This window comes from Dermacentor variabilis, chromosome 5, assembly GCF_050947875.1.
Source record: "Dermacentor variabilis isolate Ectoservices chromosome 5, ASM5094787v1, whole genome shotgun sequence".
NCBI lineage: Eukaryota > Metazoa > Arthropoda > Arachnida > Ixodida > Ixodidae > Dermacentor > Dermacentor variabilis.
The window spans coordinates 10,860,574-10,932,662 of record NC_134572.1 but is presented as its reverse complement, the minus strand read 5'-3'; the positions used below and the strand labels follow the sequence as shown (position 1 = coordinate 10,932,662).

Below are 72,089 nucleotides of genomic sequence, written 5' to 3'. Positions count from 1 at the left end.
CATTAACGTACACCCACTGCGCGGTGCACGGGTGTTTTTGCAATTCGCCGCCATTCAAATGCGGCCGTCGTGACCGGAATCGGATCCCGCGACCTCGTCTTTATAGCAGCGCGGCACTTTAGCTGCTAAGCCACCACTGCGGCTTGAACTATTTTCGGGACGTATTTCGGGACGTAATTAACGTATTTCATTAAGGCGAGAGCCTTAAGTGCCTTATGCGTAAAAAAAGTCGTTGTCCGGCGTTATTTATGTATGCGTTCAAAGTTGACCATAAAATCTTGTCTGTCGTTGATCCTGCACTTCCAAAGCGAAAATAATGCCCTCTATTTATGAGATATTGCCAAGATTTATTTCTGAGGAACCTGTATGGGTTTCATTTGCAGCTTCGTGCTGCACTCGGTTGTATGGCAATTTTTCCTTTCATGACACTTCCCCCACCTTGCGGGATGCCGCAGAACTTATTTGCAATATTCAGTGACCTTGTGATTAGAGTTGTCGATTAATTCGCCCTCGCGCTACGATGCGCTATAGCCGCCGGGTTATAGCGCAGATGGTAGAGTGACCACTCCGGAAAGCCGTTGGTCCCGGGTTTGAATTCCCGAACAGGACGAATTTTTCTTCAACTGCGAAGCTTGCTTTCTGAGAAATCCGTATGGGTTTCTTTTGTAGCTTCGTGCTACACTCGGGTGGGTGACAATTTTCCCTTTCAAGACAAGGCTTAGTCGCGCAGACATTTTACTAACTGGTCTTGTTGCGTTTCCTTTCTTTTGGCATCCATTGTGTTGGTTTCCCAGCCTACTGGCTATCAGCTGTAAATGTTACGTAAACTTCCCGACCTTAATTCTTCCCTGTTATAGGATGGTGGGCTCGCCGTTATACCGTAACACACAATAAGTCTGAAAGGCGGGCTAGTTGGTTTGACTTCATTGTGAAAATGACTGCGCACACTAAACGACGATAACAAGAAAATGACACAAAGACCAGCGCATATACGCAAACACACACTGCTCTCCTGCAGAGTTCAAGCCAAGCATATGGCTTTCCTTTCCACTTGTCATTGAGCGATACTTTGTATAGTAAGCGATTCCCGGAAACTGCCTGTGACCTTAACTGTCGGTATAGAATGAACAGCATCATTACTTTGTAGCAGCTGTGCGGCCTTTCCTCACACGCTTCGCTATTAGAATAGGTCTTTTTCTGATTTGAAGTTCTTTTACTCCACATGGCAGGCAAAATGCACTCAGTAGGTGAGCGACAAACAGTTTTTCTGCGTCGAATGAAAACAATCCACGATAAGCCTCAGTATGCCCGTAATTCCTAACTTTCTGTTACTGTTGCTAAACATAGTTACCGTTGTAGTGTTCTTCGACTTGCCTACACTAACAATTTACAATACGCTGATCATCGACGATGAGTACGATTACGTCATCGGTAAGTATCATGCGAGTTTACCATATTCTTCTCCACACATGTACGAGAAGGTACGGACGTAGAAACTTATTTTCTCTAAAGCGAGGAAGTGCGGCAAGCTTTCCTGCATGTTCACCTTCTAGCATGTCATTAACAGAGAGTAGAGGTGGTATTTGATTTATGTGGGAAAAATAGCTGTACGACTATCTCACGTGGCAGTAACCAGTGACGAGTAGAGCGCAAAAAAAAAAAGAAAAAAATGGCACATGATATATCTTTTTCAATGTTTGCAAAAAAATTGCGCAGAAACTTCGAGGTAATAATCAAAGTCATCAGCAGCCAATACAGCGCTGATATATAGTTCCATGACAACCAATTAGGATGCAACCGAAGAGGACCATTAACTGATACTGAAGAAAGGTGTCCAAGTTTCAACCTGTTTTTTTTCCCATTCCATTTACCTCGACGTTACAAAGGTTGAGACTGCTGTAGCGCGAGTAGCAACAACAGACGCAGTAGGTGCAAGCAATGGAATGGTTTATTGAAGATAGCGTGGCTGCTTTTATTCTGTACGAATCAGTAGGTGCATGCGCACTTCGTGATGCGATAGGCGGGCTTGCAATGACGCGATACGGCACTTCCTCCCCCTTAGAAGCCTAGCCTGTCGGGTGGTCTCCTTGTGCGCGTAGAACGCCTAGGAAGTCCTAAGCCCGCCGGTACACTTGAGGTTGCTTCACTGGAAGCCTGGGATGTACCAAATGATCCGTCTGACGATGGTTCAACGTCTTCCACTGCAGAGCGTTGATTACTCTCTGTGACTTGGTTGTCTCCAGGTCGAGTTGCATAGAATTCTTGCTTTACTTCATCCGCTGCGAGTCGTGACCGCACTTGGTCTACGTGACGGCGCTGCACCCCTCCTGTGGTGTCCACCGTGACCATACGCCTACCTCTTGTTGACGTCAGCGTGCCGGGTAACCATCTCTGGCAAGCCTGATTGTACTGCCGCGACCAAACAGGCGCTCCCGGTGAAACGACTTGTGGCAACGGTGCCGGGGGTCTGCTCACCGTGGGATCCCGTGCCACCTCTTCCTCTGGAAAATGTGCACTTAGGCGGGTCCTGGGTTGAAAACCCAGCAACATCTCCGCGGGCGACTTGCCATCTCGAGTCGGTGTTGCCCTGTAGCGTAGCAAGAACTTGGAAATACGACTGAGCAGGCTTCCATCCTTATTTTTCTTGATGCCTTCCTTAATGGTGCGCACTGCACGCTCCGCCAATTCGTGTGACTGCGGATAGTATGGAGCGAAGGTAACGTGACACACATGGTTATCTTTGAAAAATCTTTCAGTCACTGAACTGCTAAATTGTGGCCCATTGTCGGAAACGACTGCAGACCGAAACGCGCGAAGATCCCTCGCAGTACTTCGACTGTAGTTTCTGCACTTGCTGTTTTAAGAGGTACTGCCTCTATCCATTTCGTTTCCGCATCTACCACCACCAATATCATGTGACCTTCTACTGGCTCTGCATAATAGATATGCAGGCGAGACCAACGTTTGTTGGTTTTCGGCCAGCTTGAAGGGACCTGTACCGCTGGCATGGGCCAACATTGCACGCATTGCTGGCAGCTTTGTACCAGCTTCTCTATGTCGTGGTCCAATCCGGGGTACCAAAACTGTAGCAAAACATCGTACGGGCCAGGCGCTTCATTGCAGTCATGCCTGGGTGGGTGTCGTGAAGTTCTTTCAGAATAAGTGCCCGCACGGTCTCGGGCAAAAATACGCGATGACCCCAGTATATTAGTCCTTTACTCACAGTGAGTTCGTTTCTGCGGGTGAAGTACGGCTGAAGGCACTGTTGCTCCGGCCCCAGCTGGTTTGGCCAACCACAAAGGATCCACGTCTTCACCTGTCGAGGAGCATGTCCTCGCTCGTGCTGTCTGCCAACTGCTCTGCGCTAAGAGAAAAATCTGTCAAAGCTAGCGCACGTAGCACATATTCGGCGGGATCATCTTCACCAGGGTGCCCTTGCTCCGGCAGTGGCAAACGGCTCAAAGCATCGGCATTCGCGTGTAATGGTCCTTTCCGGAATTATAGGTCACACTCATACGCTGATAAAAGGAGCGCCCAACGCTGTATCCTGGCCGCCGCCATTTGCGGAATTGGTTTCTCGGGATGGAACAGCCCTGTCAACGACTTGTGATCCGTTATCAGACAAAATTTATTCCCGAAAAGATAGTCTCTGAACCTTGTCACACCGAAAACTAGGGCGAGCGCTTCCTTTTCCAGTTGCGAATAATTTCGCTCCGCCGGCGTCAAGGTTCTAAAGCGAAAAGCTATCGGATAGTCTTCGCCGTTGATGCGGTGGGACAGCACTGCGCCCAAGCCAACCGATGAGGCATTCCAGTCGAAGGGGTTCTCGTGGGTCCTAGTGGACCAGAAATTTAGCCTTGCCTAAGGCACTTTGCTTCTCTAAATTCTCTGTCCTGGGACGGCCCCCATTGCCTCAACACCCCCATTGCCAGTAAGCGATATAACGGAGCCAGCGTCGTTGACAAGTTGGACAAGAATTTAGCATAATAAGTAACCAAGCCCAAGGACGACTTCAACTTGCTTACCGATGTTGGCTTCGGCGCGGCCAGTAGCGCCTCGAGGTTTTCTTGCAGAGGATGAAGACCTTTGGCATCGATGCGGTGCCCCAGAAACGACACTTGTGCTTCCCTAAACCGGCACTTGGCTTTGTTCAACTTTAAGTTGTGTTCACGAACCCACTGAAACACCTGCCGCAGTACCGATGTGTCGTTTTCCTTGTCAACCACAATGATGTCGTCGAGGTACACTTGAACATTCGGCAAACCTTGCAAAATCGATTCCAAGCATCGATGGAACAAGGCGGGTGCCGAAACAATTCCAAATGCTAGGCGACTGTAGCAGTAAAGCCCCGGTGTGTGTTGAGTACCGCCGTATTGCTAGCTTCGTCGTCCAGCGGCAGCTGATTGTACGCGTTGCGTAGGTCCAGAGTGCTGAAGACTTCGCCTCCCGAAAGCGCCGCAAATATGTCTTCAACTTTGGGAAGGGGTTACTGTTCCAACTGAGACGCCGGGTTGACCGTTAACTTGAAGTCGCCACACAATCGTATATCGCCGTTCTTTTTTTGCTACCGGAACCACCAGTGTTGCCCAATCTGAAATGCTTATCGGCGAAAGCACTCCGTCTTGCACAAGACGGTCGATCTCAGCCGAAACTTTGGAGCGCATGGCATAAGGCACTGTACGTGCCTTACAGAAACGAGGGCGGGCTCCTTCTTTGAGGTGTAATTGCACACGGGGGCCCTTGCAACAGCCAAGCTTGTTCTCAAAAAGATCCGAAAATTCATCGAGAAGAGGCGTCATCTTGCTACCCCGAAGAACATTTACACTTGAGGTGGTTCTAGTGTCCCAGAAGGGCACACCCGCCTTACGGAAGGCCTCTATCGTGTTCCGGCCGCACAGCAGTGGTCCGTTACATGCCACCACGATTAGCGTGCTGATCACAACAGTCGATCCAGACTGAACCCTCATAATTATCTCGCCGACAACTGGCAATGGCCCGAGCATGTTAAGCGGAGCGACGTTTTTTCCAGTGCTGGCCACCATTTGCGATGTTTATTAAATATGTTCTTCGGTATGAGTGTCTAGAATCATTCGCAATTTCCGGCCCTGCCATGTTAACTCTTCCTCGAGAGGCTTCAACGTAGCTCTGGCGGCGGAGCTGTGAGCGACAAGAGCAAGCAACATTTCTTCTTCCGTCTCACCTTCCATTTCCTCGACGGCAAAGGCACCACGTTTTTGAGGGCGGCCACTGCTGCAAACCTTCGCCAGATGACCTTTCCTGCCGCAATGGTGGTACTTGGTGTTTCGATGACGGCACATGGGTGTTGCGTGGGGGCCGCCGCAACGCTCACATGAATGGTTGTTCTTTGCAGTGTTCCACTTCGTCCAGGGTCGTCGTCCACGCTGCGACTGTACAACATTGATGCTGGTTCCCGTAGTCACTGGGTATGCTTTTCGCATCTCACGAACGTCCCCTAGCGCCTTCTCTGAAGCTATGGCGAATTCTTCTGCTTCCTCAAAAGTTAGCTTCTTCCGCGTTAATAGGCAGCGTCGTGCGTCGTCGTCCCTGATTCCGCATACTATGCGGTCTCGCAGCAAACGGTGCAGCGAGTTGCCGAAGTTGCAACTTTCCGCCAGTCTCCGAAGCTCGGCAATGTATTCCCGAACGCTCTCTCCGTCCCTTTGTTTGCGCATGAAGAACGAGAAACTCGCCGCTATTTCATTAACTTGAGGATTGTAGCGTTCCTCTAGGTGTTCAACGACTTCATCGTAAGTCTGGCTGTTAACCGACACGGTTGGCAGGCGTCCTTTCAACATGCGCACGACATTATCGCTCAAAGAAGACACCAGCAGAGCTCGGCGTTTGGCCATGTCGGTAATTCCATTGCCCTCAAAATTGGCGTTTACGGCTCAAATTTTACGCACTACAGACGTTACCTATGCGGTACCTCGGTAGTAAAGACACATTCTTTAAACGGACATGCTGTGAATAAAAAGAAACATGGTTATTCTCAAATATTATCGCAGATAGCTAATGTCTGTGCGGCTTAGTATCAGTCTCAGCCTTCGAGAATGCACAGAGTAGCCCAAACGTATTTAATAACCTCACCGTTGCTTTTTACCGTTTTATCCACAAGACCTAGCTCCTAACGGTCTTAAATACTTGCATATGGATACGAAGAAGATTCTCAGTTGGCAACGATGCCACAAAATTCAATCTTTCGTCCCTTGGCATAGCAAAAAGAGATTTTCAGGGCACAATACTGCGATGAACAATGTGATCCGGTATTTTTTTTTCGTCCTTTTAACCTGCTTGCAGAAACCTGCCTCAGTTATTCGCCCTAGCACCTAAAATGAACAGGGTTTGTATAAAGTATGGCTTCCTATTGCTCGGTGGTATACCTTGCTCATTCCCACACGCCAAGACTGCCGCTGGTCCCGCTGATAACGAAGGCGGAGCGCCGATCGGTCCACGGACCAAGCACGAAAAGGAATCGCACCACGGAATGGAATCTTTACATTATCCCGGGTCACATACACTGGAATTACTTGCAGCTGAGCTTGTGTGCCGGAGCTGGGGGCAGAGGCTTTCTTGGTTGTTTATGTGTGTTAGTTCATGCATGCATGTGAGTATGTTTTTTGCTATCGTAATTTAAGCTTTTGCCAAGGTTACGCTGTATGTAGCAGGTTTTTCAAGGCAGAAGGGAGCTCAATGTTACATAAGAAATTTTAGTACCAGAAAAAAAGTGCCAGTGAGTCCACGGGAGTAAACTAACAAAGAAGAGCTAAATATCTTTTAGAACACGTGCCCTTGCTTTTAAGGGCCTTGACTGTCTTTATTTTGTATCCAGTCCTTACAAATAACAAATACGAAGAAAACAAGTAACAGTGCTTCACAAGGGGACGTGACTGAGGCAGGCGAAACGCTGCGTCTGTCTCAGTCACGTCCCCTTGTTCAACGCGGTTACTCGTTTTCTTCAAACCTTGTGCGTGAGCTAGTTAAGATGGATGACCGACACGACCAGTCATTCATTCAAGTATCCCTGTCGAAACATTGGATTGTAATACCACAATTATTCATTTCAAGCCTCCATTTTTCTTTGAATCTCTCCTGTTTCGGACGATGTCAGGGAGTGGCACATGGCGTGTTGCTGCACTGCGGTCAATGCTCCGTTAAGTGCAGGTTAGGCCGATCAAGTGCAGTCAGTACAACAATGCTGTAATTTACATATCGAGTGAGGAGAGAGCATGGAGTGAGCAGTGTACAAGGCGCATATGAAAAGTATCCGGCTTTCGCTTTTTTTACGGAAAACTACGGGGCGCAGGTTAGGCCCAATACGTGTCGTGGAAGGAATGTCCGCGGAGTGCTTGACCTGAGCAGGTGGCTTGACTTTCACTTGCGACTGCTGTTGCGCAGGAGCGTCTCGGTGTGATACCAAGTGCACAAAAATGACGGAGCAACTTCAGCAAGGACACTGTATGAAGTGCTTCGCGAAGCTTGATGATAACCAATGACAAGCAATTCGGAAGATGCGAACAGCATTTGGAGCTGACGCTATGGCTATGAAGCAGATAACAATGTGGTGTAATCACTTCGAGGAAAGCCAGACATATATGTGCCGAGTGGGCCATGCTTTCCGCGCCTTCAAGAAGTTTCTTTTTTTTTTGTGAAATGCAAATTTAGCAAAATAAATTGGTTGGTTCCTTATGAGCGAAATTGAATCAGCTAGCTAGTAACGACATAGACGCTAAGAATCCCATTTTAAATATGGTCTGGGTACGCAATGATTTAACAAAGGTACCATGCTCACGCTCCTGCTCAAATGCCTCATGTGATTCAGTGTTTCTTTATCACAGCACAGTATTTCTTTGCTTCTTCAAGCTCCTTGCTCTCCGGGCATGGTCCTATAATACTTTTGGCTCTTCCTGGCAATTGACAGGCACTCGAAAGGAACGCGCTTTCAAACCCGAGATGATGTCAAGGCAACGTGATGGCTATCCTAACAGCAGTTCCCGAAGGAGGGTCCCAGGACTGTTTGCAGATGTCGAAGAACAGAGAAGGTCTTGGCGTGTTAAAGCAGAAGGAAAACGCTGAAGAAGATTAAGACAAGGAAAACTCTAGGCAACGCTTCGTTTATCCAGGAATATGGTTGGATAATTTTCAGACAGACCTGACATACAGAGCGCTAGTTGTGTCTGTGGTCTGGTGCGCTCGTCTGATTTTCACTAAATACTGTGAGAAACGCTTGAAATAATGCCATTCGCACCATTTGCGGTAAGTGTGAACATAGACAGCAGGGGCACGAAAACTATGATAATACACGGTGACACCCGCAGTGAGCTATGCAGGTCTCTAGCGTTCGATCTCTTCGCACTGCGTATAATTCACGGCCAGCTACTGTCCAAGCCCACTGATTCTTAACGTATTTCGTCGAATGATGCGTTGCGCGTTAATTGCAGTAACACGATAATTAAGAGCAGCGTTATTTGACTGTATGACACCCGCTCAGCTTGTGTGCTGATACAGGTTGCTATGAAGGCACACTTAAGTGGCAAAAGTTAAGCTGAGACTGATAATGCCGCCTATGGTTCTACATAGCGTTATTTTAAGAATACTTACTTGTCATAAAATTTTGTGGATGACCGTCGGCCGGATCCACAAAGCAGTTCGCATGCTACAGTAGTTCAAAACAAAAGGCGCTGGTGAATAGCGGTAATGGACACGTTACTAGTGAATGCTACTGGTTCATCACTAAGACTAAGTTTTCGGCGATGGGCCCTTGCATCTCGGAGCACCGCCTATATTATTATTCTTCAAGCGTGCCCTTCAACCACAGAGTTTCCTCCATAACTTCCTACAGAAAAGGAACTATGGCGCAAGTGTCTGGGGGAGGCGCAAGTATGGCAGTTAAGCCCGCATGGTGTACATGTAACCTAACTAAACACACACAACAGTGCGCTATCCCCTGAATCCTTATTCGGAGTCACACAGCATCTTGTCTCGACTGTTTTAAACATCCTGTCATCGTCGCTGTTTCGCCATGTCCAACGTAAAACAACTAGCCTAGCTCAGTACCCTCATAGTGCGGTTGTGGTGGTGGTGAGAACTTTATTGCACAAAGGGGAGTTGCAGAAACGCAGCTCCTTGGGCCCCGCACGGCCTCACTGCACTCAAACGTTCATGTCCCGGAGGCTCAAGACGCTGGCAGCCCGGCCTGTGGCGATGGCTTGCTTGGCCGGGTCCTCGGAGCGCAGTAGGGTCTCCCAAGCCTCCCAAGTAGTAAGGTGCTCCAGGCCCCGAGGGATGGATCCGCAGGGCAGAGGAAAAGGATGTGATCGAGAGTGGCTTTGGGGTGGTGGCAGAGGGTACTGGATGGGTCGGTGTGGACGTGGTGATAGCTCGAGCGTATATAAGGGGAGGGTAAGGTGCGTGTTTGGAGTCGCCTCAAAGTGTCTGGTGATAATTGTCGAGGGAGGGATGGAATGGGGGGTAGAGCCGACGCTTTGCAGGCCTGCGTAAGTTCATTGAATGAATCCATGCGCTCCCGTGAGAACCCTGGATCGAAGGCCGCCGGTTGCCGGTGGAGAGAAGCTTGGGCTAAAGCGTTGGCAGCCTCGTTTCCAGGATTCCCAGAGTGGGCAGGCACCCGTATAAGCTCCATGTGGCGGGGCGGGTATGCAGCGAGGGAGATCAGTATGCGAAATGCAGGGACGTGAGCTCTCCCGCGAGCAAAATTTAGTATCGCAGTTTTAGAGTCCGATAATATATACCGGCTCACCAGAGCAGGATTGGCCACCCTGGTGCAGTACTTGGCCACAACCTCCTATATGAATACAACAATCAAACCCCGGCCCTCAGTGCCCAGCAGCCGCAAAGCAACTGACCACGGCGGCGGTCAGATCTGTGACGCAGCAGAGGGTGCTAAGAATACCTGGCTCCGGACAGGCCGCCATTGGAATCTGAACTTGGCAACGTTTAACGTTAGAACGTTATCTAGTGAGGCGAGTCTAGCAGTGTTATTGGAGGAATTAGAGGGTAGTAAATGGGATATAATATGGCTCAGTGACTTTAGGAGGACAAAATAAGCATATACAGTGCTACAAAGCGGGCACGTACTGTGCTACCGGGGCTTAGCGGAGAGACGAGAACTAGGAGTCGGATTCCTGATTAATAAGGAAATAGCTGGTAACATACAGGAATTCTATAGCATTAACGAGAGGGTGGCAGGTCTTGTTGTGAAACTTAATAAGAGGTACAAATTGAAAATAGTACAAGTCTATGCCCCTACATGCAGTCATGATGACCAGGTAGTCGAAAGCTTTTATGAAGACGTGGAATCGGCGATGGGTAAAGTCAAAACAAAATGCACTATACTGATGGGCGACTTCAATGCCAGGGTAGGCAAGAAGCAGGCTGGAGACAAGTCAGTGGGGGAATATGGCATAGGCTCTAAGAATTGCAGAGGAGAGGTTTTAGTAGAGTTTGCAGAACAGAATATTTTGCGGATAATGAATACGTTTTTCCGCAAGCGGGTTAGCCGAAAGTGGACGTGGAGGAGCCCGAATGGTGAGACTAGAAATGAAATCGACTTCATACTCTGCGCGAACCCTAGCATCATACAATATGTAGAGGTGCTCGGCAAGGTGCGCTGCAGTGACCATAGGATGGTGAGAACTCGAATTAGCCTTGACTTGAGGAGGGAACGGAAGAAACTGGTACATAAGAAGCCAATCAATGAGTTAGCGGTAAGAGGGAACATAGAGGAATTCCGGATCAAGCTACAGAACAGGTATTCGGCTTTAACCCAGGAAGAGGACCATAGTGTTGAAGCAATGAACGACAATCTTATGGGCATCATTAAGGAGTGCGCAATAGAAGTCGGTGGTAACGCCGTTAAACAGGAAACCAGTAAGCTATCGCAGGAGACGAAAGATCTGATCAAGAAACGCCAATGTATGAAAGCCTCTAACCCTAAAGCTAGAATAGAACTGGCAGAACTTTCTAAGTTAATCAACAAGCGTAAGACAGCGGAAATAAGGAACTATAATATGGATAGAATTGAACAGGCTCTCAGGAACGGAGGAAGCCTAAAAGCAGGGAAGAAGAAACTAGGAATAGGCAAGAATCAGATGTGTGCGTTAAGAGACAAAGCCGGCAAAATCGTTACTAATATGGATGAGATAGTTGAAGTGGCTGAAGGGTTTTATAAAGATATATACAGTACCAGTGACACCCACGACGGTAAGGTGAGAGAGAATAGTCTATATGAACTTGAAATCCCACAAATAACGCCGGAAGAGGTAAAGAACGCCTTGGGAGCTATGCAAAGGGGGAAGGCAGCTGGGGAGGATCAGGTAACAGCAGATTTGTTGAAGGATGGTGGGAACACTGTCCTAGAAAGATTGGCCACCCTATATACACAATGCCTCATGACCTCGAACGTACCGGAATCTTGGAAGAACGCTAACATAATCCTAATCCATAAGAAAGGGGACGCCAAGGACTTGAAAAATTATAGACCGATCAGCTTACTGTCCATTGCCTACAAAGTATTTACTAAGGTAATCGCAAATAGAATCAGGAATACCTTAGACTTCTGTCAACTAAAGGACCAGGCAGGATTCCGTAAAGGCTACTCAACAATAGACCATATTCACACTATCAATCAGGTGATAGAGAAATGTGCGGAATATAACCAACCCTTATATATAGCCTTCATTGATTACGAAAAAGCATTTGATTCAGTCGAAACCTCAGCAGTCATGAAGGCACTACGGAATCAGGGTGTAGATGAGCCATATGTAAAGTTACTGGAAGATATCTATAGCGGTTCCACAGCCACCGTAATCCTCCACAAAAAAAGCAACAAAATCCAAATAAGGAAAGGCGTCAGACAGCGAGATATGATCTCTCCAATGCTATTCACAGCATGTTTACAGGAGGTATTCAGAGACCTGGAGTGGGAAGCATTGGGGATAAAAGTTGATGGAGAATACCTTAGCAACTTGCGATTCGCTGATGATATTGCCTAGCTTAGTAACTCAGGAGACCACTTGCAATGCATGCTCACTGACCTGGAGAGGCAAAGCAGAAGGGTGGGTCTGAAAATTAATCTACAGAAAACTAAAGTAATGTTTAACAGTCTCGGAAGAGAACAGCAGTTTACGATAGGTAGCGAGGCACTGGAAGTGGTAAGGGAATACGTCTACTTAGGGCAGGTAGTGACCACGGATCCGCATCATGAGACTGAAATAACCAGAAGAATAAGAATGCGCTGGGGTGCGTTTGGCAGGCATTCTCAAATCATGAATAGCAGGTTGCCACTATACCTCAAGAGGAAAGTGTATAACAGCTGTGGCTTACCAGTACTCACCTACGGGGCAGAAACCTGGAGGCTTACGAAAAGGGTTCTGCTCAAATTGAGGACGACGCAACGAGCTATGGAAAGAAGAATGATAGGTGTAACGTTAAGGGATAAGAAAAGAGCAGATTGGTTGAGGGAACAAACGCGGGTAAATGACATCTTAGTTGAAATCAAGAAAGAGAAATGGGCATGGGCCGGACATGTAATGACGAGGGAAGATAACCGATGGTCATTAAGGGTTACGGACTGGATTCCAAGGGAAGGGAAGCGTAGTAGGGGGCGGCAGAAAGTTAGGTGGGCGGATGACATTAAGACGTTTGCAGGGACAACATGGCCACAATTAGTACATGACCGGGGTAGTTGGAGAAGTATGGGAGAGGCCTTTTCCCTGCAGTGGGCGTAACTATGATGATGATGATGATGATTATGATGATGATGAATATATACCGGGCCTCCGCGCGCGTAATAGCTAGGCGAATGGTGGCCTCTTCAGCCTCCTCAGAAGTGGCAGTTGAGGGTATGTGAAGGGTGGTAAGCGGTTGTAGAGAGGGGTTCGTGATGGCAACAACCGCATCCTCACCTGTGCATGCGGCATCCACCCACATAGCGTCCGGTTCCGTGTCATGGTGTTTGTGGAGCGCCCGTGCGCGAGCTCTGCGGCGGGGTTCGTGGTAGGTGGGGTGCATGTTTTTAGGGAGAGGTTTAATAAGAAGTTCGCGGTGAATGTGGTGGGGTACCTGGAGCTGTGTGGGATCCGTGGCTGGGTTCCTGATACCGAGGGTGTGTAGGATGTGCCTGTCAGTGGTGGTTCTCGCGAGACGTATGTATTGTGTCTGTCGGTGGGCCTGAATAAGCTCACCTATCGTTTTATGAGGCCTAGCTGGAGGCATATTTCGGTGGAGGTATTTAGGGGTAGGTGTAGTGCTGTCTTAAATGCTGAAGAAATAAAACGAAGGACACCGACCAACAGAAGTGCTAAAAGATGAATGAATCTAAAAGACGTTTCGGCTTCGCTACGGAAGCCTCGTTCACAATGGGATGACGGAAGGTTTATGGAAGCTTATGTATGCTACAGAACGTGACATAAGCAGCACGTGTATGACGGGGGGAGGGTTCCCTCATTTCGATTGAGCGTGTGACGTGTTTTTTGTATCTCCAGTGATTCCAGATACAGCCGCGATTTTAGGTTTCTTTCGTGGCCGATAATTCTCGAGCGATCCCAGTCGATCTTGTGGCCCGTTGTATCCGTGTGCTCGGCAAGGGCATTCGACACTACGCTTCTTTTCGACATCATGCTGATGCTGCCTCAGTCTCTGTTTGAAGTTTCCCGACTCACCAATGTATGCGTAGTCGCAATCTGCGCAGGGTATCTTATAGACCACGCCGGGAAACGATTTTCTCGGAAGCCTGTCCTTGCCGCCGACGAGCGCTTGCCTCAGCTTACACACGGGCACGTGCGCCACCTCAACGTCATAACTGCGTAGAACGCGAGGCAAGGTTTCGCTTATCCCTGGAACGTAAGGTATGGCAGCACGCTTTCTTGGTCGGGGATTGGCCGGACGAGCTGGATCGGACAGACGGCGTTCCACAGCACACAAGAAGGATGTGGGATAGCCGCTTGCCGAGAGATCACCTCGCACGTGGTCCAAGTCAGTGGAACGACTTTGTGCTGTGGTGCAAATGCAGTTCATACGGTTGAGCAGTGAGGCAGCAACCGACCTTTTGTGAGCGTCTGGATGAACGGATTTTGTTTGTTTGGAAGTTTGTTTCCCCTCTTTCCGCTGAGGAACGAAAAGCTGTCAAGCGACTTCAGGCGAACATTGCAATCGTGATCCTTCCCGCCGACAAGGGGAATGCAACAGTGCTAATTGACGCGGCTGTCTACAAAAACAAGATGTTGGCTCTGCTTAATGACCAGTACACTTACGTCCGGCTCACTCGGGACCCGACCTTGAAGGTTCAGAGGGACTTCCAGACTCTCCTGGCTGACGTGTTCCGCTTCGTAGCTCCCGAGCACAACTCTTTGTATTTCAAGCTTCTCTGTCATAACGGTGCTGCACCTGCACTTCATGGTCTGCCAAAGGTTAATAAGCCTAACGTCCCCCTACGTCCAATCGTCGACTACACTCGCTCCCCGCTCTACAAATTGTCCGCATACCTGCACCAGCTTCTGGCTCCACTCATCGGGAAGAGCTCCACGCACGTGAGCAACTCCTGTGACTTTATTGAAAAAGTTCGTGACGTGTCTCTAGACGACGACGAGGTGATGGTTTCGTTCGACCTGGTGTCGCTGTTTACCTCAATTCCGACCGACTTGGCTGTGGAAGCATGCACTTCTGCTCTGGAATCTGACAGGACCTTGCCAGACAGGTCGTCCATTGACGTTCCCGACCTCAAGAGGCTACTCTGTTTTTGCCTTGGAAACACGTACTTCTGTTTCGACAAGGTCTTCTACAGGCAAGTCCACGGTACGGCAATGGGTGCATCCGTCTCTGTTACTGCTGCCAATCTTACGATGGAATGTTTGGAAAGGCGTGCTCTCGCGTCCTTCAGGCCTAGGCCAAAAGTTTTTCTGCGCTATGTTGACGACTGTTTCTGTCTGATCCGGCGCAGCGCTTTGGATTCGTTCACTGCGCACTTAAACAGTCAAGAAAAGGCCATCCAATTCACAGTTGAGACAGAGGTCGACAGCAGACTACCTTATTTAGATGTACTTGTCACCAGACGCGATGGACGGCTCTCGTTCAGCGTATACCGTAAGGACACACACACTGGCCGCTACCTGAACTTTCAATCCGTTCATCCAGACGCCCACAAAAGGTCGGTTGCTGCCTCGCTGCTCAACCGTACGAACCGCATTTGCACCACAGCACAAAGTCGTTCCACTGACTTGGACCACGTGCGAGGTGATCTCTCGGCAAGCGGCTATCCTACATCCTTTTTGTGTGCTGTGGAACGCAGTCTGTCCAATCCAGCTCGTCCGGCCAATCCCCGACCAAGAAAGCGTGCTGCCATACCTCACGTTCCAGGGATAAGCGAAACCTTGTCTCGCGTTCTACGCAGTTATTACGTTGAGGTGGCGCACGTGCCCGTGTGTAAGCTGAGGCAAGCGCTCGTCGGCGGCAAGGACAGGCTTCCGAGAGAATCGTTTCCCGGCGTGGTCTATAAGATACCCTGCGCAGATTGCGACTACGCATACATTGGTGAGTCGGGAAACTTCAAACAGAGACTGAGGCAGCATCAGAATGATGTCGAAAAGAAGCGTAGTGTCGAATGCCCTTGCCGAGCACACGGATACAACGGGCCACAAGATCGACTGGGATCGCTCGAGAATTATCGGCCACGAAAGAAACCTAAAATCGTGGCTGTATCTGGAATCACTGGAGATACAAAAAACACGTCACACGCTCAATCGAAATGAGGGAACCCTCCCCCCGTCATACACGCGCTGCTTACGTCACGTTCTGTAGCATACATAAGCTTCCATGAACCTTCCGTCATCCCATTGTGAACAAGGCTTCCGTAGCGAAGCCGAAACGTCTTTTAGATTCATTCGTTTTTTAGCACTTCTGTTGGTCGGTGTCCTTCGTTTTATTTCTTCAATGCTTCATCCCGACCAGACGGGCTTCCGTCGAACCCTTGATTTCATTGTCTTAAATGCTGTTCGGATCATGGCATCCAGGGTGGAGATTTCTCTGCCCTGGAGTGCGGTGCTCGTACTGGCCTAAACTTCGACCTTGCGGCGTCAAACCGCTTTGTAAAATTGTAAATCAATAATTTTCAGTAATGAATTGCGTTATAAGTGCAACAACTTGCATTGAAAAAGCACGTGCGCAGAAACTCCTTGCCTTGTTGCGTTTGAAAAATTACGATTGCTTGAAAATTTAAAGAAGTAAAGCGCGTATTGAGTAACACTACAACCACAACTGATGGTCCACAAGCACGAATGGTACACACATCCAAGCGATCTCAAGGCTTCCCTCCTACCGCTGCTGTCCCGTGTGCACAGTGGGCGCCGGCTCGGCGGGCTGCGTGCTCGCCAACCGGCTCACGGCGGACGGCTCGGCGCGCGTTCTCCTGCTCGAGGCCGGCGGTCTCGAGGACGAGGCTGCCCAGGTGCCCTTCTTCTCGCCCCTGCTGCAGCGCACCGTCGCCGACTGGGACTACGCGAGCGAGCCACAGAGCGACGCCAGTTATGGCTACGACGACAACGTGAGTCGGTGCGGTTCACGCTGGCACAAGTGCTCTCGGGTCCCCATACTGACTCATCGCAGCGGTAGGGCCAATGAAGAGCTGAAAAACTTTTTCTTATGTAATTTACTCGCATCGATTCCCGAACATGACGTCGCTATCGAGACATATCAGTGCCGGTGCAATCTGCTGGCTAACATCTGCTGGAGGCTTGTAGGATCAAGAAACATTTTGAGCGCCCTGGTTTGCCTGAACATGTGCATTAGCGAGGATGTTGCGTGGCACGACCACGGTAGTTCTACTGTACTCTTACCAAATCCAAGTTCTCCAAGCTGCGTTGCCTGTTACAGCTTGCTTCGTCAATTATGTAACTGGTTGCATGTAACATCGTAACCATGGTTACATGGCAACTGGTTACGACAAGCAATTAAATTACACTTAGCGTTTTGGAATAAAGATGCAATCAAATATGTACAAAACAACCGGAAAATACAAAGTAGTTATACTGCGTTCCATACATAGCAGTCAGCGCTGTAAAGGCTAGAGAGACTTCTTGCAGTGGGGGGGGGGGGGGGGGGGGCTTCATTCGCACTTGGATCTAGTTAATTGGATGTTTTTTTTACAGCAATTGTGCGCAACTGCTTTTTATATAGGCTCAGTATTGAATGAAACAGGTTTAATCCTTAGAAACAAACACACTGTGATATACGGCTGCTAATGCGTTCTTTGAGATCATATTCATTTTTGTTGTTCTTTTCGTGTTTTTTTTATTTGAAACCCGTCGCGAGGAGCCTAACGTGCATGCTCGCGCGAGCGAACGCTGTTGGCGCGCAGCGATGAATGGACTGATCGCGCGGAGTGATAACTCTTCTTGACCGAACTTCTTGTGCTATAACTTCCACAAGGTTGACCGCTATGTATGGAACGGAGTATAATTACACGTAATTCGTTACGTATACAAGTCTGAATTCAGTGCCTGTTACATTATTGTGCTAAACCAAATGCCTTTGGCCCGAACACGGCAATCTTATGCAAGAACGCTGATCTAAGGAGCTTTCTGTACGTTTCACAGGGCTTCAATACGTCACAATTATTCTAAGCTCATGCATGCGTCCTGGCCTATGTGTTGTAGGGCACGTTAAACAAACTCAATCGCTCACTCTCTCAATCGGCGAACCCACTCAATATCTAAATAAATGGACTAACTTTACTATTTTATTATAACTTTTAATGCCTTAGCACTCTTACGGTACTTCACGCACTTTCCAGGAGCTTTCTATATGTGTGTGTTTCCATCTATATATGTTTGTATCAAACAGTTTTCCCGTCTACCTGGGTTACTGGGTAGCCAATGGTGGAATGAGGGTAGGGCATCGGGCTGCTTCGCTGAGGTAACAGGGTTCGAAATCAACCATAGGACCAACTTGGGTTGCTGAGTATGTGGCAATGTGTTCATACATGCTGCTTTTCAATGAATATTTTTCACTCCAACATGGGTCACTTAAAACGCGGGACTGGGTAGGAGCCACTGCTCTAAGAAAGACGCCGGCGTGGAGCCCTGGGTATGTTCCACTCGATCTGTGCTGGTCTTCAACGAACCTATTTGATGCCGACTTGGATTACTGGGTGTGTGCCGCTTTTGAATGAACGTCTTTGACGCTAGGTTGGGTATGTCAAACTGGGAAAGTGCCGTTAAACAATGACGAAAAAGATCATTTAAACCGACGCGTTTGCAGTCTGCGCTACAGGAGCACTTGGTGTGCGCCGCTTTTCAATGAGCTCTCACGCCAGCTCTTTAGCGGGCTGCGCCATGAATGGAATAGGTATGCTCCGCTCTTCAATACACCTCTCGCCAACTTGGGTTACTGAGTATGTGCCACTGAGTGTGCGGCAAGCGAGGGATTAATTATCAACGTTCGAAGGCACCGGCGCGCCACACTTCTCGTATCGGAGTCCACACGCGGACTTCGCGGCACTGTCACCAGATGGAGCAGCATGACCAGGAAGGAGCGCGAGATAGGAACCACGTTTCCACATTGCGCATTTCTCAGCGCTCCCACGCACTGACGCACCATGCACTTCGGAGGCCACGCACAGGCTTCGAGGCGGCGGCGCTAGATGGCGCCGAGTGTTTTTGTGGAAGCGCGATACAGGAGCCCCGCCGCTGTACACGCCTCACACATACCTCGTTTTGATGGTGGTCATGCGTTGTGTCCCTATAGTGGTTCAATGCTGATGCATTACCGTCGCAGTCATCATGAGATGGTTCCTGCCGCATTTTTTTCTACATTTTATTTTGTGTTCTTGGTTGCTGCTGGCCTTTAACAGGTCGAGCAACTAGGACGAGGTTGTCAACGTTTCAGCGAAATTGCGAGTCAAGCGAGTTGTATTTAATTATGGCATTTGGTTCTTTTTCTCACGCTGGCTCTGATTCCTTCAAAATTTTTTGTCACACCGTGCACTGTGAGGGTCTCGTCACATGTGGTCTAGCTGCGCTAATTTGCATGGGATAGAATCAGAGGATCCCCTGTTCCTTGAATGAATGCTACGGAAGAAGCCAGAGTGTTAGGCTGCAAATTAATGTTTACCATTAAAAAAATTCAGCCCACAGATATTTGTGTGTTCTCCACTCAGCAGAATGCGTCCGCAGTAGGTAGAACTAAATACTTTGACTTTCACAGCGAAGCTTCTAGGTTGAGTTGGTATTGTACAAGTTAGCGTAAGCGCTGAACAATATTGACAAAGATGGTAGCATTCACACAAAAGTGCTACCCACGATTGTGACAGCTATCACATTTCTGCAACAGTCTTAAAGGTTCAGTTTTGAAATCATTTTATGTTATTGTTGGTTTAAATACACATTGTGCCAACTCATGAGTAAAGCACTTCCTTGCAGATAAACCGATATCCGCGAGGAAAAGTTCTGGGAGGCTCAAGCTCTATCAACCACCTGATTAGCGCCCGAGGAAACAAGCGAGATTACGACACCTGGAAGTCAGAATATGGCGCTGTGGGGTGGTCCTACGATGACGTTCTGCCATTTTTCAAAGATATTGAGTCCTCAGATTTAGGCTACGACGACGGTATGTTATGCGTGTATAATATGTATTTGTGGTGGAAAGAAAACGCATTTTTGCGCAAGTAATTTTTTGTTCCAGGAGAAAGGAATGGATGTCTGAGTCAAAGCGTTGACAGGAGCCATTGTGCAATAGCATCTACTCTCATCTCTGTTCACTGGCTGTTGTTTGCCAGTGCAACCACACTTTCGAATAGGCTGCATATAAAGATCTACCCCAAGACAGTATTCGGAAAGTAGCACTAATCGCGATGAAACTAGAGGAAAAGCTTTTGGAATGAAAACGTGCCACACATACCGCGGAAGTAAAAGCATAGCAACACTACATAACGAGGCAAAAAGAAGTAAAGAGAATCCCAGAAGCGTCACTCAGCTCAAGTGTGCACTCAAAAGACTATAGGTGCATGAAACTTTGCACTAACATCTGCAGTACTTGCAAACATATGGGTCTTAAAGTTTATGAAAGTTTTTATCAAGTAGTTAGTCTTAACTGCTTTCGCAACAGAGACCGAGAAAAAAAGTTGATGTGAATTAAGATGAACTATGATGAAGTTGTCCACGATACTGTTGCTGGTGTGCTAATTTAAAAACATGGACGTAACAGTGAATAGAAACATGTAGTGTTTGAAGGTAATCTCATTCGCCTTTGATTTGAGTACTGAAAACTATAAGAAGAGCTTGCATCAAAACCTGTGTGCTCTGCTTAGTTTCTGGAATTTTGAACATTTGAATTACTGGCTGATTGAATTACAATCTGACCCTAGCTTAAGTGAATAAGCTCTGCGGAAACGCGCAAGTTAGAGGAAGTTTAATGAAACAGACTGATATGCAGTTGAGACAAATGCTAAGGAGGCAATATGTATTCGCGTATTCTGCGTTGCGTGTTCCGACTTGGTTAATCTGGTTCCTTTCCTTTCAGAGTACCATGGCTTCAGCGGCGAGGTTCCCGTATCGTTTCCCACCTATCACACGTTAGCCAGCGACGTTTTCCTGCAGGCTGGCGAAGAAATCGGATACAAGCTGGGCGACTACAATGGCGAGAACCAGAACTGTAGGTTGCGCCTTGGTACATGTATAGGCAGAGAATACACGGGGGAAAGCCAGACCTTAGTTTGTTAACTGCTTAGTACGGAGCTGCGCAGCAAACCTGTCATCATTTACCCGATTTTTGACGATTCATCATCCGAGCGCATCCGGTTCTCACCAGCTTGTCGGCGATATGTCTAACATGTCCGTATACAGTCAGACTTATTTAGTAAATTCCCTCGCTAATGTCCTCTCCTTTTTACATCTGTGGTCGGGCCAGCATAGAGATGGACGTTTACGGAATACCTTAGAGGTGCACATGCATCCGCGGGATGTACTTCATAAAGTGCAACTTTGGTATAGCAATTACTGTCCCCTATCTTTGGTTGAAGTCGCTGTTTATATATCTTTTCACTCTACAATTTAACAGTTTTTTTTCCTTTTATTGGGATTTAAGGCCCATTTGTGTGGGGTGATTGCATAATTGCTTGCTTACATATGGTGGGCCGCGCAGAAAATAGACAAGATAAAGGAAACGTGAACACAGAAAGACGCGCCACTAACGCTGTCGAAAAAAAAAAAATTACAGCGCTCAAGTTTCGACAGTTTTGTACTGTCGTGGCCATGCATTTTTAATGCATAATTTTGAGATGTTGGCGCCTATAAGTGGTGGTTGCTACTATTCACATGGATTGAGAGAGAGAGGCACATGGAATTAATTCACAGTAAAAATACGGGCACAATGTGACACAGAATAACTTAAATGCTACACAAATATAATAATAATAAATAAGAAAAAGGAGCTCACAGAAGATAGTCAAACTCAAATTCAGGTCACATATGTACACATAAAGTTAGCTCACAATAAGGCAGACTTCAAACGCGCGTATTTTCAAGGTGCAATAGTCCTATCCTAACTCTAGTACATCATGTATGAGCCTACAAGTGCCATGAGTTCTCTAGTGCTGACCATTAAATCCTTTATGAATTCGGTATCAGTGGCCGGAAATTTCCAAAGCACACAGAATATCCCAAAGCACACAGGATGTCGATGACACGACAGTCATCATGGCGTTATTGTAAGACAAACATTGCATAACTCAAATAGCACAGTTTACAAGATAACAGAATACCATCATTGTCCACAAGAAAATCGCGCAAGGCTTTCACAGCTTCTTCTAGTTTATAGGGGCAGAACCAGGGACCGAGCAGTTTTTTCACAGATAAGAGCTGCCTATCTAAGGCGTCAAGGAGATCACCAAGTGCCTCCCTATGTTTGTGAAAGTGTGGAAATTCGTCGAGGAAATGTTCTACAGAAGCTTTCGGGGTGCCACCGTGTATGCAGTCTTACGGTGTCTTCCGTACGCGGCACAGAAAACGAGGTGTGCACTCCACGTGGAGATGTATACACAGTGTAATAGTTTCTCAAAATCACGCTATATCTTGAGGTTTGTTGTGAAGCGTAACAAGGTGTCTATGCTGTACAAAGACAATTTTCTCCATTTATCTAGCCATGTGGTTTTTGATTATTTGCACCTCAGAACTTGGAGGACTCTTTTGGCGTCGGATACAGTATATGGTATTGGTGTGAGTTTGTTCAAATCAGGTGCCGCAGCAGCCATTCTGTCCGGCACTTCGTTTTACGTTGTTATAATGTAGCTTGGGGATCCACTTCAAACGAATCTGAGGACCTAAACAAGAGACAATAGTCAACATTTACTTGATTTCGCATCAAAGCGGGGTTTTATCCCATAATTATAGTATTGCATTAATGTTAGCAGAGAGTCCTCGAAGTCAGAGTAGATTACTCAACTATTAGTGCGTGTAATTTCGCCATAAATGTAGCAGCTAGTAGAATGTCTAATAGTTCTGGTGACGTATCATTTGGTTTTTAAAAAAGACGGTAACATTTTCTTACGTCACATGCCGCGATGTAAAACGCAGCCATCGAACTGACATTAATCGTAGATGAATCTGAGAAAGACGTATTGTTCTCCTGTAGTTGGCTCGTATGCCCATATAATAAATTTTGCCTCCAATAGATGAATTGGAGACTTCTTTGCCTGGAACTTTCAGCATTACTAAAGGCGTAATCAGCCACCTTGGAGTATGATTTTTGTTTGGCCATATGTTGTATTTTTCGAGAAACGAACTGTGAAGTGTTCGCACCACATCACAGATACTGCCACACCTCTGCACGAGCTTTCTCTGCGGACAATATTCGTGTCAAGATGACAAAATAAAAATAAAAAGTTAGATAAGAACGGCCACACGTCTCTCGTGTGCCAACAGTCTGGATGTATGGTTCCCTCGTTTCAGCTATAACGTGGAAAATTGGCGGCTTAACCTTTCACGAGGATCTCCAAGGCGTCTAGGCGATCACGTCGTGCAGTAATATAGCCAGCGTTTCATGGATATAGAGACAGACAGAGAGAAAAAGAGAGACAGAGAAGACAAAGTCTCGAGAAGCGTACAGTGTTATATAGCCCTTAAAGAGAGGATCTTTACCTGGTCGTATTGGGTTCCGGGTAAGGGCCACCGGATTCGCCGTCTTCTTGTTACGCAGCGTCAAAAGAAGTGCTGGAGCAGTAGCTGGAAGTCTATACGCGGTAGATCTCTGAACGAAACGACTCCGAGGAAAACTCCAGCTTCGTAAGCAGAGAGGTTAGTTTTGAAGCGAAAGCTTGCAACAATCTCAGGGCGCGAGCTCAGCGAGATACCTCTGGTTCGTCCTGCTAAAAACCTCTGACCTTGCTTCGTTAGCTGCGGTTGAACTGTTGTCACACGCTATCGCGTCCGTTACGCAACGAGCTGAGGACAATGCGTGGCTGCAGTTCGTCGTGTTCTCATTGAGAAGCATAGTGCATGACTTTTACGTAATCAAGCATGACAACTGCGATCAAGTATATCGCCATATGGGTTAAAATTGTACGGACATTTGGTGCCTCGATTTTGCACTTTTGCACATGGACTTGAATCGGGTAACCATGGTAGGGAGCCTCGACAGTTGCAGAGAGAGCTACGAATAAATACTTATGGCATTCACTAACCAAATCAAATTAGAGAAAACGCCAATCAATGTGCGACGTCGTGTTACTTTCCTAGCAACACGATGTTTCCAAGCAACACGATGTTGCTCAGAGGGCTACAATGCAGATGAATTGATTGATTTACAACCTGCATCTGACATGCTGAAGCAACGCTGGGAAATGAAATGCGCAGCAGCGGAAAGCTTCGGATCAAATTTGAGGGCCTGACGTTTTTTTAACGTGCACCTAATGATCTTCAGAAGCGTAGACTGTTGGGCCTGTTGGTGCATCATGTAGTGTCGTTGAGCGGAAATACGGGCGGGAAGAAACAGAGTGGACAGGACAGACGCTCATTTACGACTGAAGTTTAATGAATGATTTTCAAGGGAGCGGAGGGCCGCACATGCGCAGTCAAAAGGCTGATACAAATCTCATGCATAATCACATGCAAAAATTGTAAAAAATGCTAACGCCCAATGAGATACCTAATTTCTTTATCCGTCAAGGCGACTGATGGGACACTGATACACGTGGCAGATTGTGCGTATATCTGGCCAGTCTCAATAATTTCTCCTGCAGTCTGTCACTAGACTTGTTTAAAATGTCTGCATTTCTAAATAACGGAGTGCAACCCCAATCTTTGATTTGTGCAGGTAGGTGCATACCACCCGCAACCGCCTTTAAAGACGCTGAGTGCTCCATGAGTCGGTCGTTTACAAATCGACCTGTTTGGCCAATGTAAACTTTACCGCAGCGGAGCGGAATCTAGTAAACGACCTCAGTGGCGCAAGCCTCAAGGTGGTTTACATGTCTCTCCACACATGCATTTTTCTGCAGTTTCCTTTTCGCTACGATCACGTATTAGAGAGCACAACCTCGCGAGCTTACAAGGAACTGTGAAAACTACGTTAACTTCATGCTTGAATCATCCTTTCTTCAGATTGTGCGAAACTGCATGTATGTATGGCATCACCACAACCTTCGTTGGCTTCCGCTTTCCCTTTATGTTCGATAAACTAATGACCATCACGTCTATGTACATGCCCCTGACTTATCAGCCCTCTAGAGAAACATTTTAGAACTTTATTTATGACCTGCCTCACCCTTACAGTGTCGCCGGAGATCTAAACGTGCGTAGTACACTGTGCGGCGACTCTCGTGATGCGAGAGGATAGCTAATAGAAAACTTCTTACTCTCCTCAATTGCATGCTTGCTTAACAAGAAGGAACGAATATTCTATAGTCCGGCACACAAAACATTTTCCTCCATAGACTTAGGCATAGCGTCCAGTACAATCGTGGCGTATCCTGAGTGGGAACTGCTTAATAACCTCCATGAAAGTGACCATTTTCATATCATTTTAAACCTTAAAAAACAAGCAGATTGCTCTACACACGTTCCTTGATGGAAAGTCGATTCGACCGGTTGGATGCGGTTTCGTGAAATAACACATTTGCCCTGGGATGAGAGAGAGAGAGAGAGAGAGAGAAATTTATTTACAGAAAGGCAGAGAGGTCGGCCTGAGCTATAACTTGCTCTGGCCTGCTACTCTACTCTGGGGAAAAGGGACGGGGAGGGAAAGGGCTGATGAATGATGATGGTATAAGGAAGAGATGCGTATATACAAATTCACAGAGTTGTGGTATCTCTAAAGGCGTGCGTCCAGCCCAGTGGCTTGGAGAAAAGCTACAGCGGCTCTTGTGACCAGGGCTGCGCTGGTTGCATTAGGCCAAGGACCTAAAAGAAACTCGTCCGATAGCGGTCTCTCATGGATGTTTGCTATGGAAGAGACAAGTTGCTGTCGTTCTTGCGCGTACGCGGGACACACGCAAAATATATGTTCAAGTGTTTCTGGCACCTCACAGCATTCACAGTTTGGGCTAGTATCACTGGCACCTATCATATTTCTATAACGGTTGGTGAATGCGACACCAAGGCGAATCCGGTGCACCATGCTCGTGTGGTTTCTATTGAACTTGTGAGGCATACGAAATCTCATTTCTTGGTCCCATTTGTGTAAACGCTTGTGTCGTCGATCTGGTTGGGCCCAGTGTTCCAACGTAGAGTTGCGGTTTACGCGACGAAGTAGGGCGTTTGTGTCTGTTCGTGAGAACGGAATGCGTACTTCACAAGCATTATCTAAAGCAGTTTTTGCTTCAGCGTCTGCCTGTTCGTTCCCTATCACGCCACAGTGTGATGGTATCCACTGAAAGGTGACATTGTGGCCATTTCTTGTTGCGTGGTCGAGATACTCTGTAATTTCTATAGCCATAGAATAATACGGGCCCCGTCTGAGGACACAGTCAATCGATTGCAGAGCTGGCTTGCAATCGCAGAATATCGTCCATGCGCGAGGACGCTCCTCGGAGAGAAATCGAAGTGCTTCCCGGATAGCAACAAGTTCTGCGGCAGTTGATGTTGAGCTATGGTCTAGTTTAAACCGGCGAGCGATGATCATATGTGGAATGACGAAGGCCGCAGTGGAGGCATATGGTGTGACAGAGCCATCGGTATACACATGTACAGTATCTCCGTACTCTGTAGAAATGTGCAACAGGGTGAGTTGCCTGAGGCCAATAGATGGAACGACAGACTTTTTAGTAATTCCAGGGATCTGCAATGTAACGACAGGTTTAGGCAGAACCCACGGGGGTGTTCTCGGAATACAGTCGGGAGAGAATCTTGTCGGCAAAACACTCTGATGCCGCGTTATAGTCGTTGAAAAGCTGGAATCTGGGTGTGTGGTAGGGAGCGATGACAGAGGATGGTGCCTGTGTCGGGTCAACACGCGGAGGTACATTCGAAGAGGCTCGCAGAGCAAGTACACCCGAATAGGACAAGCACGAGCTTCCGCTATAGTTCCATTGGTTGACGTGCATCGTGGGAGGCCCAAACATGTGCGCAATGCTTGAGCTTGAATGCTCTCCAGCGCGCGCACACAACTAAGTCCCATGCTTGAGAGCGCCGGCATGCTGTACCGTATATACCCTACGAATAGTGCTCGGTACAATTGGAGTAATGACGACTCCGAGGGGCCCCATCTTGTTGCTGCCACGACGCGAAGGACGTGAACAAAACTATTCAGCTTTGACTTCAGTGCGGCGACGTGTCTTGACCAAGATAATCCCCGGTCTATGACTAAGCCAAGGAATCTGTGGTGTGTAACCGTAGGTATCGCTACGCCGTCAACAATGATCGGATACATGCTCATTCGTTTTCGCGTGAACGTAATCACAGAACATTTTTCAGTTGAGAGTCGGAGGCCTTGACGCCGAAGATACTTAGCTGCGATTGTCACTGCACGTTGAAGCCTAGCACGCAGTTGGGGACGGGTGGCTCCAGATGCCCATATGCATATGTCGTCGGCATATGTGCTAATCTTTACCGTGCTAGGAAGTTCGGATGCAAGGCCAATCAATGCAACATTGAAAAGAGTTGGACTGAGAACTCCCCCTTGTGGAACACCTCGATGTATATGGTACTGTCCGGTGTCGCCATCACTTGTCGACATATACACCGTGCGGCCACTGAGGTAGCTAACAACCCATGTATATAGTCGGCCACCGATGTCTAAATCTTCCAGTGCATCAAGGATTGCATAATGGAGTACATTGTCGTATGCACCCTTAATATCCCCACTTACGTTCACTTTAGCTGGTTTCGCCGTTCAGCCTCACGTTGCATTCGTCAAACAGACTGGATTGCATTTAAGACCTCTGTCGACACCACCTGTCAGAGTATGACATCTCCATCCGAAATAGAGGACATCATTGCCTCTACCCTGCGGGACAAAACTAGAGAAGTCAGCATACCGAGGCACAGGTCATCGGTCGACATACAATATGAGGCCCTTCGTGCGATCCGTCGCCGCGCGGAACGGCGATACAGAAGAACAAAGTCACCGTCCGATCTTTCGAGCAGTCGCCGAGCTCAACGACATGTTCTTCGACATCTGGAGAAGCTTGACAGACAGCGTTGGAGGGCTTTCTGTGGATCCCTAGATCCAAGACAGCCTCTATCTAAGATATGGCGGGTCATACGAAGTCTCCAGGCAACTCCACAACAAAGACACCCATTCCATGCGGTGGCCCTACATCAACGCCGGACCGAATTAGAGGTAGCAGAGGACTACTGTAAACTGATTGTGGACGCATCTAATGCAGTGACTTCATCCCTTGTCACCATCGCACCCCCGTCACCTGATGAGCGGCTCGAAGTACCGTTTACGATGCAAGAGCTTGACGCTGCGCTTTCAGTTTCTCGACGCTCCTCGGCACCAGGACCAGACGGAATCACGTACGCTGCACTCTGCCATCTTGGCACCGAATCACGACGTCTTCTCCTATCTTTTTATAATGCGACGTGGGAGAAAGGAAATGTTCCAGATGGTTGGAAATGCAGTCGCGTTGTAGCGCTGCTTAAACCGGGAAAGTGCCCCAACGAGCTTTCCTCCTACAGACCGATCGCCTTAGCCAGTTGCGTCGGCAAAGTAATGGAAAGAATGGTTTTGTCAAGACTGGAATGGTATCTAGAGAGAAATAATTGCTTTCCTGATTTTATGCACGGATTTAGAAGAGGCCGTTCTTCGATTGACGGAGTTATCGACTTGGTCTCCACTGTTGAACAGGAAAGAAGTCGACGTCGGTTAGTTGGAGCCCTGGGATGATGTCCGTGCACTTAGTATAGACGATGCAGTAGCATACTTAAAAGCATTTGTAATTGATGCTGCATCAGTATGCACTCCCCAAACAGACATGTAGCCTTCGAAACGACGTCCTCCGTGGTGGAATGAGGAGTATAAGGAAACGCGGCATAAGTAAAACGGTGCTTGGAATCTCCAACGTAACTCCCCAACCACAGAGCACCTAATTAACTTCAAGGCGATTAAGTCACAAGGAAGAAGAACACGCGGTTGTGCAAAACGGGAAAGTTGGCAAAAGTACATCAGTGGCATCAATTCATATACAGACGAAAGAAAATCATGGAAAAGAGTAAAGAAATTAAAAAGCCGACAGTCTCATCCTCTACCGCTAGTACATATCCAGGGAGATACCCTCGCAGATCAAGCTGATTTTCTAGTTGCACTTTTCAAACATATTTCCAGTTCATCCCACTATTCCGACTAATTCTTGAGATATCAAAGACAAGCAGAGCAACAGCACTTAGATCGAAAAAGCACGCGAAACGAACCATACAGTCGTCCATTTAGCATGGCTGAATTTCAGGCTCCACTAAACTGTTGCAGCAAATCTGTCCTGGAACCGACGGAACAGTATACATCACATGATAAAACACTTAAGCCCTGAAACTCACAAAACATTCCTGTCACTTTTCAATGCCATGGGATCTACAGGTCTCATTCCGCCCCTATGGAAACAAGTCATCGTAATCCCAATTCCCAAATAGAGCAAGGACCCTTTAGCCCTCAGCTACAGACCCATAGCGCGGACAAGCTGTCTGTGCAAACTATTTGAGAAAATGGTGAACTGGCGCATGATCCATTATCTTTATAATAACAAAATACTAGGCCTCTTCCAGTGTGGGTTCAGGAAAGGCAGATATATTATAAACCACCTTGCCCGTATGGCGACAAACATCCATGATGCCTTCATAGACAAGCAATTTTTCCTATCAGTATTTTTTGACATGGAGAAGGCCTATGATGCTACGTGGCGCTTTGGAATTCTCCGAGATTTGCCTAGAATGGGTGACCGCGGAAACTTGCTGAGAATTCTTGAAAATTATCTAATAGCACATTTCGTGTGAGAGTTGGCAACGTCTTATACCCAACATTCACTCTGGAGAAAGATGTACCCCAAGATGGAGTGCTGAGCTGTACACTCTTCGTTGTAGAAAGGAATCCTCTGCATATCGTTATAACGTGCACAATGTTTTATTCTGCATATGTGGACGATGTGCAGATTCGATTCAAATCATTTATTCTTTCAACGTGCGAGCGACAGGTACAGCTTGGCATAAACAAACTGTGTAAGTGGGCTGATGAGAATGGATTTTGTCTAAACCCACAGAGAAGTACCTGCAGGCTCTTCTCAAGCAAGATAGGAATATTACCAGATTCCTATATTTCTCCGAATGGAGAATATCTACCTGTAAGTACCTGTAAGTACCTGTAAGTACTGTAAATTTTTAGGTATTATCTTAGGTTCCAAACTAAATTTCATCCCTCACCGAAACATGTACAAGAGAAATGTCTCAAAACGATGAATCTACTGAAGCTTCTGTCACGCACATCCTGGGAAAGTGACAGGCGATGCATCCTGAGCTTGTATAAGAATCTGATGCGATCACAACTTGACTTCGGCGCGATAGTTTAGCACTCTGCTGCACCTGGTGCGTTAAAGATTCTGGATCTTGTTCATCATGTGGGCACCCACCTGGCTTCAGGTGCCTTCAGGACTAGTCCTGTAGAAAGCCTGGATGTAGAGCCCAATGAATGGTCCCTACATCTCCAAAGGACATATTTAGGTTTCTCGTACTTCCTGAACATAGAATGAGATGTTGAACATCCATGTCACTCAAATATTTGTGACGCATCCACTGTCAGGCTTTATCGCAACCGCCCAGCTTTGAGAACTCCTTTGTCCCTGCGTTTGGAAGCAATTGCAAAGGCAATGGGTGTTCCACTTCGAGAAAACCTCCCAATGGCCCCTATTCGCTTTCCACCACACTTGGAACGGCAGACCATCGAGTGTGATATCTCTATTGTAGAACTATCAAAACATGCACCTGAAACGCACATACTTTCTCACTTCCTTGAACGTCAAGCGAAGTACTGCTGCAAAAAATTTTACACAGATGCTTCCAAGTCTCCCTCTGGTGTGGCTTATGCAACTGTGGAAGCATCGTTTTCATCATCGGGTGCTTTAAAATCCACACACCAGTATATTCACTACCGAAGCGTACGCGATGCTTACGGCCGTTAAACATATAAAGCAGGCAAATATCACTAAGACTATTGTATTCACAGACTCATTGAGCGTTACTTCATGGAACCCTAGTAAGCTTACAAAAACACAAGAACCCTGCTTTTAACGAACTGTCGTCATTGCTACGCGCAGCGTACGTGTGCAACCAAGTCATTGTTCTTTGCTAAGTACCATGCAACAGAGGCACAAAAGGCAGTGTAGCTGCTGATGAAAATGCTACATCAGTAGCCTTAGTGATACAGATATAAATAGACTCATAGCAGCCCTAGACCTCAAACCCTTCAAACGGCATCAGTTGAAGAAGTCTTGGCAAAACCAGTGGGATGCTGAAGTATCGAATAAGCTGCACATCATAAAGCCAAAATTAGGGAACTGGATAACCGAAAGGACAGAAAGACACCAGGAAGTGTTTCTTTGTAGATTAAGGATAGGCCATACCTACGGCACTCACTCTCACTTACTGACTCAAAGTGATCCTCCGACGCGGCGGCAGCCTTACAATTATTCTCGTTCTTCTTCAGTGCCCCGAAACAGAAGCATAGAGAAAAAAGTATTTCCATTCCCTGTATCGTGAGCATGTACGTACCCCATTACCCAACATTTTTTCTCATCAATCAACCGCTTTTCAATTTTAACACCATCTTAATTTTTTTAGCAGAAACACGCCTTAAAAATTATTTGGCCAAGTTATTTGTAGCACTACCTCCCCCTTGGAGCTGGCAGCTGCAATGCAAGGGTATATTTAGAGCATATACATGCCTCCAGGCCTTTAGCATCCAAGGGCTCTGTTGAGGCACTAGTGCTGCTGTATCCCATACGCCTCGCTTAATCATACTTCGTGGCAAATGTTTTATGATCATAGCACACATCACTAATCGTTGCGGTTACTTTAGTATATCTTTTGTTTCAGCAATTTATAGACTTATTCTAGGCACCTCTACAACCATGTTACATTCTTTGTCGCCATTAATATCCTACAAGTCTGACTACAATGCCATTAACTGTTTGGCACTACAGTAAAAAAGCACCTTAAATTTGAAATGTATATAAGTTAAAGAGGTGTGTAGGTTTAACCCAAATATTGGAGAGTAGAAATAGACCGTCGATCATCACTGGTATGTTCATAGCAGAAAAATCATGTGCTGGAATTGAATTTCGCACCCCCGGTGTGTCTCTTAGACGTACAAATTTTGCCTGCAAGTTTGTGTGTTCACACATGTTACTGTGTATTGTAGTCCTTTTTTTACTCAATGGATGTCACCGTTTCGTTCTGTTTTCGCAGACTTCTCTCGTGTTCAAAACAATATCAGAAATGGAGAGCGTTGGAGCTCCAGCCGTTCATTTATCGGGCGCAAGGTGCGTGCACGAGAAAACCTCGATGTGGGCCTTCACTGTCACGTGACGAAGGTGAGTTTATTTACCTTTTGTGTCTGGTTATACGCAACAAATCGCCCCCGGAAATATAACACTCTTAACATAGACAGTGTAAACAAACGTCAATACATATTATGCTCATGTACGTTAGTGGTGACTGCACTCAGCATTCAGCCATAGAAATATGTGGAAGACATCGGTGTTGCAGTGTCATGTCAATGAGTGCAATGTAAATGCTTTGCGCTGCTTTTAGCATCAATGAAGACGCTCTATCGGCTCATACTTAACAGTTACATCGCAATCACCATCGTTAAAGCGTCGCATGGCCACTGCCTCTACAATCTCTCTTACCTGCTGGCCTTTTTTTTTGCTGATAATCTCAGTCTATGAAAACAGAGGAGAGCAGCCTAAGCAACTACGGCAATGAACAGCCAAGTTAGACCCTCCAACAGCCCCCAGGGAACGTTCGTGCTGACGCAAGCGAATGTTAATGCACCTACCGGTTTGTCCAATGTAGTACCTGCCTCATTTTAGTGGAATGTTATATATGACACGTGTCGTGTAAGGAACATGCGAATTTTTATGCTTCGTTTCACAGGAGGTTCGCGTTAGCTCGCCGTCAGTAGCGGTTTCTTAGAAAGAACGTTTGTTTCTTTCCATGTGATACACACTTGTTCGGTGCCTCAGTAGTCTGTCAGCGTTTTCTTAGTATTTGTATCGCATCCCTGTTTGAGGTCGCTCTGTGTTTTTTATATGTTTTTACGTTGCTCTTCTGGTGCACACATGTGTTGTTGCATCTGGGTCGCAAGCCCCAAGGGTAGCGTTGGCGTGGCGGCCTGGGGCACCGCTGGAAGCATTCGAAGGTCCTGGCAAAGGATGAGTCGACTGCTAATAGAACAACTTGTTGATTCTAGCATCGCAAAAGAGCGGCCGGTCAGGTCGACCGAAGTGGAGAAACGGGAGACCACGTTACTCGACTCAAGAAATCGAAGCTTCTCTCTTGGCGTCCGGGGGCAGCTGCTTTTATACTCTCGGAGTCGAGGGCAAGAAGGAACGCCTCGATAGAGGCGCACGTGACGGCGGCGCATGGACGGCGCTCAGACCTCCTCGCTTCACAGTTGGGGAGCTCCTCTCCCCGGCTGCCGCGCTTTGACAAGCCTGGGCACCAACATGCACACACACATACACGCACACACACGAAGACACGTGGCATTGAAACATGCCTGGACGCGCTTGGCGGGAGGCGTTGCGGCAGCGCTGAACTGGCCAAAATGTCCGCCGCTTTGAACGAAGCCCCGGCGTCCGTTGCATCCGCGCCGGCTATACCGCACGTCGGAGGCGAAACGTAACAGTGTCTGATCTATAAAAGCTTGGCGTTTGTGTAATTAAATCATCAGTTGTCAGTATCGCTTCGTGTTGTCCCTTCCTTCAAGTCTTTTGTTTTTCTTGCGGCAACTTCCCAAAATCATGAATCACCAACTGGCCTACACCCACACTCTGCTATGCTACTCCCCGTACGTGAGCCGATCCCAAAGATAGTGCAATGCCCGGCCAAACCGCAGCGGAGCTGAAGCAGGCGTTAAGCTCTCCCCATACGTGGACCGGTCCCGAGTATAGTGAAATGCCGGGCCGACCCGCGGCGGAGGTGCAGTTCGCCATTAAGAGGCCCACATACACAGCCTCACTAGTCATCCTTCTTCACTGAGCTTTACTTACCCATTCTATGTACTAACCTTTGGCCCGTAAGCCGTGTTCAAATTATTATTTTCAGTCCATGCTTTAAAAACAAGAAAAGAAGAAAATCCGGCGCGGTAGCTTAATTAGTGGATGTAGGGCTTTCACCAGTGCACTGCTAAACTCGAGCTCGCGGGTTCAATCCTGGTCGCGGAATTGGATGGGGGGGGGGAAATAAAAAGAACAAAGAAAGCCACTCGTGTACCTATATTTAGGTGCTCCTTAAAGAACCCCCGGTGGTGAAAATTAAACCGGGCCTCGTAATCATATCGTGGTTCTGTAGCGTAAAACCCCCTGAATTTGTTTAATTTAAAGAAAAAAATAACAAATATGCAGCTGAATCACTCGCCTTTTTTCTAGGGGTGCAAACAAAATGAAATTATTTTCGAGTCTCATTTCCTACAGGTTATGTTTATCTTATATTTCATACCTGCATGAAAGTCCTTCCCAATTGTATGTGCGCTCAAATGAGCAGCTTGTAATTTATACAGGACGGCTTTCAGTTATCCGGTGCTCTATCATAAGGACAGTAATGAAGCAATTAAAAGAAGGGCATGTCTTACACGCCCGTAGAGATATATGTATAGGTCTGCTGTGTTCACTGAAGGAGATAAGTGTGATACGCACACATGTATCACTCAGTAATGGGGCTATTGATGAATTACAGTGCAGGTATTGACAAGGGCCGAAGAAGCGAGACGGCTGACGAGTGCTCGCCTGTCATACCATTTCTTCTGTCCTTGTGTACATCTGCGCGGCAATTCACCAAAATGTACCATTCAGTCTTAATGAGATGCAAATATCGTGACTGCCTCAAAAATAAGTTTCCTTTCCTGAATCGAGTTAGCAGATTTCAAAGCTGCTCCAAAACTGGTTGTTTGCACATTCAATAACAGCTAGGAACTTGTTAAGGAGAAGTTATCGGCCCCCGTGCGCAACAGCCGTGACTCTCCATCAGCAGAATCATTCGGAACAGTCCCTACTTGCATCGTTCCCTCGGCCTCGGGACCTCAAAGTGCTGTTATGCGTTACATCCGACAGGAAACTACTATTCAATATTTCAAATAGTGAACTCTAGAATCGAATACGATCTCGACAGCAAATACTATGCGATTAGGCTTATACGTTTCTACTTAATTTCTTCTGCTGGCACGTTGAAGGAGCTTGCCGAATCAATCATGAAGGTTAAATTGGTTATTACTTCCCATTCTCCCCGATTCAGGCTGAGTGCATAGATAACATCCTTTCTCTAGCACTGTTGTTCATGTTAGCGTAAAATCACTGCCGTGATTCCTTGTCTCGAAAAAAAAAAAAACTCATTGGTCCATCTGGCGCTGGTTTTATCTAGAACATCATCAATTATCAGCTACTTTAATAATCAACTCAGATACGCTCGCTAGCAGAGACGCACTTCGCAATGGCAGCTAAGTTGAAAACGTCTTGCTGTAGAATCCATGCCTTATGTGTGTACATATATACATACATACATAAAGAGATGTATATGTATGTATGTATGTATGTATGTATGTATGTATGTATGTATGTATGTATGTATGTATGTATGTATGTATGTACATAAGGACACACACACACACACACACATATATATATATATATATATATATATATATATATATATATATATATATATATATATATATATATATATATATATATAAGATATATAACATTAAAATTAAGGAGAGCGTACATTCGTCGCGCGGCCAGCTTAAAGGTAGTAACATTTTAGTATCTGAGGACTTCTCGCCAGCGACAAGGCTCGGTAGAAAAGAGCTTCTTGAATTCGGTAAAAACCAGCCTAATTCCCCCTCATTTAAGCTACGTATAAACGAGCTTTTCATTGATAAGCAATTTTTCATGTATGGTCCAACAAGTGACAGCGTTAAGCGAGTTAAAAGTGGTGTTCTAGATCACGCAAGCATACTTGACAATTTGCGTCATCACGCTACTACATAGCATTGCGCGAGGGGCAATGACGTATCTTTAACACCGCAAGCCTCCGTGCTTGTAGCTAACGCCAGAAGTGTGTGTCGCAAACGCGAGGAACTTGACTCGCTCATCGATAGCTGTGATGCTGGTATTATTGCATTAACGGAAGCGTGGCTACAACCTCATGTGCAAGATTGTGAAATTTTTGACTTGTCTCGATTTCACATCTTCCGTTGCGCTCGCACTGCTCGCAAAGGCGGAGGCGTACTACTCGCTGTCTCAATGTTCCCGCAATGTCATCAAGTCCACTTTCACTGTAACCTGAAATAACTGAGCATGTAACCTGAAAGTTGTGTGCGCTTGCGTTGATATTGGTTACCGTAAAATCACGAAAATTGTTTGCTACCACGCTCCATCCTACCCAACCACTTTCAGCGCTGAGCTTCAGGATGTGCTTAACACCGTTACTTTACGGCATCCTTCAAACCCCACTATATTATTAGGATATTTCAACTTCCCCAATCTATGCTGGACTACTAATCCTCCGCACTGCTATTCGTTTTCTTCACAAAGTAACGCCTTTCTTGATCTCTGCTCTTTGTTTTCCCTAACACAATTGGTATTGGAACCAACCAGGATGTCAGACAGCGCTGCTGACATCCTTGGCTTAATCTTATGCTCTCATCCTGACATAGTTATCAATATTTCATGCTTACTGGGCTTAAGCGATCGCCTGGGTCTTTCGTCCAACATATTTTCTCGTGTGTTAAAATCAGTTGAAAAAAAATAATTTACAACTATGTAAGGGCAAGTTTTGACGCTATTAATATCGAGCTATAGGATTTTCTTGATCCTTTCCTAAGCCAGTTTGATGATCGCACGGTTGATGAGAAATGAATCGTTTTCAAAAATAAAATGCATGAGCTCACCGACAAGTTTATTCCGTCAAGTGTAATATCCTGCAATGTTGAGAAGCCTTGAATTAACTCCAAGTTAAAAAAAGCTTTTCAACCGAAAAAAAGCAACTGTATCGAATAGCGAATAAAAGTGCACTTGAATCGAAATGGGATGCTTATAAGGAGGCGAACTATACTTACACAGAGGCTATAAAACTTGCCAAAAGGGCATTCCAAGTACACACTTTGCCCACAATGCTTGCGAACGCCCCTAAAAAGTTTTGGCGTATTATTAACCCATCCAAAAATAACTCGGTCACGCTGATTGATTACACTGGTTCACCGGCACCCCATGATGTATATCCCCATGTCCTTAATCCTGCGTTCTGTAACAACTTGGTTCCACGTACTGACCCTGTGATTCCAACTCTTGAGCGTTGCAATTACCCACCTATGGACTTTAGTATCATTGAACCTCTTGGGTTCGAAAATGTAATTAAAGGTCTGAAGTTGTCATCAAGTCCTGGTGCTCATTTGGTTAACGCGAAATTTCTGAAAAATATTGTTATTTATTCATCTTTTCTGCTTTCAAGAATTTTGCAGCAATCTTTGGATACCCGTCAGCTACCTGCAGTTCGGAAGGTCGGAAAGATTGTCCCACTTCACAAGTCCGATAGCGAAAATTCGCCCCTCAACTACCGCCCCATTTTCCTCACCAGCATTCCTTGCAAGGTTCTTGAACAAATTTTGTACTCACATTTAGCAGAGCACTTAGACAATAATTCATTTTTCACAAAAGCACAACATGATTTCGAAAAATACTTCTCTTGCGAAACTCAACTTCTTTCTTTTTCTCACAGCCTTCATCTTATTCTCGACAAAGGTTCATTTGCAGACTGTTTTCTTTGATTTCGCCAAGACCTTCGATGAAGTGTGTCATAAATTGCTTCTATTTAAACTTGGTTAACTTAGTCTTGATCCTAAACTGTTTGCATGGCTTGAACATATTCTCCTTAATCGGTCACAGTATGTTGTGTCAAATAACCACATGTCCCCATTTAATCCCGCAGACTCTGGTGTGCCCCAAGGATCAGTTATAGGTCCTCTTCTTTTCTTAATTTACATTAACGATGTACCAAATGATGTTTCTTTCTAATATTTACCTTTTCGCAAATGACCGTTATTCTCCGTGAAATCTCAGACAAATCTCATAACAAATTCTTACAAGACGATATAAACGCTATCTCTAGCTGGTGTGACGTATGGTTATTGCAACTTAACGTAACTAAATGTAAATGTATGCGTGTAACTCGGAGAAATATTCCCCCACCCCCCGAACTATTACCTTAACTTTACTTCCCTAGAAGTCGTAACCTCCTATAAATACCTAGGCGTCCACATAACCTCGTCACTTTCCTGCTCACTGCACATCGATAAAGTAATTAGCAATACAACCACATGCTAGGTTATCTCCGCTGAAATTTTTCTTCTGCTCCTACATTATTAAAATTAATCTTATACAAAACGCTTATTAGAAGTATAGTGGAATACGCCTCATCCATCTGGGACCCGCACCTCGAAACCCTTATTCAATCACATGAAGTAATCCAAAACAATGTCGCGCGTTTCATTTATAGCAATTATAGCCACACATCGAGCGTAACTGTCATGAAAAACTGTTTGCTACTTGCTCCTCTCTCAGCCCTACGTAAGTGCCTTCGCCCTTGCTTTATTCCATAAACAACATTTCCACAATTCCTACCTGTGCGATAATCTTATATTATTTTCTACCTACATTTCCTCTCACACCAGAACCTGTCAGGAATACTTTATTCCGTAGGACCTCTCAGGAATGGGACCACCTTCCCGGCGAAGTTGTCGCAATCAAGGACAACCAAAAGTTTCTTTCGGCCATATCAGGCATCATCACTGCCGGATACAATGAACTAATCAATTTTGCTGTAATAACTAGACACCTTTTGCGGCTTTGTTATTTACTTACGTATATGTTTCTTACTCTCCTCTGTAATACTCCGGTCTTAAGGGTACAATGAAATAAATATAAATAAAATTTCTCTCTCTCTCTCTCTCTCTCTCTCTCTCTCTATATATATATATATATATATATATATATATATATATATATATATATATATATATATATAGTGAGAGAGAGAAAGAGAAATATATAGAAAATTGGGCCCCTCCGCTGACCCCTTTCTTCTCGTTTATAAATAGAAATAGAGAGAGAGAGAAATTTTATTTATATTTATTTCATTGTACCCGTAAGACCGAAGTATTACAGAGGGTAGTAAGAAACATATAGGTAAGTAAATAACAAAGCAGCAAAAGGTGGTTCATTATTAAAGCAAAATTGATTAGTTAATTGTATACGGGGCAAAATGTGTAAATATAAATTTGCAGTTGAAATAAAGGCCCATTCTAAGAGCGTACATGCGCAATCAGTCTCAGCGCCCGCAGCGAAAGTATACGTTGAATTGGATTGGATTGGACCAAACTTTATTTGTGCCTGCAGTTGGGCTATAGTTGGGCGCTCGCGCGCCCCGGCGAAGGCCTACGTCATCTGCGAAGTTGCCGTTACTCGGCGCGGGTCTCCGCTCGCCGTTGCCGGCTTGCTGGGTCACTACCTTTCGAGCGCCTCGAGTACCTGCGGGATGGCCCAGAGCTGTTCGTCTTGGTCGTAGCTCTTCGCGGCTGCCTCGAGCCGCTGTGGGATCGTTCTTGATCTTGCTTCTTGATTTTTAATGCAGTACCACAAGATGTGCGTGTAATCTGCCATCTCCCTCCGGCAGACTCTGCATTTATCGGTCGGGTGTCTCGGGGTACATGCGATGCATCAGTCCCGGGCTCGGTAGCGATCCGGTTTGGAGCTGTCTCAGTTGCACCGCCTTCGCTGGACTCAGCCTCGGGTGCGGGGGTGGGAGAGTCCTGCGAGTCAGGCGGTAGGCCTTCGTGATGCCGTTGTAGTCCGTCATGCGGTCCTTGGTTCCGAACCACGTCGGACGGTCTGTCGCCGGGGCGCAGTTGGTCAGCGCTCACGCCGCTGCGTGTGCCGTCTCATTGTGGTTCTCATTGCGTTCCGACACGTCGCCCGCGTGCGCCGAGAACCACTTGAGCCTTACTTTTCTGTCATGTAGTTCGGCCGCTCGCAGTACGCGATCGGCCTCCCTGCAGATTTGTTCTTTGGCAAAGTTTCGCACCACCTCTCTCGAGTCACTCAACACCGTGTGGCAGTCTGCGTCGGCAATGGCCAGGGCGATGGCTACCTCCTCCGCTTGTTCTGCTCCGGCGCTTCTCACGCTCGCTGCCGTCCTCGTGGCGCCGGTTGACGCCTCTATGACGACCGCTGCGAAGGCGTTCCGTTGGTAATCGGCCACGTCCCGTACCGCGCGTATTCGTCGTTGGCATCCTGGTCGATGAGAGCCTTGGCCCTCGCCGCTTTTCTCCCCTTGTTGAACTCGGGATTCATGTTCTTGGGTATGGGGTCGATTCTGGTCTAGCGTCGGACCTCTTCGGGGACGGGGAGCTTCATCTCCGCCTCGTTCGAGCGTCGTATTCCCAGGTCGTCCAGTATCTTCCTCCCGGCTTTGGTCGTGGACAGCCGCTCCAGTTGAGAGGTCCTTTGCGCTTCGGCTATTTTTTCGAGCGAGTTGTGTATCCCATAGTTGTAAAAAGCGGGTCGTGCTCGTGGACTCGAACAGGCCCAGCGCCGTCTTGTACGCTCTTCTGATGATCACGTTGATTTTGTTACGTTCGTGTTGCAGCCGTCTCTGGTAGGCTGCAACGTAGGCGACGTGGCTGATGATGAAGGATTGGAAGAGCCTAATTAGGCTCTCCTCTCTCATGCCAGCCTTCCGGGAAGTGATTCGTTTGAGGAATCGAATCGCGTTGGCCGCTTTTGTGGTGAGACGGGTGATGGTTTCGCCATTTCTTCCGTGCTTTTCGATTTCCTTGCCTAGGATCCTAATTTTGCCGACTTCGGGGATCACGTTGCCGGATTTGATTACGATTCCGATTATTTCGTATTCGTGTTGTCTGGTCTTGCCTCTGCCATTGTTGGTAGGTCGGAGTATGAGAAGCTCCGATTCGCTCGGCGAACATATCAGTCCCGTGCCTTCCAGCTGGTCTTCTATTGCGTCGACAGTGGCTTGCAGCGCGCCCTCGATGTGGGCGTCGCTGCCACCGGTCACCCACAGCGTGATATCGTCTGCGTAGATGGTGTGACTGACGCCTTCGGTGTCCGCGAGCTTCTCGGCTACTCCGATCATTACCAAGTTGAACAGCATCGGCGAAATGACTGATTCCTGCAGTGTGCCGGTGCTCCGGAGCTTCTTCTCTTGCGTCTGTAGGTCGCCTGCTCGTAGCTCAGTGGTCCTGTCCGTGAGGAAGTCCTTGATGTAGTTGTAGGATCTTTCGCCCATGCTGAGCTTGGAGGCTTGGGACAGAATCGCCGAGTGTTTCACCTTATCGAAGGTGCTCTGCAGGTCGAGCCCTAGGATTGCCTTATTGTCGCGGGCGCTGCCTCCAACGTCGACTATTTGGTATTTGAGCTGCAGAATCGCGTCCTGCGTGCTTAGGTGCTGTCTGAAGCCGATCACCGTGGCCGGGTACAGCCCTTCTCGTTCCAGGTAGTCTTGCCACCTGTTGAGCAGGATGTGCTCTAGCACCTTGCCCACGCAGGACGTGAGCGAGATGGGCCAGAGGTTGTCCGTGTCCGGCGGCTTCCCCGGCTTGGGGATCAGGATGGGCTTGGCTGTCTTCCACAGCTTTGGCAGCGCGTCTGCTCTCCAGCACTTGTTGAAGTATTTTACGAGGTTCTCAATCGAGCCATCGTCGAGGCTCTTGAGCGCCTTGTTCGTGACGAGGTCCGGACCGGCTGCCGACCGGCTGTTGAGTTCGTGCAGGGCTGCGCGTACCTCCTCGACGTCGACGTCAAGATCGAGCTTCGCGTTAGGTAGGCCGCCGTACGGCGCGTGTTGTTCGCTGAACATGTCTCGGAGCGCGTGTCCACTCCATGCAGTTCTCTCGGAGCGTTCTGGCACAATTTTTCGTCACGTGGCACCTCAGCGGGAGAGCGCCGTCCTGCCCACTGAACCTAGGTTAGTTCCAGTACACTCTAGATGCAACACGTCAAAACACGTTGGTGGCGCCATCTTGTGGTGTGGAGTCTAACCAAAGCAGACAGAGCTATTATTGAAACGGCTAACCATGTTCTAGTTACCTACTAGTGTAAAGAGTCGACCGCTGCATAATCATTAACATGTATGGTTTAGTTATTAAGGCGAAAGCCTTAGATGGTTCATGGGTCGAAAACTGTCATATCCGGCATTGTGGCACGTAAATTAGGGGTCTTACTGTCGACCTTGGTTGGGTGTCGAACCCACGGTCTTTGGTAAGAGTTGAACTCACGATCGCTGGTAATTAATGCAAAGTTAATAAAGGGGCAGCTAATTAAGGCACTCGTACCAACGACCTTTGGTGTTAATTGAGGAAAATATCATTCAGACACCGTTAATTAATATAGAGTTAGCTAAGGCTTTCGAATTCTCGGCCTTCGGCGGGTGTCGTACCCACGACCTTTAGTGTTAAGAAGAATGAAGTTACAGTTAATTAAGCTAGAGGTAATGAAGACAATCGAACCAACGACCTTTAGCGTGAGAAAAAAAGTCATGGGTAGTAACGGCGCACTTCAGCGAGAATGTGAAGCAATTTAATGAATGTCTAGGGAGCTCGCGCAGGCTTTCGCCTTCATCCTCTTTAGCGTAGGCTAAAGTGACTGCAACTTCCTTTATTTCGACTGGAATCTATTGCATGACGTGAAAAAAAAAACATTTTAACGCGTTGTGCTTCAATCCCTACAATTAATCCATAGCCCCCACTTCCTAGCGGCTGCGCAGCACCTCACCAAGGCGGCGGACAGACCTGCGACACGGCGGAGGGCGCTAAGAATCTCTCGATCCGGACAGGGCGCCACTGGAAACTGAACCTGGCGACGTTCAACGCGCGAACCTTCTCGAGTGAAGCTAGCTTAACAACACTCTTTGAGGAGTTATCAGAGATTGCGTGGGATATCATTGGCCTTAGTGAGGTTAGAAGAACTGCTGAGGCATATACAGTGCCGACTAACGGCCACGTCCTCTGCTGTAGAGGACTTCCAGATAAGAGACAATACAGCGTAGGATTTCCAATCCGTAAGGACATAGCGGGCAACATTGAATTCTACAACATTAATGACAAAGTAGCAGTAGTCGTAAAAAAGCTGAATATGAGGTATAGAATAAAGGTAGTACAAGCATACGCTCGAACGTCCAGTCACGATAATGAAGAAATAGAACAGTTTAAGGAAGATGTTGAATTAGCGATGAGAAAAGTGTAAACTCAGTATACTGTACTCATGGGCGACTTCAATGCAAAAGTGAGGACAAAGCAGGCTGGTGAGCAAGCAACTGGCAACTATGGCGTCGATTCTAGGAACACTCGAGGAAAGATGTTGGTAGAATTCGCGGAAACGAATGAGCTCCGAATAATGAATACCTTCTTCAGGAAGCGCAGCAACAAGAAATGGATTTGGAGAAGCCCTAGTAAAGAAACAAGAAATGAAATAGATTTAATACTCTCTGCCGATTCCAGCATAAGGCAGGATGTAAAAATGTTGGGTAGGGTAAAGCGCAGTAATCATACGTTAGTGAGGTCTAGAATTTACATCGATATGAAGAGATGGATGGATGGATGCAAAACTTTAATAAAGGATTTGAGGTACGCGACTCAGCGCGCTGCGGGCCGCTCCCACGTTGGGACAGTCAAGCCATGCCCGACCGCCGCATCGTGGGCCCTCTGGACAACCAATAGTTGCGCCCTGGCATCGGGGCTCTTGATAGCGGAGAGCCACTTGTCCTCATTTATTTGATCTGTGCCTCGTAACGAGGGGTAACGCCAGAGCATGTGGTCTAGGCTAGCGATGTCATTGCAGTGCCTGCAAGAACTAGTGGCATAGGTGCCGGGATAAAGCTTGTGGAATAAAGCCGGGCTGGGATACGTGCCTGTTTGTAATAATCTGAGGGTCAATGCCTGCGCTCTATTTAACTTCTTGTGTGGAAGGGGAAAGTCTCTCCTGCCGAGATAGAAGTGCTGCGCAATTTCATTGTATGTGGTCGGTTGATTTCTGTTCTCCACCACTGCGGGCCGGCGTTGGAGTTCTCCATGGTCGCGGAAAGCGAGACCTCGCGCCTTGGAGTGGGCCAGCTCGCTGAGGTTTGTGGAGTCTCCCATGATGGATCCCATGTGAGAAAGAGTAAAATTAGTCAAGAAGAAACAAGTCAACCTAGACGCAGAGAGGGTAAAAGCACACCAATTCAGGCTGGTGCTTGCAAACGAATATGCACCTTTAGAACGGAGAGATGAAGATGACAGAGATAATAAATGAAAACTTAACTAGGCTGGTTTCAGAAGCAGCAATTGAAGTGCGAGGCAAGGCACCAAGGCAACCAGCAGGTAAGGAGAAGGGAGTAGATTTTAATGATGAGAAATGAGGAGAGGTCGGCCTAGAGAGCTTGTCTCTTGCCTGCTACTCCTCACCGGGGAAAGGGAAAGCGGGAAATACAGGGAAATGTAGGTGGCAGGTGATTATGTTTTGGTACAATGAGCTACTATATACACGTTGTCGAACACGCGGGTGCACACTGTACACAAAATACACGTTAGGGTAATCTTGTCCCCACATAATGTTATCGCGCAAACACATTTGGCACTGTTTGCACGTCTCACAGGTTCTAGAGGCGATCGTCTAAACTTGTCTCACTTGGAAAGTTCAAGAGTGACTTTAAGGCACGTTCATCGTCCTGCAGTGGACATGAATAGGCTGCTGCTGCTGATGAAACTGTTACATGATATCGCTACATGTGTTGCTACATGAGTTGCTATGAGGACGTAGAACACATCGTCGGGTGATGCGCAAGTCTGCAAGCACCTCCGCCACTCTATCCTCGCAGGAGGAGGCACCAGAGGTCCCTATCGCGCTAGGTTTCCGTGCACATGGGTGGGCACCGCGGGCCTGGCAGCGGCAGTGACTAAACGACACCTCGAGGAGTGATGGACGCTCGTGCGCCGATAGGCCGTACTGCCACATTTGTGCGATAACCCTCTTAGGGTTGCAGTATGTATAAATAAAATAAATAAAAATAAATTTTTCATTTACCTTTTTTATTGCTTTTATTTATCTATTAAGGCCAGGGTAACAGTTTATGGGCCCGTTACAAAGGGAATGGCTACAGACCAACGTTATCATCATCCTCATCCGTTCACGTCTCTGGTAACTGCCTTTTTTTCTGCGAAGGGTATACGTATGAGCAAGAACTAAAATGGTCTGGAACCTCCTGAGGCAGCCACTGCAATGCGATTCCTGTTTTTGCTTCTAGCAAACTGTACGTGCAATCGTCAGTAGTTTTGATTCGGGCAGTTCATTCCGTATGCATCTCATTTGAGCTGAAGAGGATCACGGTCGCTGATCAAATTTGATGCATTATTCTACCTTTCGGAACCGCGCGCGGTTTCCTTGTTCGCTGAGTTGGACAGGAAATCGTCATCACTTATGTTACCAGCACGTGACGTAACGAGCATGCGTAAATGGCACGTATAGTGCCTGCTGTCCGGTTCATCGTAGCTGGCGTCGACTGAATGATTAGCCATTCTAGCCCACCGAGACGACATGTTCTTTGGCGACAACAGTGGCATTGTCCCATTCAATGTTGTGTATATGTTCTTGCGCATTCTCGGCAATGGCGTTCGTCATGTGACTGTTATTTCTTACGTCACGTTTGTAGTCCTTGAGCCGTCTAGAGGGCTTCCCTGTTTGGCCAATATATACTTGATGTCAATCTATCTAGCTGAGCTATGTGTAAGCGGACATTAACGAGCTGTGCAGGTGTGAGATGTGGAGAGAGAAAATAGAAATAAGTTGCTGCTTAGATATGCGGGAATTAATAATGAAATAAGTCGTTCATAATAATATATTCCAAGCCTTTGCCGCTTCTTTCTGCTCAGGTGCTGTTCGAGGGAAGTACAGCCGTTGGCGTCGAATATAACCGGTACATCGGAAACCACACGGTTAGGGCAAAACGGGAAGTCATTCTTTCTGCAGGGGCTATCGGCTCTGCTCACCTCCTCATGCTTTCCGGCATTGGACCAAGATTGGACCTGGAAGCTTTGCAGGTGTGAAAACATTCTCGAATATACAAATGTTGCTATTGGCCTGTGCCAAATTTGGCACCTTGTAGCGCTTCCAACAGGGGAAAAATTGATGCCCAGAATAGTAAACGAATGTCCATTCTTCTTAAATTACCCCTGGTGAAATCAATGACAGTGTTCAAATAAACGACAATAAATCAGCGCCGAGGTACGAATTTCGAACACAGTGCCACCTTGCTTGCGCGCACGCTAAAATAAAAAAAAGTACACGGGAATGCGCTTGACCGTCAGTAAAAGTGTATACAGTCAAGAAAGTTTACACGAGCAATACCTAATTGTAATGCCATTGATTGTGGTCTGATGGCATGATTCTAGTACCACTGAGAAGTTTCTTCATTAATAAGCTGATGTTTTGTTTCCTGAGTGTGCGTGTATAGTATTGCGCGGGTTTATGTTCACGCTAAAATATAGCGACATTTCCGTCAATCAAACCAACTTAGACGTGTATGCCTACGTTTGAATATTGCACCTTCACGGTCTTGCAGAAAACATTGTCTGCGAAGCTAGTGTTATCAGTAAACCGTGCTCTCGCAAATACGAAGGACGACGTTGCGCTTCAAGAAAAAGTCCCCGCAGCGGCGTCTACGCCAGCAGGCGTTTGGTGTGTTGCGACATCACGTGCCAGAGCACACGAGGGTTGGACGCTCTTGCGTGAAACCGTGCGTGGCTTAGCCATGTATGGGGTAAAGGGGATCCGGGGTGTTGAGCCGAAGCCGGGTATTTGGACCTTTACGGCCCCTCGGTGGAGGCAACACGCCCCTTTGGCCTCGGCTTCACTCAGATGGCACTCCCAGACTGACCCACCTGGGGGAAATCGGTAGTTGCCTTTTCCTGTCTCTCTCTCCCTCCAACCTTCGTCTTTCATTCACTTTCCATCTTACCTGTGTTCTTCCGGCTTCCACTTCCAATTTTCCCAGGTCGCAAGGGCCAACCTTGTGTGGGTAGCCAACCTTGGTTATAACAGGTTTGGTTATAGTGGCTGTGTACAGCTGGGCGTTGGCAGGCCTTGTTTAAAAATAAATCCTGTCACGTCCCCTGGCACCGCTGCCAAAAACTCAATTTTACTAATGGAAAGCTCCTTCCCCCCACTCCCTGATCGTCCTCAGAAAAGAGGGCGCACCGAAGTATATAATTTTTTTAGTCGAAACACTGAGAACTTTCCCCGCTATCAAGTAATTCACTCTGATAAACCAGGAAAGACAGCGAGAATAATCTCGCCTTTGCTGGTTTATAAATGTCTAACAGGAACTATTGGCTCAAGACGGCAGGTTGGGCCAGTTGGTTAGGATTCATTGTAAGGTTCGGTACAGCGCAACGCAAGACACGCACAAAAAGTAAAAATAAGACGACGACACGGCGCTGACTCTCAAACGCTAATTTTATTGGAGGTATGTCTAACATATTTATAGGTGCCAGTTCATAACACGACATGCACGAGACGCATAGATACATCGAGGCAAGTGTGACCAACTTACGCACAATTAAAATTGACATAGGTAATGCAGTTACTTGTCATCAATAGCGATAGACGGTTCGCTCATACATGCCTTGTCCGTAATCTTTATATTGTAAGCCTCAGCGATGTCTCTTCTCAATTGGCTCACGTGTTTATAAATGACATCAGCTTTTTTTAATAGGAGCGACAAACGCATGACTTGCAATGCTCTGGGAGATGAAGCAGCGCAGCCCTTTGAAGAGATAGTTCATGCTCCCCAAGTCGAACATTCACGCAGCACTTCGTTTGTCCCACGTGCTCTCTACCACAAGATAATGGAATCGCATGCACAACCTGCTTAGCACAAGTGATGTACTCGTTTACATGGTTGACAATGCACTTTCCCCTTATAGTTGCTTATATTTCAGCATATTATCAAATAACGGGCATATGCGACCCATCTTATGCTTCACAGAAAAACGAACATCAATGCTGTGCCTTGAACTGACGTTCCTAAGCCCATGCGCCAACTTGTGTACATACGGTGCCACTGCGTTTTTCCTTTCTTCTTCTAATTTAGTTTTACCACCTTGGTCGTTTACACTCTTGACGCCACGAACCATGCTTTCACTCACAGATGAAATAATCCCTTCGCGGTAACCAGCGTCCAGTAAACGATTTGCCTAATCAGAAAAGGCAGCCTTCGACATATGAAAATACGACTTCTTTAATGCACCATTTAGGATAGTCCTCACTATAGCCGGCTTCGCTACCTTAGAATGACTGGATTTATAGTTGAAACAGCACTTGATCAAACCCAAATTAGCGCACTGGATGTCGGAGAAAACAACACGATACAAGGAAGTGCTCTTTTGTCGACTAAGAATATGTCATACCTTCGGCACCCACTCTTACGTAGAGACTGGAAGTGATCCTCCCTCATGTCGAAGATATGGGGACAGGCTTACCGTTGTCCATGTCCTCGTCCAGTGAAGCGAAATAAAATCTGAGCGTAAAAAGCAGTCTTATTCTGCGTATAGTCAGCGTATTCTACTTCAGCCAGCATTTTTTCTTAGTAACGAAGCGCTTTTTAACCTGGAAACAGCATTTAGCTCTTTAAGATGAAGTTAACACCTGCGAAATCATTTGGCCAGGTCATGTGTAGCACAGCCTCGCCATTGAGGCTCTAGCTGCACTGACACAACATTTACAGACTCTCTGCTCTTGCCTTACTTCCTGAGCCCTGTGAAGGTAGCAGTGCTTGCGTGCATCCTATTATGGCACTTCTTCATACCAAAATTTTTATGACCTTTTTACCATGAGTCATTCTCATTATTTTGATGCTTATATGTTTTACGTAGTTTACAGCGACCTGTCTTTAGGCCTTCTTACAGCCACATCACATTTATGTTTGCAACTCAATTTGATCATTTCATACGTATTACTTACACAATTCATTACCATAAATCGTGGCGCTCTTTGGCCATAGCTGGCACTTGTGCCATTAAATGCCGTACATTATCATTCAAGAAGAAGTGGCTGGGGTTCAACGTGCCTTGAACCTTTATACGAGTGAAAGCTCTGGTAAGCATGGTTAGACACGTTTGCTTCTTTGAACGTTTTATTGCATATCAAAGGCTTCATCACTGGCGTAGAAATCATGGAGCCGCTCACGGTAGTCAAATCCTTGGTGTGCCATAGTCTATCGCACACTTCACACACGTAGCCCAACGGTCCGGGAAGTCTTTATGAAACTTGTTTGTCGCCGACGAACACTGTGGTAAACGGTTTGTATGGTCCATAAAGCGCTGGTTGGGCTCAACGTTCATCGATTCGGTCTCACCAGAAAGCGAAGCTGCCGTAGAAGACGAAGTCGATGCTGCGTTAACGGCAGGTGCCACTGCTGCAAACTTTCTAGCCTTCCTGTCTCGGTCGTATTTGCATTTGGTCTTCAGTAGAGCTTCTCTCTCTTCATCTGTCTCTGTTGCTAATTTAGCATGCTTCTTCTTCAGTGCTTCTTCCTGGCGAGCTATATAGGCAGGGTGCTGAGACGCAACCTGGCGCCTGCGGCGAAGAGTTGACGCGCTCACACCGGCATGTGCTTCATCCATGGCGAGTCTGAGCGACCAAGCGCCGGCGAAGCAGCTGTCGAACCCTCGCCTAGTCACGTGGTACACAGCGGCGAGGCTCGAGCGAGCGCAGCTGCGACGCCTCGCCACAGCGGATCACGTGACGTAACGTCACACCTTCACACTCGCGCGCCGGCGGTTCCAGGCCAAACGCGGGCCGACATTGATCTTGGGAGTTGTACCTCGAGGAGTAGAGCTTTCGCTCTAAAAGAATTCAACCGTCTCCTGAAAGAGCCACTGGGGCTGCTTACAATATATATATATATATATATATATATATATATATATATATATATATATTTCTTTTTTTTCAGATACCGGTAGTTGCCGACCTCCCTGTTGGCCGAAACTTAAAAGATCATATTACCGTTAATGGAATAGCGGCTACTGCTAGAGAGGACATCATCATAGACTATTACAAGCTGTCAACGATTCCCTCGTATGCCCTCCGAAGGACAGGTGAGGACTCGAGGCCAGACTGTTGCCATTTGCTAAGTGCATTGGGTCGAATAGAGCTCAGATGCGTTTCTGAGTAATTACTGGAGCAGGTGTTGCTTCATCGTCATTGGCAACTAACAAAGTTATCAGCGCTAAACTGCAATCACTCTTTTAAATTAAATTAGGAGGTTTACCTTCCCTACATTGCGCAGTGGGTTATGAGGGACACCATATAGAGGAGGGGTCTGTATTAATTTCAACGAACTGGGTTCTTTAACCTTCACTTAAATCTACCTGCAGAGGTGTTTTTGTACATGCTTTCACTGGAGTTTCACCATTGTTAGTGCGGGCGGCTTCATGTAGCAGTGGCGGTTGTCTAAAGAGACGTGAGGCCCGTAAACAATGCCCATGGCGGAAAGTTATAGTCGTTGGGGGGTGGGGATCCATGGTTGACTGGGAGCGCGCCTAAGGTGGCTAATTGAGGCAGGACTTCTACCACCGATTCGTGGAAGCAGTGCCGTTGTTTTAATCCAGCTCGTGGTCACATGACCGCACTCCTGTCGAGGCATTCAACAAAGATGCCCAACCAACGTGGAAGTGCTTTCCTTCGGGGACTGCGTCTTGCGCGGTGGCGAGACAAGAGGCCAGGCCCACTGCAGAGCGATGATCTATAGCGAAGACCTCACGACATTGGAACTGCGGACAGTGTCACCCTGGAGCCCCGTTGTTTACACCGCGGTGTGATTGGACACACGATAGGGCGAGGGTTATGTCAGTGGGTAATTTAAGCACATGCAGGACCATTGGAGGGGATTCGGTGTAAGTTCCGTTAATAAGGGAGGAGACCAAAATTGCAACATTATCGGAACCTTTCTCTCGTAGTCGTTACTTTAGATGTCTTTGTAAATTGTTTCCATTCCGTTGCTCGCTTAATACGTATTATTAAACAGTTAACTTCTTACAACTAACGTCACTACCTTGCCTACTGTAAGGTGACCTCGCAACATCTACAGCACCTTCATCTTTTCCTAACCGACATCGAGGCGAATACCAACTGTCTCCGTCGAAACGCGACCGCAGCAACCGGGAATCGCACCCACGGTCTTCGTGCTCAACAGCTGCGCTCTATCTTATTTTACCAGATTGCAGAGCTACTTTTTCTTCTGTTATTTACCTTAGTGCATAGACGCGTTAACGTGTTATTGGTAAATAAGTTTATAGAAGTCTCTTTTACTGCACGACAATGGGTTCCAGAGAAATCAAACGAGACGGAACATGTGACTAGGCACTCTTTCATTTGACTAAGTATACCCAGTATACCGGCAAGAAAGGATGCGCGAGAATTGTTGCTAATGTAAAAAATAATTGAAGCGCCTGCTGCTGCACCGCAGACGTGTAACGAGTTTGAAAATATGTATAGCAGAAGACTACATACAACACGCACAGGAATTGATTAACTAACATCATTCCTGAGACTGACATAATTCCTGTCGATTGTCTTAGGCTATGCACTTGGGAAAAAGAATATTTATTTCCAATGAAGCTTCAAACGCTCACCAACTTTTGATTGCGTTGTTATATGAGTAGTATTGTAGTCGTCAAGGCTAAGCTGTGAGCTTACATTGACAACGCATTACAATCTATTCTGCTCGTACAATTCGTGGTTAACTTTTCATTTGTATGTCTTCTCTCGCATGTGCTCAAGGTCCTCTCACTCGAGCTTTCGGAGTTGAGTGCGTGGCGTTTCTGAGCACATCCCGCACGGATCCCAATTACCCCGACATACAGTTTCTCCTGACGACGTTGAACCCCACAACGCCTGAAGCGGAATACTTGTCCCGTCAAATCGGCATGTCACAGAAGGTGAGCGAGGATGATGCCCAAGCCCGAGCATGAATTCCCTTTTCGTAGAAACTAAGTATAACCAACGCTTTGTTATACAGTGCCTAAAGACGGACCTTATTGACAAAGCAAGATTGCTATACCTAAACTGCAATGAAAGCAACAAAAAAAATTGCATATATGCGTTCCATATATTGTAAGGTGATTACCAGGAATGCGGCTTATCGTAATGCCACTGTTTCAACCCGCCGTGGTGGCGTTGGGGCTATGGCATTGCGCTACTATGACCGAGGGTGCGGGATAAAATCCCGGGCATGGTGGCCGCATTTGGATGGGGGCGAAATGCAAAAACGGTCGCGGTACCGTGCATTGGGCGCCCGGTAAAGGACCCCAGGTGGGCGAAATTAATCCGGAGTTCTCCACCACGGCGTGCTTCATATTCATATCGCGGTTTTGGCACGTAAAACCCCTGAAGTGGCTGCCGACTTCGCCATCTTGCACGTATACTATCAGCCGCCACCATAGAAACCGCCACCATACATAGAAACCGCCACCAGCTGCTGGCGCGATTTCTGTTGACTTTCCTCTTGAAATGGGGCGGCGACAAATAGTCACCTAGCTTCCTTGAGCTTGAACCTGCATGCTGCTTATCTCTTGTTTGTATTATTTCTCTTCAATAAAACCTTCTTTCTCTCTCTCCCTCTCTCACACACACACGCACGCACACACATGCATACACACAACTCCAGCAATAAAGTGCGGCGTTCGAAGTCGTAAGGCCATAAGGCTCTGATACAAATTGGTGAAGCCGTGTGTCGCCCTGTTCCCGTGCTTACTTAGCGGCCCCGTGGCTACGGCAACGCAAACATATATTCACGCATAAACATGAGGTAACACATAAAGAAATGGAAAATGATAGCCTGACCGAAAACGCAACTGGCGTGAGGAGGGCGTGATGGTAAAATATAGTGCTGTTCTCGAAAGCACAGAAATAATGTACGGTAAACCTGAGATCAATACAAAGTAGATACGCTGCTTTCAATCGCGACTGAGGCAATGTACCCCGGTATACGCCCGATGATTGCATCCCATCATGAAGCATGTATAACCAACTTTCACGTCATTCCCTTCATTGTGAATTAACAAGCTCGCGTAGTGGGGCCGAAACGTCATTTTTCGAAACTTTCTTGTTTTCAACGATTGATCGGCGCTCGATATTTCCCGCCATAGATTTGTTTTACCCGCCGTGGTTGCTCAGTGGCTATGGTGTTAGGCTGCTGAGCACGAGGTCGCGGGATCGAATCCCGGCTACGGCGGCCGCATTTCGATGGGGGCGAAATGCGAAAACACCCGTGTGCTTAGATTTAGGTGCACGTTAAAGAACCCCAGGTGGTCAAAATTTCCGGAGTCCTCCACTACGGCGTGCCTCATAATCAGAAAGTGGTTTTGGCACGTAAAACCCCAAATATTATTATTATAGATTTGTTTCAATCAGTAACAAAACTATAGTTGTCATTTTTTACTGTCAGCAGTTGATGCGCCTTCAGGCATGTCGTGAGCACGCGATCATGGCGGCAGCATTTCCCATTTTTATAACACGACTTCTACCTCAAAAAGCTAAATGTTCTTGAAACACAGAGCAGGGCGGGTTTTTTCCCCTGCCATTTTCGTCCTCTGTTTCATCGAACGAGGCAGAATATAGATGACGCAGTTGTTGCTGAGTGCGTTGAGGTACAGAGGTACGGGCTTAGAGAGGAGCGAAGCGGAACGAGGCGCGAGGTGGTTGCAGCATGAGAAGACGCTCAATTGTGACTTGCTGTGCTCAGCAACGTTTTGCTATGCGAATACCACAGAATGCACCACCAGTCAAACAGTCCATTCAAAGTAAAGCGTTGGTTCGGGCTAGTTGGCAGCCCATACAACTTGTTCGTGTCCCTTCGTGGTTGTTGTAAATTCTGCGCTTAAACAGTACGTATACAGTCCGTTCAAGCCGTTCGGGTCGACCAGTGTAAGATTTGGAGTCGGGCTTCTAGGACGATCGGAGGAACTTGGGGCGACAGGACTAGGCGAGCAGGATTTATTTACATTATTTACATTTGAACATGGATTACATTTACACAGTCTAGCGTGACTCCCAAATGGAGCCCGCAAGACGAAGCATACAGCAAACGAGCACACAGTTCACGAGTACATTGACGAGCACAGAGCACGACGAAGAGCAAACCCTAGCCGCCGACAACCGCTGGTTATATCCACTTCTTGTTCCCTAGATCACTAGCTGAGGCAAAACGTTCGACGTCATTGTAAACAAGCCAACTCTCTGCGGGACGTTTTATAAACACACACACGCACACACAGATTTCAGTGCCCCCTCCGCGGGCAGACGACATTTGCGGCGCAGTCGTCGTGGTGTCCATTGTCCTGCGTCCCCGTAGCCAGCTGGTCACGCCCGACCCCAGCCGAAGCCTACAAATTCCAGAGCGGGCCTCGCACAGTGGCCTCCGCCGCGGTCCATTCTCTGGTGTCTCGAAAAGTGCATGGGGAGGTTTCGCCAATTACCTCCCCTCGAGAACTCCCCTGAGCTGACCCCCGCCGCGTGGCTGCCGGTTGCCCGCAGTTTGACGTACCTGCAGCGGGCTGAAATAGCTTTGAGAGCAGTACCCCTGCAGGCCGATCCTAACAGCTCCTCCATGGCCCGGAAAATCTGGGCAGGAAGAGAATGGCTGGCGAGCAAGACGATGGCTTTGCTCTCTGCAACCCCTGCGCACTTGGAATGCCTTCAACCATCTCACAACAACTGGCACAGAAGAGTCGACCCGGCAACACAATACCACTCAGTGTGCCCGGAATCAGTTGTTAATCCACCAGGCTTCCTACCAAATTTCAGTGCAACTCACTCCACTGGGAATCTCCAAATTTTGCCCCAAAATTTCGTGCCGCCAAAGCGAGCGTTCACGTTCCTCTTGAGTTCGACCAAACCCGACCGTCGCGCTGCACAAGAGCAAATGTTTACGCAGAACTAAACCGAACGCTCTCAAATACCAATACCCAAACATAACTTAAGCAGTCTAAGTTCACGAACAGCCTGTCCTTGCCCTATCGCAGTGGCGTACTTATCGCACTTACTGGTTCCACTGAACAGTCTGGTCAACTCCAAAGGCACGTAATCACAATCGCGCTAGCTTTGTGGTCCCTATTCCGAACACGTACTTGCGTCGCACGCAAACGTTCCATCACGCTTACTCACGTGTCTTTCTCTAGTCCATACTGGACACGTAACTTAACCGAGCAATTGAACCGGCGTAACTTACGCACTCCGCAGAACCCTTACAAAATGCGTCTGCTAATAACTCGTTCCACGCACGCTTATTAGAGAAGTGAGAATACGGCTGCCCTCAACACATACGAGCAACACAGTCAAACATTCTGCTTCCGTCCGTCCGCATAGGACAAGCACTAAAGGAACCGAGAGCGCTTCTCAGTGCAAATCATGCACTCCGCTGAAAATCTACGCGCTTAACCTTAGAAAATCAAAAACACATAAAAAAGAAGGTTAACTAATACACACACGCGTTACCATAGGCCTCTCACCGATAACCTTGACGCTCAGGTTACTCACACACACACAAAAAGAAAGCCTATCTACTCATTAACTAACACTCGCGAAACTAAAGTTTTACCTAAAATGCATCTTTCAAATCTCGGAGCTTCTCAAACCAAAACATAAGCAAAGCTCACACCTTACATATTGAAAGAAACTTTAGTCTTAAATCGCGAAAATCCTCCAAATGCTCAAAAATAAAACGAAATAAGACGTTTTACTTCTACGGAAGTTATCTTGGCCTCCCGTTCCAAACGTTTACGTCTGACTCATACTTTTCAGCCGTGCTCGAGGTGGTCGCGGTTCAAAAGCTACTCTGGCTACCGAGGAACAACAAAAGGGCTGACTCGATCACTATCAGCTCCTTCAAGATGTTACAGTCTCCTGCCAATTTGCGCCCTGGCGCCCCTCCTTCCTCACGAACTCGACTGACCACGTCACGACTCCCTACCACCTCGACTCGTCTTGCCACCTGGCGCCCCTTCGCCCTACATGCTGCACTCCGAAAAGAACGACGGAACGACGAGGAACTTAAGTGCCCCGTGCCCTTTGTCCGCGTTCGTGCAGAACATGCTTCTCGGTTTCTTTTCGACCGGTGGCTCGAACGTTTTTGATGAGCCCACGTCGTCCACGACGACCACACCTTTCTTTTTCTCGCGCCTTCGGTTTTCGCGTCTTTCGCCGTCTTTGGTTGCGCTGCATTAGCCACCGCATTCCGATCTTTAGCGCGCTTCTTTCTACCACGCTTTCTTCCCGAACTCTCTTTCATGTCGCCTTCTCGCGCCTCGTGCTGGCCGGTACACATCTTGTCCGCCCGCATAGGTCTCTTACCCGCACAGTCTGAGTGACTTTCATTTAAATCAGCTTTCACTTTTCCACGACTGGCGGACAGCCCAACCGACTTTGGAACAATGCAGCAGGCTTTACTCTAGCTATGCAACTCGCACTCTTGCGAACTGCCCCATACTGCATTGCCCAGCTCACGCTGTGCATCGGCACACAGCCCGTCGGTCTCTATCGCTGTCTCACCCACACAGTCCGAATGATTAATAACTAAATCATCCCTATCTTGGCTACCTAGACTGGCGGAGAGCTACACCGATCCCTGAACAATGCAGTTGTCTTCTCTTGAGCTACGCAGCTCGCAATCCTGAGAATTACCCTCAACTGCATCGTCCAGCTCGCACTTCACTCTGGCACGCAGATCTGACTCTACATGGGTGCTCGCGTCTGTCGGGTCAGCAGTACTCTCTACTTCGCTAGCAACCTCGTTAACCTTACATGCGACGCACACACGCGGTGACTGTGCCAATTCATCCACAGCTGGCCTAGCTGTCTCTGCAGTGCTCTATTGGCACAGCACCTCGTCGCTCTCACTCTGGCCTTTAACGGCCTCTGCTGCCACTAAGACATCGTTAACTGCTAGCACTTCGAGTTCACTTATGAACGTGCTGCTAATCTCGCAGGTGATACTACTTTCCTCGGCTTTCGACTGAAATCCGCTGTCTACTTCCTCCCAATTTCGCTGCGTCCAGCCTACAGATTTATCAACCGCTGTTGACTTTGTGTGTTTAACTGCTGCAAATCTACTGTTTTTTCATTGCTGCCTTTTCTTTTTCAAGCTTTTGCCGTTTATACTCACGCTCTTGGCGTTCTTGCCTAATTGATTCCTGCTCCTGTCTTTTGCTTAGAATTCGTTTACCCATTTGTTCGATGAATTTCAAATCACTGTTACTTTCGAGAATGGTTTTACGAATCATTCCGTCAAGTCCTCCTCTACGTCTACCTCGATCTCCTCACACAACCACAACAGGTCAGCTCTCGCCAAACACATTAGGACCATGGTCGCTACTTTAAGCTTTGGCTCTGCTGTCACACAATACTTGCTGCGATACCCGTGCAAATAAATATACAAGTAAAAGATCCCCAACGAATCAAATCCAAAAACACAGAGAAATTGAAGCCTGGTAAATCTTACAGCCAAAACCAAACGCTTACCCACTGAAGCAGCACCATATCAACAGTTCTCCGCTGTATCCAGTCAGTTGCAAGAGGTGGTAAATCTCAAGTCGCCTCTAACTTGATAAGGATATCGGTCGGTCACCATGTGCCAAAGTCTATGAGCTGCCGTTGCTTTCTCCGAGTCGTAGGCCGATCTACGAGCCGTAGGCCGATTCCACCGCTGCCATTCATTTATTGGAGTTGGACTTGTAGGACGATCGGAGGAACTTGGGGTGACAGGACTAGGCGAGCAGGATTTATTTACATTATTTACATTTGAACATGGAATACATTTACACAGTCTAGCGTGACTCCCAAATGGAGCCCGCAAGACGAAGCATACAGCAAACGAGCACACAGCCCACGAGTACATTGACGAGCACAGAGCACGACGATGAGCACACCCTAGCCGCCGACAACAGCTGGTTATATCCACTTCGTGTTCGATAGATCCCTAGGTGAGGCAAAACGTTCGACGCCATTGTAAACAAGCCGCCTCTCTGCGGGACGTTTTACAAACACACACACGCACAGACAGGTTTCAGTGCCCCCTCCGCGGGCAGACGACATTTGCAGCGCAGTCGTCGTGGTGTCCATTGTCCTGCGTCCCCGTAGCCAGCTGGTCACGCCCGACCCCAGCCGACGCCTCTAAATTCCAGAGCGGATCTCGCACAGTGGCCTCCGCCGCGGTCCATTCTCTGGTGTCTCGAAAAGCGCATGGGGAGGTTCCGCCAATTACCTCCCCTCGAGAACTCCCCTGAGCTGACCCCCGCCGCGTGGCTGCTGGTTGTCCGCAGTTCTCTGAAGTAAGTTCATGGTTGGTTAGCGCTGTCCTCGCTGGTTCTCTGAAGGGCGCCACCACCCCGGATCAATCGACGCACCTGCAGTGGGCTGAAATAGCTTTGAGAGCAGTGCCCCTGCAGGCCGACCCTAACAGCAGATGTCTCAGAACAGCATATTTAGCTTTGAGCAACCCTTGCGGCCAATTTGGATGGCTTGTCGTATGCGATAACTGATGGCAGGTAACGCATCGGTGACTTCTTTTATTCTCTGCCAAGAAAGCCAACGAGATTTCAGTAATAATACTTAAAGTAATGAACAGAACTGCGCAGATGTATTCGCATGACAGGGCAACAAGCAGTGCCGTTACGTAGATATATGAAAAATGCGAAAATTATCACGTGACTGCTGATCATATTGCCTTTGTGAACAGATTTATGACGGACTATACAAGAGGAAGAGGGGTGAGTACGTGTTTCAGGTTGTTCCTGTCCTACTGCGACCTGAGTCGACCGGGATCCTCAAGCTTCGCAATGCAGATCCAAAGGAGTATCCCATTATAGATCCCAAGTTTTTGTCCACAGAAGCTGACCGAGACACTATAGTGGAAGGTAAGAATAAGTGTGCGAATAGTGAGCAAAATGAGAACAATGTTAAAGCGGGAGCCAACGTTTCGACAAGTGGAGTTGTCTTTTTTCAAGGCAGCATATGTTTTCCGTTCGCCTAAATTTGTTTCAGTTTCTCAACTCAAATTGTACTCAGTCACGATTCTTTTAAGACTGCGACAACATTTGTTTGCATGATGACGGAAACCGCACCGTTGCGTTGATGACTATGGTGCCAAGGTATAACAGCTAGAACAAGAAAAAAAAAGGTGGGCTGATTATTAAGGTCGGATTGTCCCAGGTCTTGTCGAATCCTGCCCAAAACACTCCGAGAGAAATACAACGCGTGATTCCTCTTTCACTGTAAAAATTCGTTACTAACCTCCTCATTGCAGAAAAGCTCAGTGCATAAATCTCGACTTATATTTCTTGCCTAAATGCGCACGATGACCCTTAATATAATGATTCGATATTCAAAATCAGAAGAGTAACCCTTTGTTCTTAGACAGTGGTCAGTACTTACTGATGTTACATATGTGATAGTTCACGTCAACGTTCGTGTGCCTTTTTTCTATCGCAATGGATCATTTCGCATCTACTAATTGCTTTCGACTTTCTGTACATTTTGTGTATTACTCTTCTACAGCCTCGCATCCCTTTCGCCTAAACCAAATTGCACCATAGCAAGAATGTCTAATTCATTTGAATTTAGTAATATTGTTTAGTAATATTAGTGCCAGCGACGCTGTTCAAGGCTTTGAATTAGGCAGATAGAAGTAAGATGTCACTCTTCATCAATATTTAAGGAGCTCGTCATGTAGTACCGAGGCTTGATCTGCTGATTTCTTGACATGCTCTAAGCCGGAGTAGCAAAATCAGTATTAGGGTGCTGACATAGTCAACTGTCGTCCATTGTCACGCTGCAAACTGTGACGTAATCTGTCCACCTCAACTTATAAACTGGATTGGGTAAGGCACCTTTATTCAACTATTTCGAGCATTAAATGTTTTTCAAATCCAAGGTAAGCGTTCACGCACGTGATAAAGCACAAAACTGAATCTTCTGTACACATCCAGTGCATTGTGACAAAATTTCAAATTTTTCAAGTCGTCCAAGGGCGAGAAGCCGAGGGGCCGCCTGTTTTGCCACCCTTTGTCAACATCGGAAGATTGTGACGACACATTGCAGCTATGGAGCCCATAAACATGAAGCGTTCGACGTAGCTAAAAGGCACGCAGTGAAAGCAGCCCCTACTTCAGTTTTTTTACATAGCAATCTTGGCAACAAGAAATATGGAAACGCAAGCTAACAGTGCCTTGAAACGGATGGTGGCACCTACGTCTGTGTGCAGACATTTATCTTGATCATTTTGAATAGGAAACACCTTTGATATGCAGTGACCGACGCTAGTATACGAGACGGGCAAAGAAATACAGCGAATACGATGACAACAAATACAGACTGCTTTTCCGCAAGCAAAAGATACGTTGTGTCCCACTAAAGTTCAGCCCGTGTGGTTTCCAGAAAAGCTCGTTCTGGCCCTTGATGGAGTTGACTTGTGCAGGCCTACTCTTGAGAACTGAACCTGTTTTAAATTCCCATCAAAACACCACGGGAGAAATATTCTGAAGAAATGGGGCTGTCGAGCCGCTTCACCTGCAGCGATAGTAAAGCTACGTGAAGGTAATGTCCCCTAGGATTTGGGTAATATGCAATATGCCGTGTTTTTGTCCGAGGAATACAGGGAAATGCGCCCACAAGACGCCGGGGTGTGTCTTCTGTTTAGGAGTCCGACTCGCGGTCCAGACGCTGAGTACCGAAGCCATGAAGAAGGCCAACGTGAGCCTGTGGGAGACAGCCGTTCCCGGATGCGAGGACACCGGTCCCGTGTGGAGCGACTCGTACTTGCACTGCTTCGTGCGGCAGACGTCGCAGAGCGGCTGGCACCCCTGCTGCACGGCGCCCATGGGCGCGCACCCGGAGGCGGTGCTGGACGCAAGGCTCAGGTGAACGGGTGTGCCCGCACTGGGTCAGCGTATGTGAAAGCTTCAAAAAATCTTTAAAGAGCGAACCGATGGAATCGCCGAATATGCCGGAGAACGTGCTTGTCACACCTATGTGAAACCTACAAAGTTTTCATTTTCACTCAGTTTAGCCTTTCTATATAGTCATGACTTTCGGGAAAAAGCTTGAGCATCCTCTACAAATCTATGTAAAACGCAGGATGTAAACCTGTTAACATCTAGCACAAACGGTACTTAAGCGTGATTTTTTTTTATGCTTCCGCTGCTACATATCAGCTGAGATTAGGTTCAGGGAATACAAGAATCCCCAATATTGCGTACGTAGAAGTGAACATCTTGGTATGTTTCTTGCCACCAATCTCCGGTGCGCATTTGTCACAGATAGCCCTTACATTACTAAAATCCACGTACCATCTTCATAAAAGATATTTCCTAATGTTTACTGTATTTCGTAGCGGGCAGCTGTTTACCTCCATTTGAAATGATGCTGGTATTATCATAAGAAGCCAACAAACGTTGACACCAAGGACAACATAGGGGCAGTTACTTGTACTTACTAAATGAATTAAAGAAATGATAAATTAATCGAAATGAAAGTGGATGAAAAAACAGCTGAATTGGTAGAGAGCATCGCACGCGTAATGGGAAGATGTGGGATCATTCCCCAGCTGCGGCAGGTTGTTTCTTCATCCACTTTAATTTCCATTAATTTATCGTTTCTTTATTTGATTTATTAAGCACAAGTGTTTCCCCCTATGTTGTCCTTGGTGTCAGTGTTTGTTGGCTTCTTATGATATCACTATAAAAATCGGGCCTCTTGATTAACCCCCTTTCTTCTCGATGTTGGTAGTAGTAATTCGAAACACTTAAAACAGGTCCGACTAGAGAACCAACCTAGGTGGTGTGAAAATTCACTACCCAGGTTGATGCACGAGTGTAGTTGCAACAGATCATTGTTTACTTGAAGAACGAATATGAGAAAATAGACTTTCAATGAAACTGATGCTCTCTCTTAATTAGTAATGTTTCAACAGAACTGCTTGTTGGCCTAGTTGGTGTTTGCTAAAAGACATGTTTTTTGCCGCAATTTAACACGCACCACTACGTTAAATTGCGGGAAAAAGCATGTCTCTTAGCAATGTTTTAATTACGTCCCTTGTATGTGCCGAATATGCTAGCGTAGTTTTTTATGGACACTCCAGGTGCATTTTTGCCCTCGGCGTAGCCGTTACCGTGATGTTGCGTATAAAATCCAAGAGCGACAACACTGTCGCAGCGCTATGTAGGCTGCGTGTTCGAGTGAAAGCGCACGGGTGTGAGCCAACAATCGCGGCTCAATGTCGCACGCGCAAGGGGGGAAAGCGGGGAGCAAGCGCGCCGTCTTCCGTCGCGCGCAAGGAATCAGGGGGAGGGGAAGTAGAGGGAGGGCGTTGCACTTCGGTAGCAACTGCGTATGGCGCGGTCGCTCTGGCTTTATCTTGAAAGCGATCTGCTTTGGGTGCAGGGTATAGGTGGGCTGACAGCCCATGGCCTTGCGTGTGCTCTGTTCTCGCCGCTAAGTTTCCGTTGAAGCCATAAACAGCACGAAGGTTACTTCGCCCGCGGTTGCTGCTGCCACGCTTCCTCACGTCAGTGTTTTGACAGCAAGTATCCGCGGTCCTCGAGTGTGATCCGTGCACGTTTGCTTGTGAGCGCTGACACCATGCTTGCTAATTTAATTTGTAAGCGAGCGTTTACTAGTTTATACGGCCGATAAAACTACCATCCTTACTTATTATGGCTGTCTACTAATTTGCTATCGCATTCGATGCTTAGCCTTCCGGGCGAAACTACGACGTTTTCTTTCTGCTGCTAGTTTTGCAGTTCGTGCTTTTTGGTCCATCTCAAATAACTTAAATTCAATGTATTGGCTGGTGCCCTCTTAGTTTTTGTGTATGTCACACTTGAAAGGCCGTAATAATGCCGTCGGAGGTTTCTTACAAAATTGCAGAATGCGTCGACGGGCTGGCTGGTGCGTATTCATAATATATATTCAATGTATTCAACAGGTATATTCGACTGTACTCAGATGAATACGCCTGTTGTATGCATTCTTCACGCGCACATAGGGATCGCCGCCATATATGTATCAGCGCACTCGAAAACTGTGAAACACGCTGCCTTGACGTGTTTAGAGTCTGCTCTACTTTTGCGCTCATATGGCAAGTGATAGCTTTGTTGCACAGTTAAGTAGTTAAGTAGGTTGCAGGCATTCGGCTACCAAAGATTAGTGCTGAAGGCGATTTATGAAGCATTGCTTCAGGAATTGAAAGGCAAGCTGCGGAACAGTACTTGTGTCACGCAACTGAAGAAACCTTAAGTAGCAGCCTATTGCCATAGGGTAGCTCTTAATTTCAAGAACGGGGCGACCAGGTACCATGTTACGGTTGCTTTTTTAGCAGTTCTGAACGGTCAAAATTGTGCCGCCATATATCACAAAGGACTAAACCTAGATTGCGAAAAGAAGCACACAAAGCTTGTAGAATGCCCTGTCGGTGTAGCTTACAAAATTCTCTTGGCGTGTAGCCAAATATACATCGGCCAAATTGGCCGCTGTAGTAATGAACGCCTGAATGAGCATTAGCAGTCTTTACCGACGGGCACCAGCTCACATATTACCCCTTCAGTTACGGATTCTGACTGAGTGTTCGGAGCTCGGGCTTCGAAATTTATATATATATATATATATATATATATATTTTCTGGAAACCCGGCTCAAATGTGGAGAAAAAGTTTTGAATCTGTAGCACAAATATTAAGGTCACATCAGGTCAGTAGTAATTACAGAAATAATTGTTTGCATATGTTACCATCTTATAGATAATTCATTATATGATAAAAAGGACTAAAATATTGGTTTCAAGTAGATGCGCTCGTTGTTATTGTGTAGAAGGCCTTCTGATGCAAGAAGAAAGACGCAGTTTCGCCTGAAAGGCGAAGCATCGATTACGATAGCAAATTAGCAGAAAGCCATACGAAGTAAGGAGAGTACTTTTATTGGCCCTAGCCCCTTGTAAACATTCACTTGCTAACTAAATTAATAAGCATGGTGTCAGCGCTCACAGCAAACATGAACGCCTCACACTCAATGACTGCAGACACTCGCTGTTAGAACGCTGGCCTGAGAAAACACGGCAGCAGCAGCGAGCGAAGTGACATTCGTGCTATCATTTCAACGCAAAGCGAACACCGAGAAAACACAGCAAGCACAAAGCTACGAGCCGCCGACTTCGGCCATCTCCAATGGCGTCCCGGACTAGGAGCTGCCACTCAGGCGCCACAGCAAGCAACTCTCTTATTCTTGAATAAAATGTTTTTACCACCACCACCACCAACGTATCAGATTATGGCCCCAACGTAGATCGCTGTCGAGATACGGCCGCGTGACCGCGCGCAGCCGCCACATGCGCAGTTGCAGCCCGCGCGCCTCGCAAAGTTGGGTGCCTCGCGCACGAGAGAAGACTCCGCGCTTGATTATCGCACTAGTCCCTTTCGCAAGGGCGCGATTGAGCCGAGATCGTCGGCTTCTCTCGCACGCTTTCACTCGCACACATAGCGTAGGGCGCGCGGCGACGGTGTTAGCGCCCTTGGACGGCAGGAATACGCTTGGATCGGCCATATGATTGGATGGATGGAATAACTTTACTGAAAAGTCCTGCGAGCTGAGGGGCACAAGGTCCCATAGAGCTCTCGCATAATCGCATATAATTGCTTTCGCAGTAATAACACTGATTGACAGCCGTATTAAAGAGCAGCGCGTGAAACATATAGTCAAACCTTGGAGTGTATCTTCTAAAAGCGACTGTTTTGCATTTCTTTGCTCACTAAGTGACTTATATTGCTTCACAGCATAAGCTGTTAACGGCTAATTCTAATAGCCATTTCGCTTGGCGATGTTGTCCGTCGCAGCTATTGCCAGGCTCCTACCCACTATGGGGGATTGGCCACGAAATGGTTGGATTGTCTTGAGGAAATAAGTCGTCACAGGCCAACGCCATACATACATGAAATACATGTACGGCCTACCTAATTAAATCAAGCAGGCTAGTTGACCCTTTGTCGCCGCCCCGTTTCAAAGGGTTGTCAATAAATCATCATCATCATTAGCATCGTATCATGCCACTTGTCACGCGATATGAGATGCGCGCCGCGTTGCGTCGATACATATGCACTTTGCATTGCATTTGCATATTATTACACCAAGTCGCACGCCATATAGCAATGAAATAGCTAGCGGTACAAGGTTTTTTGAGTTTCCTATCATGTACGTGGCTCTTACCCATTTTGGCGTAGGTCACGCTCGTCACGCGATGTGACATACGCGCCGCGTAGCGTCGATACATGCAAACTTTGGATTGGATTTGCGTTGTATTACACCAGGTGTCCTGATATGTGGCTGCCACATGTGGCACTTACATGTTGCATGTAGCCGGACCTGGTTAACTCAAGCAGGCTATGTGACTATTTGTCACCGCCCCGTATCAGAGGGGACGCTAATAAATAATAATCAGCATTATCAACATCACCGTATTGTGCCTCGGTACACGGGATGCGATATGTGCACTGCGTAGTCTCGATATTTGTGTTCACCCTTTGGTACAGGGTACTTCGGTACAAGCGACGAACCGCTGCTGAAGAAGCCAATCGTAGAATCGTAGAACGCGCGCGGCTACAACCGGGTAACTTCAGGCTCAACAGACCGCAAAGCACAGAGCATCACAAGCCGTAGCTCGCCTTCGACACCGGGCGGACAGTTCAGATCGTTCTCGCGAAAATGACGCAAAGAGACTTCACCGCAAAGACCCTCTGGTGCGTGCTGCTGAAAATGGAGCTCCAATGGAGCTGCTCCTCTTGCTTACGCTGTGAGTGTGCGGGTTGTGCCGTGCAGGCATGTAACCTTAATTGGTTAGCTGAGGGCTATGTTTTCCGTCAGCACTCTGGTTAAGATTACTATCTCGTCGCCACTAGTCAAAACATATTCAAAAGAAGGTTGCGCCTCCATTTGAAGGCACCGCGTCGGAAAGTGTGAACACAATACCGCAATATGTGTGCATGTCAAGGTCTTTTCAAGGCGACTTTGATAAAAAAAAGAAGCTGTGATATCACTGTCCGAGAATTATCACCGGCATTATTGATAAGGTCGCTTGGATCAAGATGCGTAAAATGTTGCTTCTGTTGATCCTTTCAACGCCGAATGTTGTTTTCAATGTATTTTGTATAATCTGCGCTTTCGATATGCCTGTCTTGATGGCTTCTTTGCGCATTCTCCTTAGGTCTGTTTTTTTTTATAGGTAGGGATGTGACATAATAAATATATAATTCGAGAGTAGTGCCTTGTCTATTCTCCTTCTTTCCATCATGATTGCGCTAAAATGTATTATGTTATACATAACACTACGCAAGGGTCTGTTGAGTTACCACAGCTAGGCTGCGACTGAACTGTGGTTTAACGCCGGGCTTTAGGATTTTTTTTATAAGTCTCTACAGTCTATTTAATTTTATTATAGCAAAGATTACTAAATCTATTATGGTGTAACGCTACTCTTGCTTTCTTATGATTGTGCTGCTTTCTGGAAGTTGTACTCCATGGAACTTTTGTTAACCACGTGTCTCGATGTAACGCTGGCACTCTGTGTGTGACTGCGTTATCTGTTCTTTTCTCCGCCCCCCCTCCCCCCCATTTGCTTCCTTTAATTCTTTCTCTTTTCTTTCTCTCTCTTCTGCAAGCGGGTGGGCACGGCGTCCCTTTTATTACACAGTTGCGAACCAGATTTTCTTCTTGTGATGTTTCTATGTATGTTCACATGATTAATAATAATAATAATTCTGGCAGGGTTCGCGGCAACATCAGCCGGCTGCGTGTCGTTGATGCTTCTTCCATGCCGTCACTGATCTCTGGAAACCTCAACTTTCCGATGATGATGATGGGAAACAAGGCAGCCGTGATGATCATTGAAGACAATGCGTGAGATGGACTGGACGGGCGCTCCACCAATCCTGAGCGTGCCGCCTCGTGCGAAGAAGACCGCGTTGCTAGGGCGAACAACGTTCCCATTCTGCTAAGTGCATAATTTGTGACTTGGTAGTCTTCAAAACTCGAAAATTTATGTCAGTGTTTTCATATGAAATGACATAAATTTTCCTTAACCGAGCACTGTTGAGCGCCTGAATATGATACTAATATTGATATAAACCGGGCTCTCCGATGTTCTTGAACGGGTTCCATGGCTACATTTACTTCGGCGCTATGTTGCCGGTTGTGATTGCAAAATATATTCTACGTAAACACTTAGCAGTCATTAAACGCGAGAAACCAAGCTCTGTAGCGGCGCTACGTACGTGCGCCGCTTTGAGAAACCATCGTCAAGATGCCGCCTGTGTAGCTGTATTTTAGGAGGCAATATTGTAATGCACTATTAATAAGTCCTTGCTATTCACCCTCCTATTGGGTGTGAACGTACTGAAAATAGCGTCCGCTTTTCTTTTTCAATTTTCTGCTTTTCTTCTTTGCACAGATCCGCATGCAGTGTGAACGCTGCGAACATTGATGTGTTGCTTTTCTCAATAAGTTATCCAGCTTACCTCGCTTTTTGCGTACCGCAGGAAGTATTCCTGTCTAACTCTCGCGCAGTTTACTAGTGGCGCCCCTTTTCGATGACAGCGGTGAAACAAGTAATAAATGCAACAAACATCTTCAGATTTGACGAGAATGGTGATAACTTCTTTGGTTACAGCTTTTGGGGCCGTTCTGGCGACCTAATACAGGAATATCACCCTCAGCCTCTTCCGTCCTTTCATCTGTAGCCAGATCTGTTCTCGTTACTGTCAAGCCCGTGTCGCTTGTTGTTAGGTTACGGCACAATAAAGCTGCTGCCGTTCGTTTCTCTGTCCAGTTGCAAATTCACAGCGCGGGAACAAGACAAGGGCGAGAAGAACGCGAACGTTCCTTGTCTTCTTCGTGACGTTCTTATCATCCTTCTCATATGCTCTAGTATTACTTGGCTAGTTAGTGCATGTAGAACAGTAAATATTTTAGTGACAAAAACACGATCATACAACAAAGTGGCTGGAGATCAACGCGGCTTGAACCTAGTTATACGAGCGAAAGCTCTGTTAAGCATGGTTAGACACGGTTCTTCAGTGCTTCTTCCCGGCGAGACATTTCGGCATGGTGCTCAGACTAAGCCTGGCGCCTGCGGCGAAGAGTTTACACGCTACCACCTGCGCGGGCTTCATCCATGGCGAGACTGAGCGACCAAGCGCCGGCGAAGCAGCCGTCAAACCCTCGCCTAGTCACGTTGTACACAGCGGCAAGGCTCAAGCGAGCGCTGCTGCGACGCCTCTCTGCAATTAATGATGATGATGATGATGATGATGGCAACTTTATTGTACCGCTGGATGATCACGTGACGTGACGTCACACCTTCACACTTGCACGCCAACGGCATCTGCAGCCTCGTGAGCGATCTTATCTGATCTTCCGAGGACGGGCCTGGGTGGCGCGAGTTGGTTGCTCGTCCGCGGCGCCAGCTGCGGAGGTCAGTCCACGGTTACAGCGAGTGTGACGAGAATCACTGCTCCTGCAAGGGGCCATGGCGAGCGGCTACGAGTAAGGTTCGATGTGACACTCCCTTGGGTGTTATCGCCGCTAACACTGGTGGCACGATTTCGCCGCGACGAAGGGCCGCTCTCGTCGCTAATGGAACCAAAGCGTGCGAAGAAAAGCGTAGTGCCGAACAAGACGGGCTGTGCGGCGACGATGACTATGATATCGCGCCAGAGGAGCGCGCGTCGTCTGCATGGAAACAAAGGGCTGCATGACCTGCATCGCGCCTGCTGTGAATAGCGCCCACGCGTCACCCATGCACGGCCCCTCGCGATCTCCCGATTAGCGGGGCAGTCACGTCACACTTCGCTCCGTTTGCAATGTGCCGCACGAGACAGATGTCCACGTAAGCTACGCTACTCACAGCGTTCTCTTTATAATATAAACTATATACCTATATAATCATAACACAAAATGTACACACTCGAAAGGAAAATACGCATTGAGCTGCGCTCGAATTTCGCGTTAGAAAGTATCGTAGTCGTCGGTGAATTTTTAAGTTAGCTGCCACAGACGCTCTATAGAACGATCGTATATCGGATCAGTGCTCACAGATAGGTGTGTTTAATGCTTTGTGATTGCCGCTCACTTTCCTGAGAATATAGAAAAAAAAGCAGGTGCGTTTTTTAAGGCACATTCTCTTGTAAGGGCCATTTTTTCGTGTCCTTTCAGTGCATGCCATTCCGACCCTTCCCATTTTCACTACGGTTTATTTTGGCCCCTCGTGATCCCGGGATATACCGCGAATGACATGAAAATAAGGTAAAGGAAAACAGATAACATATTGCAAGTGACACTGCAAGACCCCCCCCCCCCTCCCCCGTTCGGCAATCCTGTACCACAAATAAGGAAAGAAAGGGACACTGCTCTTCTCAATCTGTATATTACAGTGGTTTCACAGTAGTTTGGTGAAGCATAACTTAAAATGGTTCTGTCCTAGATACTTCACATGGCTGCACCATATATACCATATGGGAAAACCACGTCAGGCGTTTCCGTGTTACATTGAAATCATTCTACCCACTGAGATAAACAACTTAAATTGATTGCTAGGTCTTCAAATAAGTTCGGCCGGACATGTCCAGTGATCATTTCTAGTTTTGATTAAAAAATATTTTGCCGCCTGAATGCCAAGAAAGACGAAATAAATGTTAGTTTTGTAAGAAGAATCTGCCTTTGGGAAGAAAAAATACGGAAACACCCGATTACTCAGAAGCGGTTTTTGCGAATTTTGCCATATCCGCATTTTGGTTAGCTTTCAAAGAAAAAATGCGATGCCTTAGGCTCCAAAAATATTTAGTGAGTACAGGTCCATGCATAGTATCGATATTAAAGAATTATTACATAGTATCTTTGTTATGATGGGGAAAAGGAAATTGCGATAACGGGACTTTACACAATAAGAGCCAAAGTCTGGATGTTTTTTCTCTGTGTGTGTGAAAAGAACATTTTTCAAATTTTATTGGCCGGTTGCCATGAAAGACGTTGAAATTCTGGGGCAATATGTTTGCTCTAGGCAGCACTAGAATTTCACGAGAAGCGTTCAAGTTTAGGCCTAATATTAAATTAGCGCCACTTTAATAATAATATTTGGGGTTTTACGTGCCAAAACCACTTTCTGATTATGAGGCACGCCGTAGTGGAGGACTCCGGAAATTTTGACCACCTGGGGTTCTTTAACGTGCACCTAAATCTAAGCACACGGGTGTTTTCGCATTTCGCCCCCATCGAAATGCGGCCGCCGTGGCCGGGATTCGATCCCGCGACCTCGTGCTCAGCAGCCCAACACCATAGCCACTGAGCAACCACGGCGGGTTAGCGCCACTTTAAAGACGTTTTTCTTTTTTTTAAGAAGGTCATGCTAGATTTTCTTTGGTATTTCTCAAATTAGGTCTGTTGCCTTGAACTAATTTAATCTGTAAAAAAAAAAAAAAAAACATGCTGCATCATTTTATTTGTTTCGAAGTTACAAAGTCACGCAGAAATGTGACTAGTACTGCCGTTGTGACACAAGGGGTCTGTAAACGCTCGTGGTTCCAGGTTCCTTTATTTTGCGAAATAAGAATGCTCCTGGATGGTACAGAAAGCGAAGATTGACAAAACAGAAAATTTCGAGGTGAAAGCACTCAGCGCGTTTACGGACAGTAATTGCAAGAAGGGTGGGACATTGTCACGTGGTTTTGGGCGCTTGCTCTCGATATCGGGCTTTTAGGAGTATGTCCTGCCTACAGTTCATTAGAAACGGAATGGAGAGGATTGAAAAACATATTTTTAGCTCTACACAGGGTAGTAACTTCTTCAATGAGGGAGCACGCAGCGGAAGTTGCAGTGAGCCTGCACCACATTGGAACCGCATCACATCGCAAACGGCTGGAATGAATAGTCTATGCACTGTTGTCGATGCAATCGAATTTTTATCCTCCCGGTGTCTATATTAGAGACTGCTGTTCTCCACTCAAGAAGACCGTCTCCCTGTGAGTTTATTCGCGTCAATTACCAGGAATGCGTATTTTATTTCTTTCAGAGTACTGCAGGCCAACAGTTATGGCCCATGCAGGAGGGGCTATACAAGGCATGGAAATACACTGTGACATAAAAGAAAGAACGGCAGTTTAACAGATTGCCGCTAATAAACAAGCAGAAAAATATGTATACACATGTACATATTTATACATATATATACGTATACGCACATATACAGCACTCATTCACTCAAACAAATGCTCTTCTAGAGCTTTAACAAAATTAGGGGACTGGAAAATGGCCCCCGGAAGACAGTTCCAGTCGGAAACGGTCCTCGGGAAAAAACTGTGTTTTAATGTTTCAGTTCTTGCAAAAATTGGTTCCAGTAAATGACTTCCTCTGTGGTGTGTTCGTCTAGACGATAGCTGTTTAAGTTCTGTGGGATGCGAAATGTTTAGTTTATGTGCTAAAAGGTTATGCAGGAACAACAAACGGGATATTTTCCTACGTACTTGAAGTAGTTGGATGTTATTTATTTTCATTATTGTCGTAGGTGAATCAAGCCTTCTGTATTTGTTATAAATAAACCTAATCGCTTTCCTTTGCACCATCTCAAACAGGTAAATGTCCTTCTTTATGAACGGGTCCCATAAGACCGACGCGTATTCTAATTTTGATCTAATAAATGTTATGTATGCAAGACGTTTAAGCTTACCATTGTATTCTATGCACAGGGTCGACTCTCAAACGCAGCTGTACATCGAAGACCACTTTTAGCTAACTAAAGTCATAAACGGCTGTTGATGTTAGCTTTACCTAAACCTATTGAAAGCTGTAGCCACTGAAAGTGGCAATGAGAGCGGCAGGTGTGACGGCGTCTTTTGGCGTCACTCCGGGATTAATATTTTTTAACTGATCACCAGCGATAAGCGCACTCCTTTATCTGAAGCAAACACCCTGGAATTTGCCTTTTCTTGCTCTAATTAAATTGTCGAAAGTTTGACTTTGAAGGTTTTCGGGCACTGATAGCGTTTGTTGACATATGAACTAAACGAAACATCCAGATGGAGAAAAACATGTTGGGGGTGCGTGATAAGCAGTCGGCGTCAGAGTGTTTTCTTCCGGACTTGTATATTACCGTGACGTCATATTCTTGCAGTCTGAGGCTCCACCGCGCCACCCGTCCTGAAGGGTCCTTTAAGTTGGTTAGCCAACACAACGCGTGATGGTCGCTGACGACTTTGAATGTTGCCATAGAGGTAAGGGCGGAATT

General features: G+C 46.9%; 1 protein-coding gene across 1 annotated transcript; it reads left to right on the top strand.

Annotated features, from left to right (window-relative positions):
* Positions 1–14,258: 14,258 nt before the first annotated feature.
* Positions 14,259–67,064, top strand: LOC142582133 (4-pyridoxate dehydrogenase-like). The gene is made up of 11 exons (XM_075691528.1): positions 14,259–14,832; positions 16,374–16,576; positions 19,452–19,638; positions 20,551–20,682; positions 31,917–32,041; positions 45,649–45,816; positions 49,731–49,875; positions 51,560–51,717; positions 58,512–58,689; positions 60,471–60,690; positions 66,581–67,064. Exons 1-11 carry the CDS (start codon positions 14,259–14,261, stop codon positions 66,714–66,716), a joined length of 2,226 nt encoding a protein of 741 aa, XP_075547643.1. The 3' UTR covers positions 66,717–67,064.
* Positions 67,065–72,089: the final 5,025 nt, after the last annotated feature.

What these genes read in the sequence shown, in the direction of transcription:
- LOC142582133 (XM_075691528.1), top strand. Translation starts at nt 14,259, where the DNA reads ATGTTGGCTCTGCTTAATGACCAGTACACTTACGTCCGGCTCACTCGG. An exon ending in CTTCTACAGGCAAGTCCACG is followed by an intron (nt 14,833 to 16,373) that starts GTACGGCAATGG and finishes CCGTGTGCACAG; the next exon opens with TGGGCGCCGGCTCGGCGGGC. An exon ending in AGATTTAGGCTACGACGACG is followed by an intron (nt 19,639 to 20,550) that starts GTATGTTATGCG and finishes CTTTCCTTTCAG; the next exon opens with AGTACCATGGCTTCAGCGGC.